This window comes from Phaseolus vulgaris, chromosome 2 (genome assembly GCF_000499845.2).
Source record: "Phaseolus vulgaris cultivar G19833 chromosome 2, P. vulgaris v2.0, whole genome shotgun sequence".
NCBI classification, from domain to species: Eukaryota; Viridiplantae; Streptophyta; class Magnoliopsida; order Fabales; family Fabaceae; genus Phaseolus; species Phaseolus vulgaris.
Genome location: NC_023758.2, coordinates 571,300 through 642,904, shown reverse-complemented (window position 1 = coordinate 642,904; position 71,605 = coordinate 571,300). Strand labels below are relative to the sequence as shown.

At 29.9% G+C, this 71,605-nt stretch overlaps 7 protein-coding genes, 1 long non-coding RNA gene and 1 other non-coding gene across 12 annotated transcripts; 4 read left to right on the top strand and 5 right to left on the bottom strand.

Annotated features, from left to right (window-relative positions):
- Positions 1-3,535: 3,535 nt before the first annotated feature.
- Positions 3,536-5,060, top strand: LOC137809987 (glycine cleavage system H protein, mitochondrial). The gene is made up of 4 exons (XM_068611084.1): positions 3,536-3,885; positions 3,977-4,065; positions 4,376-4,546; positions 4,825-5,060. Exons 1-4 carry the CDS (start codon positions 3,777-3,779, stop codon positions 4,951-4,953), a joined length of 498 nt encoding a protein of 165 aa, XP_068467185.1. The 5' UTR covers positions 3,536-3,776; the 3' UTR covers positions 4,954-5,060.
- Positions 5,061-9,010: 3,950 nt separating this feature from the next.
- On the bottom strand, positions 9,011-11,922 carry LOC137809577 (beta-amyrin 11-oxidase-like). The gene is made up of 8 exons (XM_068610689.1): positions 11,629-11,922; positions 11,070-11,544; positions 10,588-10,848; positions 10,396-10,485; positions 10,196-10,274; positions 10,010-10,116; positions 9,776-9,897; positions 9,011-9,300 (listed from the first exon to the last, which is right to left on the bottom strand). The coding sequence occupies exons 1-8, from the start codon at positions 11,877-11,879 to the stop codon at positions 9,207-9,209; spliced, it is 1,479 nt and encodes a 492-aa protein (XP_068466790.1). The 5' UTR covers positions 11,880-11,922; the 3' UTR covers positions 9,011-9,206.
- An 8,598-nt stretch (positions 11,923-20,520) lies between these two features.
- On the bottom strand, positions 20,521-22,097 carry LOC137809986 (uncharacterized). The gene is made up of 2 exons (XR_011080829.1): positions 21,904-22,097; positions 20,521-20,919 (listed from the first exon to the last, which is right to left on the bottom strand). It is a non-coding gene; the product is annotated as an uncharacterized lncRNA (long non-coding RNA).
- Positions 22,098-39,579: 17,482 nt separating this feature from the next.
- Positions 39,580-45,485, top strand: LOC137809984 (protein NRT1/ PTR FAMILY 7.3-like). The gene is made up of 5 exons (XM_068611082.1): positions 39,580-39,872; positions 40,102-40,216; positions 43,217-43,434; positions 43,546-44,108; positions 44,278-45,485. Exons 1-5 carry the CDS (start codon positions 39,840-39,842, stop codon positions 45,137-45,139), a joined length of 1,791 nt encoding a protein of 596 aa, XP_068467183.1. The 5' UTR covers positions 39,580-39,839; the 3' UTR covers positions 45,140-45,485.
- Positions 45,486-46,315: 830 nt separating this feature from the next.
- Positions 46,316-53,170, bottom strand: LOC137809985 (pyruvate kinase isozyme G, chloroplastic). Its single transcript, XM_068611083.1, has 12 exons — positions 52,818-53,170; positions 52,469-52,738; positions 52,052-52,217; positions 51,711-51,845; positions 51,464-51,574; positions 50,464-50,552; positions 49,248-49,310; positions 48,418-48,593; positions 47,736-47,835; positions 47,454-47,602; positions 46,685-46,793; positions 46,316-46,604 (listed from the first exon to the last, which is right to left on the bottom strand). Exons 1-12 carry the CDS (start codon positions 52,986-52,988, stop codon positions 46,491-46,493), a joined length of 1,653 nt encoding a protein of 550 aa, XP_068467184.1. The 5' UTR covers positions 52,989-53,170; the 3' UTR covers positions 46,316-46,490.
- A 3,998-nt stretch (positions 53,171-57,168) lies between these two features.
- Positions 57,169-59,362, top strand: LOC137809983 (uncharacterized). 2 transcript variants are annotated; one of them, XR_011080828.1, is made up of 3 exons: positions 57,169-58,372; positions 58,757-58,820; positions 58,987-59,362. XR_011080828.1 is itself a non-coding variant. In XM_068611081.1 (2 exons), exon 1 carries the CDS (start codon positions 57,307-57,309, stop codon positions 58,360-58,362), a length of 1,056 nt encoding a protein of 351 aa, XP_068467182.1. In that variant the 5' UTR covers positions 57,169-57,306; the 3' UTR covers positions 58,363-58,372; positions 58,987-59,362. The 2 variants fall into 2 exon arrangements, 1 of the variants encoding a protein (XP_068467182.1); XM_068611081.1 differs by lacking the exon at positions 58,757-58,820.
- Positions 59,363-60,312: 950 nt separating this feature from the next.
- LOC137813124 (small nucleolar RNA Z101) lies at positions 60,313-60,407 on the top strand. Its single transcript, XR_011081359.1, has one exon. It is a non-coding gene; the product is annotated as a small nucleolar RNA Z101 (small nucleolar RNA).
- Positions 60,408-60,586: 179 nt separating this feature from the next.
- LOC137809982 (peroxidase 20) lies at positions 60,587-62,439 on the bottom strand. The gene is made up of 4 exons (XM_068611080.1): positions 61,871-62,439; positions 61,586-61,777; positions 61,335-61,500; positions 60,587-61,145 (listed from the first exon to the last, which is right to left on the bottom strand). Exons 1-4 carry the CDS (start codon positions 62,081-62,083, stop codon positions 60,718-60,720), a joined length of 999 nt encoding a protein of 332 aa, XP_068467181.1. The 5' UTR covers positions 62,084-62,439; the 3' UTR covers positions 60,587-60,717.
- A 1,585-nt stretch (positions 62,440-64,024) lies between these two features.
- On the bottom strand, positions 64,025-69,410 carry LOC137809981 (type I inositol polyphosphate 5-phosphatase 2-like). 3 transcript variants are annotated; one of them, XM_068611077.1, is made up of 12 exons: positions 68,859-69,410; positions 68,049-68,394; positions 67,868-67,973; positions 67,690-67,779; positions 67,253-67,340; positions 67,054-67,158; positions 65,928-66,726; positions 65,548-65,732; positions 65,336-65,444; positions 64,977-65,125; positions 64,640-64,888; positions 64,025-64,392 (listed from the first exon to the last, which is right to left on the bottom strand). In XM_068611077.1, the coding sequence occupies exons 2-11, from the start codon at positions 68,076-68,078 to the stop codon at positions 64,681-64,683; spliced, it is 1,869 nt and encodes a 622-aa protein (XP_068467178.1). In that variant the 5' UTR covers positions 68,079-68,394; positions 68,859-69,410; the 3' UTR covers positions 64,025-64,392; positions 64,640-64,680. The 3 variants fall into 3 exon arrangements, with proteins under 3 accessions (XP_068467178.1, XP_068467180.1, XP_068467179.1); XM_068611079.1 differs by having other exon boundaries at positions 68,049-68,191; positions 68,859-69,142; XM_068611078.1 differs by lacking the exon at positions 68,859-69,410 and adding an exon at positions 68,671-68,718.
- Positions 69,411-71,605: the final 2,195 nt, after the last annotated feature.

Sequence of the window (71,605 nt, the reverse complement as noted above, 5' to 3'; positions counted from 1 at the left end):
GATAATGCTCTCAAACAAGAAACATTAATTTTTATTATATTTTCTTTTATCTAATAATTTAAAAGAATGTTTCTTATATAATTTAATTTAGATAAGAAGAGAATAAATCACCTCCATGTGGGACTAAATTAGAGAAGAGACCGATATTTACTAATTTCTGAATTTCAAATCTTTAGTTATTTTTGAAAAAAAAAAGGTTACTACAAGTCTTAATTAAATTTAGAGTACTTTTATATTAAAATAACAATTGCTGAAGTTGAAGGTTTTATTATTCTTTTTATCATAAACGTGGTGCACTTAATTTGTTGTATATATGAATTATATATAATGTAACTTAGGATTGTGTTAATGTATTAAAACTTACGTTACATGGATTATTTATTAGTTTAAACTATATATATTTTTCTATACTTTGAATTGGTAACACAGAAAAGAATTATAAGTGAAAATATTTTTTCAAAAATTTTCTTATTTCTCTCCAGATCTCTACTTCTTGATTTTGTATATTTTATTACTTTTAATTACGTGTTGATAAGTATAATTATTTAAATGCCAAATTATAAGTAAATAGATTTATTGTATATATAAACAGTTTATAAAACTATTGTAATTATTTTACTTAAATTTTTAAAATAAAGACATATTCAAACTTCAAAAGGTTATTTTGTGTGGGAATTTAAAAGAAGATTTGTGATAAAAAAATTAAAAAATTGACTGACCAATCTTTTTGAAAGATTAATACATAAAATGTGGATTTTGAAAAGAAAAAAAAAAATCAACAATTTTTAGGAGGTTAATTTTAAGTTTTTAATTTTTGTAAAACATCTTTTTAAAATTAGAAAATAGAATTAGTATAAAAAAAATACACAATACAAGAAAAACACGAGTAATAGAAAAACTTAGAACGTTATAGATGTATTTTAAAATTAAATAAAAAAATATGGTATTTTACAACACATTTCTAAAATATACCTTTATCAAGTATTTTTCATTCTATTATTATTGAAAATATAAAATAATTAGTGTTTAATAAATGATGAAATTTAAATTAACGGGAGGTCATTGTTTAACTTGAATAGAATTAATAAAAAAAAGTGTGGCATCATTAAAATTTCGATGGTAAGTTATTAATAAAAATAGAATTATATATTTTTAAAATTCGTAGATTCAAATCCAACAATTAAAGTTATAAATATCAAAAATGATTTATTTTGAAATACATAAAATAAAATTATAATTAATAAAAAATATATAATTATCTACGTTCAACAATTTTCTTTTTTATTTGTTTTTTAATAAATGAAAAAAATGTCATTTTTAATGTTTGCGGAAGACAGGATAGGAGATTATATAAAGCATCAACTACAATTTAACAAACTTCTTTGCATCAACTTAAAAGAAATAAATAAAAATCATCAAACAAAGTTAATTAATAATTAAATTTAAAAATAAAATTTTAAAAAATTATAAATTAATTTTAATTAAAAAAAATCATTTTATTTTTCTCTTAAGATCCCTAAACCTTTACCCTAATCCAAAATATACTTTCTAGCCGGACTCAGAAGTCCTTTTTTTAATAAATTACTTTCACATTTTTTTAATTGTTATTTTGCTTCTTTTTAGGATAAAGAGAGCCCTTAACCCTTTTTGTTTTACAAAGAGAATCACCAAGCCACACACTTATTCAATAGTGTGTTTGAATTATCATAAAACCCTCAAATCACAATTGAAAAAAAAAAAAGAGGATAAATTGTCCCTTATTTATTGCTAAATTATTCCATAGCTGAGACAAATTTTGGTTAATATTTGGTCAACAAAAGCCCATTGGAACTCACAAGCATGTGGAAGTATTACATAAGTAAATAGAGGTGACAAATAAGGCTGCTTCTTCCTGCACCTCCATACCTTCTTGTGCCACCCCATAAATTTTTCATATTCCAATAATACCCTTTTTAATATTCCGGATTACATAATCCAAAGTCTTTTTCTAGATTTAGAATTAGCTTTCGGATTATGTAATCCAGAAGCTTTTTTTTCAGATGTGTTATTAGCTTCCGGATTACATAATCTGGAAGTCTTTTCTAAATATGAAATTGACTTCCGGATTATGTAATCCATAATATATCCATAGACTTATTATTTCAAATCCAAGGGTTGAAAAAAAAGGATAAAATGGTATTTTCATATTTAGTATGGGGTGGCACAAGAAGGTATGGAGGTGTAGGAAGAAAGAGTCGACAAATAATATGCATGTTTTTTTTTTCCTTTTTTGGGTTCATAAACAGTCTAGCGGGCCTATATACAGTTGAGCGACTCCTTCTTCCTGCACCACCATGTGTTCTTTAGACACCTCCATAAATTTCAAAAATTTCATAATTGTGCTTCAGTAAAAAGTTAAAAACAAATTGTGTTTTGGATTGGATAATCCGGTGCATCTATGTATTATCTAATCTATAAGTTAAAAAAACTAGCAATTCGATTATGGAATGAATAATTCAAAAGTCAATTTCAAATTCAGATTAACATTCAATTTATGTAATACAAATTACCTAAGTCGGAATGTTAATCTAAATTTGAGAGTGAGTTCTAGATTACACAATCTAAAATAAAATGAATGATTTTTTAACTTAGAGGTTAAATAATTTAAAAAGTTACTAGATCTAAAATAAAGTGAAAATATTGATGGATTATTTTTGAATTATGTAATTTATAATGTTTTTTTGGTATGGAATAATTTCTATATTATCTTTTTTAAGTTATTGAATTACTTGTGGACTTTGTAGGAAAGACAATTTCTTCCTGAACCATATCAATTCTAACATGCACCCAATCTATTATTGAGAATGACAAAAATGTCCCTTCTAAATGATAAAAATAACCTTAAATAAAAAGAGGGTGTAAATAAAAATTACTTTCGAAATCTTTTATCCGATTAAATTTTCGAAACACATTTTTGAATTCCAGAAATTTTTATCCAGAATGAATTTTTAATTTTGTGTTATAGATTTTTTTGTCCAGAATGTATTTTATTTATTTTTTAATTTTATTTACTTTTCTGGATTTTCAAATCCAGAATAAAAGTAATTTTGAAATTTTGAAAAAATGCTAGGGTGCAGGTTAAAATTGATATGGTGTAGGAAGAAATTGCCTGAGAAATTGTATGCAACAGCAGTTTGGGGTGGAGTGGGTGAGAGCAGGAAAAGTAGGGGAAAAGTGTTTAGAGTTTTTGAGTTTTAAATTATTTACTGAAGGACAAAACAGTAGTTTCTTATTTATTACGGATGCTGAAGAACACATGGGGTGCAGGAAGAAGCAGACACAAACTTTTATTGGGCTAAGTGAAGCCCAGTCTCTAGTTTTGATTTAATCTACAATACTCTGAGCTTTGTATTGTTCTTTAATTTTTCAGTGGTTGCAAATATAGAAGGATTCAGTAGGGTTTTCAATCCAACATGATAAAATAAATATATTTTGTCATAGATATTATGATTTTGGAAAATATTATAATTAAAAAGAAAAAAAAAAAGAAGAAGCTGGGTTAGGTTTGATTTAATTTGAAGGTTAAAAGGAGTAGTGGAAGGAGAGTGGTCGATGGATAACATAGCATAAGGCAGAAAGTAAAGAGGATGAGGCTTTCGCTGCCCACCATTCATCCAAGATAATATATGAAGAGCTCCATGCACTGTTTCACTCATATTATTATCTCCACGACATAACATATAACATAAAACATAACCAAAACACAGACACAAGAACAACCTCAATCTCTGTCTCTAATGGCACTCAGGATGTGGGCTTCTTCCACTGCCAATGCACTCAAACTCTCTTCTGCCTCCAGACCCCATCTCCTTCCTCCTTTTTCTTTCTCCAGATGCTTATCTACTGGTATATTATCATCATCTTCACATTCTTTCACTTTAATCTTTTCTATCAATTTCACTTCCTTTTTCATAACCTCTTTCTGCTCCTTTCACAGTCTTGGATGGACTTAAGTACGCAGAATCACACGAGTGGGTCAAGCATGAAGGCTCAGTCGCCACCATTGGTATCACTGACCATGCTCAGGTTGGTTTTCTTCATTAACCTTAACCCTCTTTATCTAATTCATCTACCTCACTGCACTTAATCAGACAAGGCTAAATTATCCTTTTTTTTAGCAACTTTCCCACCCAGTATAGCTATAAATTTTACTTCAAGGTTAGTAGGACACTGCATTGCAACCGATAAATTGTTGTTTGCTTACATGTTTAGTGGTTAGAGAACTTTGCTCCTTACAATTTAATGGAAACTTTGTGCACTTGTTTGTGCAAGGGTCTTCGTGTAAAATATAACTAGAAGTACTTGGGTGAATGATGAATGTGTGTAATAATTGCAGGACCATCTTGGAGAAGTTGTGTTTGTGGAGCTGCCAGAACCAGGTGGTGCAGTGTCCAAGAATTCTGGCTTTGGAGCTGTTGAAAGTGTCAAAGCAACAAGTGATATAAACTCTCCAATCTCAGGGGAGATTGTTGAGGTTAACACAAAGCTCACAGAAACGCCTGGCCTGGTGATCAATTCTAACCTTCAACCCTGTTTCTTTCTACTATTTGCTCTAAGGAGTTTAATTAATAGGAAGTTATGTTATGTTAAGTATACTGTTTAAGATGGTTACTGTTATTACTATAAACATCAACACAATTGTTATACATGCTTATAAAACCCCTTTACTCTTACTTTACTGGTATATACATGTCTATTTTGACAATGATTTGAATTACAATGGTGATTTGGCTTTTTCTTCTAATAAGTTATACATGCTCATATTTATTTTTCTACTTGATTAAGGTAAACTCAAGCCCTTACGAAGATGGGTGGATGATCAAAGTAAAGCCAAGTGATCCTTCTGAATTAGAGTCCTTGTTGGGTCCAAAGGAATACACAAAATTTTGTGAGGAGGAAGATGCTAGCCATTGAAGTTTGAATTGGCTCCTGCACTTATATTTGGAACTATTATTCATGTGTTTATCATCTTATTGTCTTCTGAACAGTTTTTTAATCTGCAATAGAACTGTTTCTTTCTATTTTTCCTTCCCCTGCTATTCTCTTCTGTCACCGACACTTCACTGTGTCCTTCTAATTTCTTTAATAAAAATGTTTTATTTATTAACATAAATGCATCGTTTGAAAGAACACAGCACATCAACGTTCTGTTTGAAGCAAGTGTAAATTTGACCCTTTTCATGGTTCAAACAACCTGTTTCAAGCAAGTATTGTTTATGTTTTCTTGTAGAGACTAATATTTTTATGAGTTCTAATATTATTTTAGAAGGTTTATGTAGTTGTGTTTAAAAAAACTAACGTATTCTCTTTGATGCTAAGAAAAACTATAGATATGTAAGTTACTTTATCCCATTAGAATAATGAGTAAGTTTAAAATATTTGACCCTCTAATTAATGTTCGCCTTCTAATTTTAAAGAAGATAAAAAATACAAGGCCACATACTTCTAGCAATTATCTTTTATGACTATATATAAATACATGAGGATTTGAGTGGAAGAGAATAACAAAGTTTTTTTTAAGTGAAAATAATTAACTGACGAAATATATATGTACCCACCAAAAATCATATTACATGGAAATGAGAGTATTACACTCTATTGGAGGTCATACAAAAAAATTTGAAAGACATAAAACACAAATCTAATTCAGCTATACAATGGCTAGAATCAGACAAAACTCTTTGACAATCAAAACACGTGCAAATATCATTGGCCTTATGTTAATGTGACTTGTGATTTGATATACAATTGAAGAATTGTTGCCATCAGACTAACCGTCGTTGTAGACTTTACTTACAACATGTAAGAATATTGTTTCTTTTTATCATCCTCAAGTTAAAGTACTTCCTTAACAATTGGCTAACTTTGTCAACTCCATCATTCAATCACCAAATGTTGTAGCATTAATCACATAATTTTATAGCATTAATCACATAATGTTGCAACATTTACCATCAGCTTATGTGTGATGATCTTTGAATTCATCTAAGTTTTCTCCTATTGTTTTTGCTTGCTTAAAATGTTATTTTTTATGTTAAAGTAACATATATTTTAAGAGCACCTTCAAGTTAGAGCAGATCATACCTTCGTGTGCAATATATTTTCAATGTGATTTACCAACATAAAACTTGACGACTAAACATCATTTTTTATAGCACAAGTTCAATTTTACTTTACTTTTTCCACTAAGTGAATGTTATTTATAGGTTTCTAAGCAACACACTCTATTTCCATTTAGCAAGAAATTTAAAATTTTCCCTTTGTGCTTAGGCTTCTTCTCACCCCATATACTTTATGCAAATTATTGCTTCAAACACTCCTATAGAATATGAAAACCAATGACATTATTTCTATGAGTCCATATATTTCATATGAAGAATACTCTAAACATGATTACCCTTTCTACTTAGACCTACTAGTTCAAAACATAGAAAATGACCTATCCTCAAATAAAGCATCTTTCATATCTTGCTTGCTACCCTACAAGTAAAGAATAAATGATTTATAGTTTCATCATGTATCTCATACATTACACACCTTATATCACTCAAATGTATTCCTCTAAAAGATAAATTATCATATGTTGCTAACTTATTTTGTAAGACTCTCCATGCACATAGCTGAACTGTTGGCAAAGGTTTAATTTTCCAAATTTTGTCATAATGACCTCATCTTCCCTCTAATTTCATTTCTTATCTCTCTTATATGTGGACCTCATTGTATACTCTAAATTTTTCTCTCTTTACCAAATCCATTTGTCCTCCTTATCCATTTGCATTGAGCACCTATGGAACTGCTGTATAAAATCTTCTAACATTGGTTTCTCCCATTCAAACCATTTTCTTCTCCAGGTCATATTCCACTTTCACAGATCTTGATACCATCCTTATGCCTTTGCTACTTTAAACACCATTTTTATTTGAATTAGAGTATATTCTATGACATTTGCCCCATAACAAAATTTCTCCCAACAATATGTCTTTCCAAAATAGAATTTTAAGTTCATGTTCCACTCTTCCAAGAGATAATGTTCCACTCTTCCAAGAGATGTTACCATTAAACCAATTCTCCTTTTCTCCATACCCATATACATTTCTAAGGTCCCTCCACCACCTTGATTATTTTATACACTCCTTGTAATTATTTAGACTCCTCCGCAAGCCGTATTTTGATGTTAAAATATCTCTCCATAAACCTCTCCCTTCCTTTCTTAGCCTCCACTTTTATTTATCTAGAAGGATCACATTAAAGCACCTCAAATCCTTGACACCTAAACCACCCTCCTCCTCGCTCCTACAAATGGTTTCCACTTTACTTAGAAAATCTTTCTCCCATTTTGTCTCGACCTCATAAAAAATATCTTTATATTTTAATACTTTATTTCTTCACTATTTACAATATTTTAAAAATTGACAAGAAGAATAAAAACATGGCAAATAACACTTTATTAAATTCGCCCTTCTAGCTACAAACATATATTTTCCTTTTCACCTAGATAATCTCTTTCTTATTTTTGTTATCACACCTTGCCAAAATCATTTGTCCTATTATTTCCTCCTATGGGGATTCCTAAATATGTGAAAGGGAATATTGTCATGATGTTTCAATTCAATATCTATGTATGATCAATGGTTTCACTCCAATCCCTCTAGTCCTACTTTTTTGGAGATTAATTTTTAAGTCTGAATCAAACACCTTAAAATACTTTTAAGGACCATAATATTTGGGTTTTTACTTTGCATACAAACATAATGTCATCCACAAATTTAAACATACTTATTCTAATTTCTTTCTTTCCCACCTTTATTCTTTTTAGGAGTCCTTCACTTTCAATCTTCTCAATAGCCCCTGATAGAACTTTGGCCACAATAAGAAAAAGGAAAGGAGCAAGTGGATCTCATTGCCTTAGTCATTTCTCTGGTTTAAATTCACTCGTCGGACTTCCATTTACTAGGACTGATAGAGATGATGACCCTAAACAACCTGTTATCCATTTGATCCATATAGAGCAAAAACCTAGATTTTCCATGACATATACAAGGTATTCCCCATTGACTGATGAAATCATATGCTTTCTCGAAATCTACCTTTACTATTATGCACTCCTCCTTTTTCTCTTTACTTCATCAATCACCTCATTAACAACCAATACACTATCAAACAAATCTCTACTTTCTAAGAAGGTTGATTGCTTAATATATATAATTTTATGTAGAGCTTTTTTCAGCCCTTTGCAAATAATTTTTAAGATTACTTTGTATACACTTTTCACTCAAGAAATCGACCTATACTCTTTTTACTAACACATAGTGTACACAAAAAATCGACCTATACTCTTTTCACTAGTGTCCACAAGAAATCGACCTATACCCATTATTAATATTATCCCAAATTTACACATGAAATTACAAACTACACTTTTTTTTTATATAAAAATCAGGTAAAATATTTAAAATTATTTTCTTAGAAGCATATTCTAAGTAGGAGGACTTTAGGCCCAGGTATAAAACAAGGAAAACGTTTTGTTAACACTCCACATAGTAAATAACTCTATTCAACAACCCTTTATAATAATATTATAATATTTTAAATTAAAATAGTTAAAATATTATTTTATTTATATGTTAAGAGTTTGTTTTTACTGTGTGCACTGTCAAGCTCTCAGGGTCATAAAGCAATGACAAAAGAAAGTAGACTTTAAGAATTGGTACAAATAAATAAATATATTTTTGTTGAAAAAATATAAGACAAATTTTAAGGTTTTAAATTAGTATGACTATTTTCTTGCACGAGTGATTTATTATTTTTGTAAAATTAAACTGCATGTTTATGGTATGATACATGAGTTTAGAAATAAGGTACACATAACATAAATTTAGATAGTTAGGGGATTGAGTTTTGTTTTAAATTTAAAGTTGAGCTAAAATGGAATATTGTAGTAAAATTGAAAATAAATAAGAATGATGATATCAACTAATCAAATTATAAAAGACTCATTTTATTTTTTTAAAATATCATAACAATGAATATAACTATTACATTGTTTTCACATAAAAGCTCTTTGCAACTCATGCAAGTGTCTCATCTTAAACTTTTATTTAATCATCTCTCTACAGTTTCTTTTTTCACTTTTCATGATTTTTTCAAGTATCTGTATCCATGATGATTTATGTGACTTTTATAATTCTTGCAGAGCAGTTATCTGAGGGCCTTGGCAGTGGTAGATAAGTGATTGGACAATCTGGATTAATTCTCTCCATCCTGCACCATTCAAATTTAAGACCAATCAATTTATAATTATAACATTATAACACATAAGTTACACCCGTTTGTTATTGATAGAAAAACGCAGCGGAAACAGTAAAAGATAATCACGAATCAATTGCAAAAATTAAACAACACAAGATTTAAAGTAGCTCGGTCCTCAACTGCAACCTACATCCACATGAGTAACTATTAAGTTTTCATTTTTGTCCTGTTGCATACCATACCAATTACAAGTACAATTATCTCTTTAAATAGAGATTATAAAAGGGACACAATGATTAAGTCCATTTACTAAACATGGAGTTTAATCAGGCCAATCCAATTAGTATGGCTTCATATCCAATCATCCTCATCATTAAATGTTTGACCAAATTAATAGATTTTTGAGCAAATTGAAACAGCATGCATTCTATAGTCCTTCAGTCCAACAACTGAATGAATGGTTGCAAATGTGGAAGGAAGTTAAAACCTGTAGTTAAGAAGAAAATGATGGAGGAAAATGGTGATCTCAAGTTTGGCCAGGTCGCTCCCAGGGCAAAATCTGCTTCCTAATCCAAATGGAAGAAAAGAACCTGCTCTTCCTGTGTGATTCTGCAAGTTAACACACATAACATATTATATATCTTCTCTATTCATCAAATTAAACTCATGTTAAAGAATGAGTGATAAAACATTTTACAAAATTAATTACTATCATACATACATCCCATCTGGAAGGATCGAATTCCTTTGGATTGTTGTAAATTTCAGGGTCCATGTGCACCCCTCGATTCCAAACCAGAACTTTCCATCCTTTTGGTATAGTAAAACCTGCAATTTTTCATTATTCTTAAATGTTAAGGTAATTTCAAATAAGAAGCACTGAAAATATATGGAATCAATAACTAACCATTAATGCTGAAGTCCACCTTTGCCTGTCTATAGTTAGCAAACGAGATAGATGTTTTGCGCAGCATCTCATCGATAACCTATTCAGAATATAGTTTTCTCAAACATATAACTTTTTTAAACATCTCCATTTTTCATTATTTTACTATTATTAATGCTGATTACATGCCATCAAGAACTTATTATCAGCAATATAAATACCTTTGACAGATATTCCATTTGCTTAATTTCCTTAAGGTTCAGCCCTTTCTGTGTGGAGGGTCTTGCTTGCATGATCTCTTCTTGTTCTTTCTGGAAGGTGCAAAGTTTTGTGAGTAAAAACCCTCATAAACAGTATATAAAAATCAAGCTGTGAAAACATAGATTGAGTAAAATTATGCAGACACTGAGTACCTTAGCCCTTTGGAAGAACTGTGAGTGTTGCGTGAGGTAGATGATGGTCCACAATATTCCATGAGCAGAACTTTCGTGACCAGCTAACAAGAATACCAGAAGTAAGTCCATAATGTTTTCATCCTCCAGCTTCCTACCATCTTCATCTGTAACTTCCAACAATGAATCCATCATATCCCTTTTCGTCTTTGTTTTTGTATGATTTCTCCTTCTCTTTAGGTCCACTAGACCTTGCAGCAACTTTGTCAACTTCTTTCGTGCCTGAATACACATACATTAAATATTAAAACCTACACCATCACAAAATTGTGATTTCTTCTATTAAGTCATAAATTCAACATAATGTGGCATTGACAATTACCACACTCTCTCTACTCTATACCCTCTCTAGTTTCACAAGAAATTAATCAATTAACTAACATTGTTCCTGATTTTGATTAACTATAACAAGGTTCCGGTTTAAAGTTTAATAGTTAATTAACCTTGTGTGCTTTATAGAATGCAAAGCCTGGGAGATGGATAGGCAGTGACTTAGCTCCACGACTTAAATCTCTGTACAAGTTTTGGAACAAGCCAAGGTCGACATGGTGAACATCAGAGCCCATGAAGATGGTGGTGATGATCTTAAAAGCGAACTTTCTCAACTCTGTGAGGAGCTCAGAAGGGGTGGTCATGCTAGACAACTCTTCCAGCACTTTGACAGAAGCATCTTCTGTGAGACCTATGTACGTGGACAATGCCTGGCCAGTTATAGGAGGGGTGGTTAGGCGACGAAGACGCTTGTGTTCCTCATTTGAGATGCCATGGAATGATCTCTTTCCAAAGAGGGACAAGGCAGGATATCCAAGCTTGAGTTGTTCATCATCTGAGAGAACCTTACGACATATCTCTGGGGTGCAAACTATGATGCTAGGGCTCCAAAATAAGAATGTCCTGTAGATACCAGTCCTGCCATATCTATACACAGTTTGTAGATCAATGGTGAATTCCTTTTTTATGTAAAGTGTGCGTACTATAGAGGTGAGTGAAGAGAAAAGATACCTGGAAACAAGATCATTGATAAAAGAATCGGGATCAGACTTGAAAGCTCTGAAGAAGGTGAGCATGTTCCCCAAGAAAGGCCAACCCAGATGACCAGGTGGGAGAGTGTGTTGTATCTTTCTTCCCAGCCTTGAAACATAATACCATTCATTCACTCTCCAAAGAAATCCAAACACAAATGCATATCCCAACAGAGCTGCAACTAGTATGAACCACAAAGAATGCACAAACACCATGCTCATTGTTTTCATACAATCTCTCTAGCACATCCCTCTTTTTTACCTTCCACGTCCAAAATCGTTGAGGGGTATTTATAAAGATTTTCAGACAAATAAACTCTCATATATATATATATATATATATATTTATATATATTTATGTATGTATGCATTGCCAACTATTAATCTGTCTGTATACTTTTTAAGAGGGTCAACAATATTATTGCTGACCATGTTTAAATAATATAGCAACTTTTTTACGCTATTGAGTAACAATAAATCACACTAAATATAATTTTTAAAATGCGCAAACTTATTTACGTAATTTATTAGACGAAGTTATTTCACCAGATTGGGTTAAAATTAACGTTGATGGAACTGTTAGGGATATCCTGATCTGGCTACTTGTGAAGGTATTTTTCGTGAAAGTATGAGAGAATTTATTGGAACATTATTTGTTTCTTGAAGTTCAGACTGCTCTAGTTGTTGAGTTTTATTGGGTTATACATGCTATGGAGGAAACTCAAAAGATGGGGCTTACTAATGTCTATTTGGAATGTGATTCTGTTTTGGTTTGTGCTGCGTTTACTGATAGGACCAATGTTTTTTGGATGTTTCGGAATCGATGGATCTTAATTACTATGAGAAAAATCAGGTTTTGGGTTACTCATGTTTTTCGTGAAGCGAATGCGTCTACTGATAAGTTGACTAATTTATGATTTATTCATAGAGAATCTTTTTTATTATATTCTTTAGTATAATAGGTTATCGTCTAGTCTGTTCTTAAAATTCTTTATTCTTTATGAATAGATATAGTCTACATATGTATGTATCGTTTTTGTTAATATATGAGTTTTGATTTAGTCTCTCCATATTTTTTGTATTTATTTTATTTTATTTTTTTTAATAATACTTTTTTCATGCGATGGTAAATAATTGTTGTTACTTATAGGTGTCAGCATAGTTGAGATGTCAAGTTGTATAGTGATGTCTAACCTGAAAATTTTTATTTAAAAAAAAACTTATTTGCCTACTTATGTGATTTGAGACTTGATACATAACATTTAAAAGGTTTTACACAGTTAATGCATAAACTCTTTGATAAACAACTCTTTTGCAAGTTACACTGATTACATAAAATTGAAATACTTTTATGAATAAAAAAAAGCATAAAAATTGTTTGATACGGAAATACTAAAAAAGCACTGACTTCACAATTCCTTATAATAATAATATAATAATATTTTAATGTATCAGCATACTTGTGTGCATGGTGATGAGATTAATATTTGACTAATTATTTGAGTGAAAAATTAAGCAAAGATTTTTGGGACCCAACTCTAAAATTAATTATTTACTCAATTGGTTAATTAGCAGTTAATTGTGTTATACTCCAATATATAACGAGATGACATACCTAAATTTATGGTGAATTAGGGGTCACCTTATATATAGAATATATAGTTAAAAGTTAGTTCAAAATGTAGGAACATATCAAAATCACAGCCTAGAAAATTGTAGTTTGTAACCTATGAACTTTGATAAATTCTATGATTCCCAGACTTTCCTACCATCACTTTGTTTATGTTTCATTGGATTTCTCAATCTGTTCTTAGAATTCTTTATGAATAGGTATAATCTACCTATGTATCGTTTGTGTTAACATATGAGTTTTGGTCTAATCCCCCATGTTTTTGTATTTTGTTTTCTTTTTTTTAATAATATTTTTTTTAATGTGATGGCAGATGATTGTTGTTACTTGAGGTGTCAGTTTAGCTGAGATGTCAAGTTGCATAGTAATGCTTAACACGAAAACTTTATAAAAAAAAAAAAAAGGTGGCAACAGGTTGGTTGATATGACGTTGTATATTCACTAAACTCCTTTAACATTACTCAATTTGAAGTGCACAACAAGTTTACTACAAAGAAAATATTACTTTGACACCGTTTTAATATATAATTATACCTTTAAAGTTTGTTTACTCTCAGAAGTTTCTTCCTTAAATATTTCTAGAGTTTGTCTTTAATTATACGAAAGTATATGAATTTTTTTTTTCTTTCTCTTTTATGCAACCACGTTCATACGAGGAATATCTTATGCAATTTTCTGTATTGGTAAACTTCACACATGCAAGATAAGTATATTAGTTATTTTATGTATTATGTCACATGGAATACTTATAGATGTATATTATTTTATGTATCAATGTCACATGAAATACTTATATGTATATTATTTTACGTATTGATAATTATTTATATGTCACATGGAATATTTATAGATGGTGAAATACGACAAATTTATACTCATAGCGAACTGAATTTTCATTGCAAATTCAATTACAATTTGAATTTAAAAAATAGTTGAACTAATTCATTTTGGTATATTAGAAAATATATTTTAACTTGTGTTTGTATTTTCTTAATTTTAATAAAACTTTTCAAGAAAAGTACACCTCTATGTTAAGAGTGGCTTGTCTCAAACCATTTGTCATTTTTTCTATCATTGGATATGTAACCTTAAACCCTTAAACCATTGAGTATATTTTACTCCACTTTAGCCATCGAACATTTATAGTTTTGCTTCAATTTTGAGCATTTTCATTTTGACTTTATACATTGAATATCTTCAACTTAGTTTCATTTTTTTTTGTTAAGAATAAATAAAATTAAAAAAAAATATTTTAGAAGTGTTTCAATCCTTATACAATAACAGCTAGCAACCAGAATAGATCATAGGTAAAAAAAAAGCCAAAACTTCTAAGAGACTATAAAATCATTAAATATAAATCAACTTTAAAGATAAAAAATTATTAGTTGTTATACTAATTAAATTAGATACTAATTTAAAGATTAAAAAATTTATTGATATCTATATTAGTTTCTATTGTTGATAAATATTTTATAAATTGATATATAATTAACTATCAAAGTTTTAGCTACCAATTATTTAGACTCTAAAGTTGGTAGTTGGAACCTTGATAGCTTAATTAGATACAAATTTAGAAACTAATTTGAATATTTTTCTTAAAATATATGGTGATTTTTCTGGTGAATATTATTTCGATTAAGCTAGATTTGAATATTTGTCAAGAGTGATGGTAGTCCTTTGGTTAAATTGATTAAGCTTATTGTGGTAACTTTTTCTATTTGGATGATATGGCGTATGAAGAATTATGCTAGATTTCAGGATAAGATTGAGGTTTATAAAGTTATTTCGATAATTAAATATTTAACTTGTCTAGTGGGAAAATTTTATAAAGCTTGAATGAAGAATGACATGTTAGATTTCAACGTGATTAAGTTTTTTGGTATTAATACTCGTAGTGGTAAAGTTCTTCATCCTCTTCCTGTTAGATGGGAGTTTCGTTCACCAAGCTGGGTTAAAATTAACATTGATGAGGCTGCTAGGGGTATTCTGGTCTTGCTACTTGTGGTGATATTTTTCGTGAGAGTATGGGGAAATTTATTGGTGTTTTCTCTGTGTTTTTTGAAGTTCAGACTGTTATGGTCACTGAGTTTTATGGAGTTATACATGTTATGGAGGAAACTCAAAAGATGGGGCTTACTAATGTCTGGCTTGAATGTGATTCTGCCTTGGTTTGTGTTCCGTGGATGCTTCTTAATCGATAAAATACTTGTATTAATTACTGTGGAAAAAATAGGTTTAGGGTTACTCATATTTTTTATGAAGGGAATGCGTGCGCTGATAAGTTGGCTAATTTAGGATTTATTCATAGAGAATCATTTCATTGGTATAATAGGCTTTCATCTAATATGTTCTTATAATTCTTTATGAATATGTATAATTTTTGTTAACATATGAGTTTTGGCCTAGTCTCCTTATATATTTGTATTTTTTTCTTTTTTTTAATAATATTTGTTTCATGTGATGGTAGATGATTGTAGTTACTTGAGGGATGTCAAGTTGCATAGTAATGTCTAACATGAATTTTTTTTTTTATAAAAAAAGCTAATTTAGATATCAATAATCTTTTTAATATCTAAAATAATATATAATTTAGCCAATATTAACTAATTATTTTATTTTTAAAAATTTGTTTTTTATTTAATAAAATAGTACCTATATGGTAGTTTTGACCTCTAAAATGAATTTTTATTTAATAATTTTTTTATAATAATAGATATATTAAAATAATGTCTACATGTTCTTTTGACAATTCATAAACCAAAACCAAAACTTAGCTCCATGTCTCACGGATATCTAGCTGCATAGGAATCTTTAGTTTCACTTCCATGTCTTGAGCACTTAGCATAACTCCATGTGTATCTCCAGCTTAATTACATATTTTAAGGATATTCAACTCAAATTTATACCACTACCACTGGTCAAAAAAGACCTCCTTTATCAATGTTGCATTATTTTCTTATTAAATTTAGGTCATAGGTTATCCACATTTCGATCTCTTTCGTTGTTTCAGAGTTCTTTTTTCAACTTACAAACTTCAGGAACACATCATATTTAATATTATGTCAAAATGACCGAATTTAAGTCAGAATGAATGAGTTAATTTATTTTTTTATTCCTATATCTAGATCTAAAAAAAATGTGACGAATCTTTTGTATCATGCTCCAACTAAAACCTACAATAAATAAAAATACTTTAAAAAAATTCAGTATAATGAAAAATTTCAAGCATTTAAAATAAGTAGTTCACATTCTTCTCACAATTTCTTTTAGAAAACTCCTATATTGAAAGTGTCCCTCACCCTTTTCTTATTATATGCATCTTTTAAGTCTGATTTTCATAAATAATTAAGCATTAAATTTTTTATATGTATCTAACGATTATGATAAAAAATCAAATTCGGAAAATTTAAAACTTCTTTTACTTTTATTTATTTATATATATATATATAATTGAAAAGAATGAAAAATAATCTTACTACTTTGTTTTGAAAGTATATAACGATGCATATAAAACAATTTTAAAATGTAATATAATGACAGATAATTCTTAATATGGTTTCTAATTATTATTAAAATCAACAAATTTATTATATGCATGATTTTCTTTATTAAATGACATTATTTAGTGCATAATACTTTTTATCCATTTTTGAAATAACAAATTATCCAAGAAAAATATAAGACATGGATAAGATCAGAAGTTTGAATGTGATAATTTTCTTCTAAAAATATTCTAATTTTAGCAATAGTTTGTTGTTCGCTTAAAGCTCGCATATGATAAATAATATTTAATTAAAATCTTTTAATATGTTTCTTTAAATACAAACGTCCTCATCTCTAGTGCTTGTATTTTTAAAATTTGTTATGTTATTTTATTATAAATATTGTATAATAAATTTATAATAATTTTAATTTTATTGAATTAATATACAACATAAACTTATAAATGTTATTATATATTTTTATTATATAAATGTAAAAGCAATAATTTAGAATATGATCATTTAGTGTTCAAGAAGGTATATTTGTTAATGAATTTATTTATTAAAAGTAGAGTATATTTTTTCTTTAAAGGATAAATTATATATATATATTAAAAAAAATTATTATATATATAACCATTAATTGTAAGAAAATAAATTATTGAATTATTTTAAAATACAAATAAATTATTCAATATAACATTAAACAAACAAACAAATTATTATTTTATTAAAAGAGGAATAATATAAATATACGATATATTTTTTCCTTTTGACAAAAATTATTATTTTTAAATATATATATATATTTTTTTTTACTTTTTGATTGTATAGGTGGTTTTTTTATTAACAATATTTATTTAAATTTTAAAAAAATAATTACTTAAAGGGTAAAATTGTAAGAAATTGGATTTTTTTTTTTTAAATTCAAAATTTTCTAAATTTTTAAAGATTCAAATTTAAAATTTAAAATAAATACTTGTTAAATTTAATATTATAAAAGATAAAATGAGAAAATAAAATGTGTAAAAAAAAGAGAATTCCTTTATATATTGTTATAAATATTGTCCTAACGGTTTTGAACTTTCTCTTCTTGATAAAGAGAAATTGGACCAAACATAATTTTGGCAAAAACAGGTTTTTAAGGGTAAGTATTAATAAAATAAAATATAATATAATTCTAAAAGTTGATGGTACTGGTGATTTAAAGACATAATATTAGTTTTGCTTGTAACCATGGCATCAAAAATGTTTTTTTTGTGAGACAGACAACTCTCAGATTCAGAGGAGTTATAAAAAAAATTTAGACATGCTCAAATACTCTACATTTAAAAAAACCTTGGCTTTATCAATAATGGACTGCGTGAAACTCAAATATATTGATTATGCATCTTCCCTTTCCTCAACTTCATAAATTCTTTGTTTTTTTTTTAAATATTTAAATATATCATATTTAAATTAATTTTATTTCAAATTATTTTGGACAAGGTAATTTAAATTTATTAAAAAAAATCATTTAAAAAATATTAAAATATTTTAATTATCTAAATATAAAAAATATATAAAACAATTGTTAACAAAATAAAAATATTTTAGTTGATATTAAAATGTTTTTGTCAGAATTCATTGACAAAAAATACTTTAGTTAATATTATTAAGTGAAAGTAACAGGAAAAAGAAAATCCTAACGAACTATTGAAGAAAAAATAATTTTAGCGTGAATGATAAAAAAACCATCAGAGTTTTTAAGAAAAAATTAATCATAATATCATAGAAGTCAATAGAAAATCTACATATCATCTATAAAAATTAAATTTTCTAGATTGACTAAAAAAAGTCATACTTATATCAAACAATAATTTATAATAACAACAAAGCAATTCTAATAATTGTAATAAAGAAATAACAAAAGATTGGATGTAAAAATTTGAAATTCTCTAGTTTTAAATAATCTAATTATTATTATTAAACTTTAAATTTTAATTTCTTTTAAAATTTCTTACTCAAACACTATATTTTATCATTTCAAATTCTCTAAAAATATTATACTCTTAAAATTCCTTATCCACTATCTTCCACTAAAGAAGAAAAAAAAAAAAAAAAACCCTTGCGCAATACGTGAAGAACCAAAAGTACATTTAAGCTATTATTGTTTCCAAAATTATGAAAAGATCTTAAGTGTAAGTAAAAAGTCAATTCATTCTCATTTTATCTTCACAAATTGTTTTCAAATTTGCAATAGAAATGTCTCCCCATTTTACCAGGCATTTTGTCAGCAAAAGAAAGTTACTAACACATACTCAAAATTGTCACCCATAGTCTCCAAATAACGACATTTTTCTTCATATAACACAATTTTCATTTTTCCATTTAATATCTTTTTGTTTTTATTTTTCTATCTAACATCATTTTATTTTTATTTTATTTTATTAAGTACAAGCTTTCATGTTAGGTATCTATATCAACTTGACAAAAACGATACATACGTAGACTATATCTAATCATAAAGAATTCTAAGAACGGACTAGATGGTAGCCTATTATACCAATGAAAAGATTTTCTATGAATAAATCCTAAATTAGCCAACTTATCAGCATACACATTTCCTTCACGAAAAATTGAGTAACTCTAAACATGAATTTCCCACAGTAATTGAGATAAGTATTTCATCGATTACAAAACATCCAAGGAACATTAGTTCTAGCAGTAAACGCAATACAAACCAATGCAGAATTACATTCCAGCCAAACATTAAGTCGCAACTTTTGAGCTACCTCCATAGCATGTATAACCGCATAAAACTCAGCAATCAGTTAGCAGCCCCATCAGTGTTAATTTTAACCTAGCCTGGTGAAGGAAACTCTCATCTAACAGGAAGAGGACGAAAAAATTTACTAGTACGAGTATGAATACCAAAAAACTTGATCATGTTGAAATCCAACATATCATTCTTCATTGAAACTTTAGACGAATTTCCCACTAGACGAGTTAAATCTTTTATAACCGAAATAGCCCTAGAAACCTCAATCTTATCCTGAAAACGAGTATAATTCCTGATACGCCATATCATCCAAATAGAAAAAGTTATCACAGCAAGCTTACTCAATTTAACCAAAGGACTACCATCACTCTTAATAAAAGAGAGAAGATCATCCTTATTAGAGAAATGAGAAGTAGGAAAAATTTGGCGAACTCAACTCCAAATACGCAAAGCATTAGAACATTCAAAAAATAAATGTTCAATAGATTCCTCGTGTTTTTCACAAAGCATACACATAGAACAAATATGAAGACCTTTATTTTGAATATCTTGATCTGTAGGAAGCCGCCCATGAAAACTTTTCAAAGGACAAAAGTTTTGGAAGGCGGAAGATATGAAGACCAAATAAATTTACTCCAACCACAAGAAACTCTTGGATCCAAGAAAAAAGTCCTAGCCGATTTAAGAGTGAAATGACCAGTCTCATCTAGAATCCAATTACCAATATCATGTTCCACTCTAACCATCACTCTTATATCGATTTAGAGTTACTCATATCTTTGTTACTTGTCTTAATTACTGTGGAAAAATCAGGTTTAGAGTTACTTATATTTTTGTTAACATATGGATTTTGGTATCCCCAATATTTTTTTCATATGATGACAAATTATTGTTGTTACTTGAGGTGTCAGCATAGCTGTGATACCATGTTAAATAATGATGAATAACATGAAAATTTTTATTTTAAAAAAGATATAACAGAATACAAAACAAAGCATGTGAGTGGAGAAAACATGTGGTTGGAAGATAGTCCACACTGGATAGCCATAACCAATTCATAACATTCGGTACAGCAGAAATTCAAAACATAAGAAAAAATAAGTGTAGCATATATTACAGTCTATATTCCCCTGATGAGGTTTTATCAGATTTTGACATCGGGAGATTCAACATAGGAGATTGAAATCAATTCTGACCTAAACTTGTCATCCCAATCAACATTGGGTCTTCCAAAGCCATCTGCGTCCTCGCTTTCACTCACAATATCTGAATCCAGAATTTTATCAGGTAAACAATCAGAGATAGCAATAAGCAACTCACGTGACAGCTCCTCAGGTGCCTTCTTGCTCGGTGATTTGATATCCATATAACTTTCTGATATTTCCTACAAGTCCAAATCTGTTTTGAGGATCCAAAATATCAGATATTCCCAACATAATACCCTGTGTTTCATTCGGCCTAATCAATTACAATCAATTGAAATCATTGCATGTGTTCAGTGTCTTTGTGTGCATTGCCAGAGAAACCCAGTTTTTTTATCATCTCTTGATCTCGTTCTCACACACCAATCATAAGGTAAATAAGTATTAAAATGCATTCATAGTGTAAAGGACAAAATTATTAAATTAGCAAACCATTAGATAAGTATAATAAGAAATAAAACAAGGCATCCAATGAAATTAATACAACACACGCAACTGAAAAAAAGTTCTAGCAACTTTGAATTCCATGACCACTTCCATATCACCCTTTTTTATGAAATATTTTCAGATATTACTCTCAGGGCAATTCCACTAGTATGACCAACCCAAACATAATGAACATTTACGTACGTAACATGCAGCAAATATAAACTATCAACAAAGAAAATTCAGTTAGTGACAGAGTCACACCATTGCACTAATTATCTATTAAAGGCAAAGGAACGGTAATTGCCAATTCAGTCAGAAGGGTTAGCATTGGGTGGATGCTTACAGAACACTAAGTGTGCATTCTAACTTCATTTTCGTATTCTCAGTTTTATGTCTATTTTTGATCCTCTAAGTCAACATAGATCTGATTTCTTGAAGAAGAAATCACAAAATACTCACTCAACCAAAACAGAAAAAAAAAACAAAAAAAAAAACCATTCTGATTCTTCCTGCTAACATCAACTCCACGGGATCAACATCAATAAAAAAAAGAAATCCGTTATCATCTAATCTTGCAATGAATTTAATTATCTTGCAATTGGTTTGTTGCAGTTGGCGATCAACATCTCGAAAAGAGTTGCGAATAACAAGACGAGCCTATATTCACGCGAAACAAAAGATCGGCACAGAACATTCCATAACAACGAAAACGCACAATTGAAATTAGGGATCAAAAAATGGACAACGCTACCTTATTTTCAGCTCTTCAGAGATGAACGCGTTTTCTTCGCCTTCTCCACCCCAATCTTTTCAACACTCTTTCGTAATTTTCCCGTCCGTTAAGATTTAATATGATAATTTTTTTTTCTTTCTTATCTTTATTTCAATGGGCGCTTTATGAAGTCTTCATTGGAATTATCCAAAATAAACAATTTTTGTTCAAAAAAAAAAATCAAACATTTTAGAATGTTAAAAACATTAAATCGTAAATTCAAAATAAACTAAAAAATCAAATCAATTAATTTTATTTTAAACAAAGGATATAAGAATGCCTGTTTGATAAATTTTAAAAAAAGTTTGTATATTGGAATTTTTAAGTTTTTTTAAAAAAAATATATAATTTTGAGAATTTTAGTTCTTATTTTTATTATGAATTCATTAAAAATAATTTCTACGAAATTATTTGTAATTACGGAATTTAAAAAATGCAAGAGAATAAGAGGTGTATATAAAGTTTAGTTGTAAATGGAATATTACGATATAATAATAATATTGTATTTTTCAATTTTCTCATGCTACGTGTGATATTGATGATTAGAACGATTTTAATATTCTTATCCTGATGAAGTAATAAGGACGTATATGTCATTTTCATAACAAAATTTGCGCAAAATTAAGTTTTAACTATCACATTCACACATTTAGTTGATTTTTTTTAAAAAAAATTGTTAGTTTCAATGGATAAAAATGTTTCATATTTAATATATGTTTAAATAAAATTATAAGTTAAAAATAATTAATACTTTTTAAACGTTAAAATGATGTTATGTACAAGTTAAAATGAATTTGTAAATTTTAGTTTTTTAACAATCTTTTTAGTTATTTTCCTTCTATAAATATTTTTTTTCATTCATACGGTTAAAGGTCTCTCTCTCTCTATATATATATATATATATTCACTCAAAGTTATTTTCTATAATAATTGCATCTTCCCCACTTTATTTTATTTCATTTTTTATTTTTAACTGTTTATTTTTTAAAATTATTAAATTTGATTCATGAAAATCATATTCCTAAAAATGTAATTCTAAAGAATATAATATTATAAAGGTTGTAAATTTGGTTATATTTTAAAAGATTAAATTCATTATTTTATTAATTAAATTTGTTTGAAATTGTTTCAATTTTATCTTTTAAACATCTTCAAAATCTGATTTAGTTTATTTTTGTCAAACTGCTTCTAAAATTTAATTCAGTTTTATACTAATTCAATTCATTTCATGCATTATTTTCCACCACCATGAATTCTATCAGTAATTCTCACTTTGTCATTTATATTCACCACAAATGTTCAAGAGCTCTCAGACAAGCCCACGTTCCATTGGCTTGAATAATGGAAAACTGGTAATTTCTTATTGCACCTCCATAGTTTTCTTCATGCCCTATAATTATTGTAATTCCAAAAATATTATTAAAAATTATATTTTAAATTTTACAATTTAAAATTCATTTTCTGAATTTAAAAATAACTTTTAAATTATAAAATTCAAAATATAAAGTTGACTTCCAAACTTTACAATTTAAAAGTCTTTTTAAATCTAGAAAAGGTATTTGTAAAATTTGAAAGTCAACTTCAAATTTTAGAATTCAAAAGTCATTATAACTTTTGAATTCTAAAATTTAGAGTTCAAAATTTACTTTCAAATTTTACAAAGGAAGAAAATAATAATTTCATTAAGGTTAAATTTAACTTTTCACCAAGCATGAAGTATGAAGTTACATGCACAAACTATAGAAGTGGAGAAAGAAATGTTCTGAAAAACTGAACCCTAAAACTTAACTAATCTTCAATTGTTTTATGCACCCAAAAAATTTAGAGCCACATCCAACTACTCACGTAAAATAAGTAAAATGTTCTCTGCAATTTTTAAATAGATGTATAATTTTAGTTTCAGAATCAGAAACAATTTTAAAATTTTAAAAATTGATTAGGTGCACGAATCAATTGCCTTTAACTTCACTCTATCATGTTGAATGTATAAACATGTTATATGAATTATGCAGTTAATAAATTATTAATGTTAATAAATTATTAATGTTAATAAATTATTAACGTTAATAAAAACGAATTGAAGAAAATAACATAAGTCAACATTACTACGAAATTACAAAATATTGAACTGATACATTTATTTTCATTGATTTACTTCAATAATATATATAATAAAATTATAATTTAAAAGTAATAATAAAATCTGAATTAATAACTAACATTTAAAATTAATAAAATTTGAATTAATAACAATAGTAAAAAAAATTTAGGTGGGGAGAAAATAATAGCTAAAGTATCTAATAATTCCAAGAATATCTCTTATTTTGCTCACTAATAATTAATGCCAGACAGGTAATATTGAGATGAGGTAATGGTGTTGGAAATCCAAGTGTTCATTCTTGTTTTCTTTTTTATATTTTTTAGAGACTGTTTCAAAAGTGTTATTTGTTGGAGAGAAAGGTCTAAAAAGAAACTGCTACATTTAGGTATGATTACCAGCATCATTACTACATAAAAAAGAGAGAGAAAGTGCAGTTGTAGTGCTTTTTTTTTTTTCTTCATAATTGGAGCATCTATTTAAGAAACAGGTTTATTAGGCAACCTAATATAGTGGAACATCACAAGTGAAGATAATGAATATTGGAAAACAGAGGATTAATGAGAGAAACCAAATATAGTGCTTTGCTTATTCACTAATTTTTGTCCTTTCCTTTTTATCAAGGGCCCTTTCCATTTAATCACACTTAATTTAAACCAAAATCACTGAGAAGTTTCTTAGTCCATGCAAACTTTTTACGTATCCTTTCCATGTATATACATACATATATACAAATCCATTTAAACTATGTCTAAGAAGTTCAAAAAAAGTTGAATAAGTTTCTTCTTAAGTTTTTATAGATTAAAACTGTATTGGTATGGGGCGACACTAAGTTCACCGAGACTCGATCCCCTTGACTGAGCTGACCGAGATCCTCACGGACAGCCTGGCCGACCGACACATTTAATCATTAACGCTCAAATCAAGGTCGGTGAAACTAAATTACAATTAAGAATTGGGTAATACAACCATAAGTGTTATTCATTCCACTAATCAGACCCAATAAGGTAAGCTCATTAAAATAATATAAATAGCACACATTTCAAGGAATAAGGTACATCATTATCACTGTACATATCCGAGTGTCGAACACCCTCTTTACTGATTTTAGCGTCGGAGTGTCTTCTGCAAGTACCTCCCCCATTTGTCACTCACCCGAGACTGAGAACCGAAGGAGTAGTGCGAAGACCAGAAGGATCACAACAAAACCCTAACAATCTGCCCGAAGGAAGGAGGAAGACAAAACCTTCAATAGTTATCTAGGTTCATCTCTCTATCAGGAACAAAAACTAATTTTTTAGATAAATTATAATAGAGAGTTTCAACAAATTAGCATGTGTTAAATTAGTTTTCATTTTGTGCATTTTTTATTATTTTTTGTTCAGAAACTTTTACAGAAAAAATTGTCTAGACACATAAGAAATGTTTGGAACTAGAAAAGCCAAAGGAATAGATTTGTTTTTCTAAAATTGTTTGTAAAAGTGTTATTTCATAAATGGTGGTACCCATGACCAATCGTGGGTTTCAACCTTGTACGCAATAACTTATTTTGCTGATCAAAATCATATGCTACCTTTGTTCCAATATATAATACATGATTGGATTGGAAGTATTACTCGATATATTAGTTTTGTTATAACTTTTCGAAAATTTAATTAATAAATAATAGATTATTCACAACTCAACTTACTAATAATTTTGAAAGAGTGCATTATTTAGCATAGATTTCTTTTATAAACATCAAATGATGTAAGAAATAATAAAAATGTAAAAAATAAAAAAGTTAATGTTGGAAATTACACATTGACTAAAGATAAAAACACTTTATAGTATATAGATGAATGCAAACATTACCTTATGAATCGGTTTTGTAAAATTGAATTAAACTTTTTTTTATCAACAATTGAGTTAAACTTTTAAGTTCACTTCTTTAAATAGATGCAAATTTTATCTTATAAGTCGATTTTATAAGTTTAAGTTACACTTAAGTCTATTTTCTAATAGTTAATTTTTAAGTTTCTCTAATTTCAATAAGAAATAAAAATAAAAGTATTTATATTCTTAAATATATAAAAAAAAGGACTAGCAACAAGAAGGTTTAATGAAGGAAGTTTTGCTTAGCTAAATTTGAAGCGTTTGAGATAGTCCTTCTTTCTCTTTTTGACACAATTTAGATCCTAAATTTATCTCTTCATGAATAATACCTTTTTATGTTGCCTCAATCATTCATCAAACATAGCTTGTTTATACTCTATATATAATAATATATTACAAATATTTTAAAAAAATATATTATATATATAACATTATTTTACACTTTTTTTTAAGATTATATTTTTAATCTCCTTAATATAATCTTATTTTACTTCCTTAATAACAAAAACTTATCAATTCAATACCAACACTAGTGCAGAAAGACAAAACAAATGTGACTATATTACATTTACAAAAACGATTATATGGCTACATTTGATCAGCACGCACTCGTAAATCGAAAAGATACAAGGACGACTATAAAAAATAACTTATTAATAATTTATCATTTACTTTATCTTTCCTATTCATCTCTAACTCTATACACAAACTAAAAAAAGAAGATAATTGTAATTAAAATATAAATAGAGTAGAAGAGGTCAGAAAAATCTATTTGTATTCTATCAAAGTAATTAAACAAAGTTTTTTGGAATTAAGTAACACAAATAAGACATATATTATGTTAGGAACGCTTTAGATACAAGTCTAAACGAAAAAAAAAAAGTGTGAATTATTATCTATTCACACAGGAACCTAATTGATAAGTAGTGTGTGGGTTATCTATCATTCATGTTGGTGCTAGTTTAATCTTCCACTTCAATATAATTCATTCCTATAAAAAGAATCATTAATATCAACTAATTTAAAAATAAAAAATAATTAATCATTACATTAAATAAGTTAAATATTATTTTATAAATTAAATATTAATAATTTTTTAATATATAAAATAATATCTAATTTAATAAATACATTGATTAATTATTTTTATCTCTAAATTAGTTTATATTTAATTATTTTTTTAGTAATTATTGATTGTTAAAAATTTACTTATGATGTTTTAAGATGGAAAAAATCAGGATTCAACTTTTAAATAAATCTAATATTATATACTAAAATCACTTATTTAATTATTAAATTTTTGAAAAATTGAAACGGTGGAAGAAGATGAAATATTTGGTGAAGTCAAATTACTTTTTATCTAAATCGGACATCAAAATTATATTACTTTTCCTTTTTAAGTAATGGGAGAAGATGAAAGGAACTTAAATGTGATTGCAATTCCTTTCTTAATCAAGATTCTTAATTAATGTCTTTATTCCATATAATCAACCGTCTATTTTAAATACAATTTTAGTTAATTAATTTGTCAAGTACTAATAAAATTATTAAATAAACTAATTTTAGGATTGTTTTAAGACATGAGATTTAATTCGAGACATAAATCTTAAAATAAACAAAGGAACCTATTTAAAATAACGTTAAAACTTTGGTAGCTAATTAAAATAGAAACTAATAATTTTTTTAGTTTCTAAAATAATATCTAATTTAATCATTATAACAACTAATTATTTTTTGTCTTTAAAATTGATTTCTATTCACTAGTACAAAATAGTGCTTTAACCGCATCATTCAACTGGTTTTGTGAGCCTTGTAGGTGCTCTCTGGTGGTCAAGAACCAAAGGCTTCTATTGTATTGTGTTTTTGCCTATTGTATACGGGTTGAGACACCCCTGAAGTGTCCCATTTTTAATTTTATTTATTCTTTGTTGATAAAAAAAACAAAATAGTGTTTTAACAACGGTTAAAAAGATCATATAAAGACGATTCGGGAACTGTCGTTATTCTAGGTGTTGTTGTAAATTAGCTATTTATAACGACGTTCTAGAACTATCGTTATAAAACCATATTAACGATGGTTCTAGAACTGTCGTTATTCTACCAAACAAACAATGAAAAGATTAAAAAAAATTATATTTTTAGAAACAGTTCCAGGCTGAAATTGTCGTCATAAGTGTTTTTCTTAAATATTTTATTTTATATATATATATATATATATATATATATATATACTATCCTACATAAAAATATCAAATTTCCATAACAATAATGCAATATGAAATCAACACACAATACATTAGTACATATAACATTCTAACAAAAGTTTTATAAATATATGAAAAAAGTTTATATTATTCTAATAATTCATTTATCCTAAAGTGATGGTTACCTTAAGTTCCATCCAAGTGAGTTTCTTTGGATTTACACCTTCCATCAAACTCAACATGTTATATCCAAAATAAACACTAAAATAATAAGATTTCATGTTAGAACACATAACATTATGTAATGTAATATATAATAAATTTGCGAATGTAATATAATCATAATGGTTTGATAACTCTAATTTATATTAGGAAACACGATACAGAATTTCAGAATTTTCTGACAAGTGAAAGTATGAGAACTAAAACATGAAAATACTTGAAAAACACCTAAATAAAAAAAAAATAATAGTAAACTGTGGATTTTTGGAATTTTGATCGACCCAATCCCCTTCAAATATTAACTACCGCGTTCGTTACCTCATTTGAGCAACTTTCATTTTTTACGCGTCTCTATCTGACTTTCATTTTTAGTCTCTAAAATAGTATCTAATTTAATCATTATAACAACTAATTATTTTTTGTCTCTAAAATTAATTTCTATTCAATAATTTTCTAGTAGCGCGTCTTTTAAAAAAAATAATTACAAAATTGCTACTGTCTCTTTTTTAACAATTATTTTATAAAAATCGTATTTGTTTGGGTCACCTTTTTGAAATTTTGTACTAGTGATTTAATGATTTTCTTGTAATAAAATTCATACTTTAGTTATTCTCAAACGTTTGCATGTCTATTCTTTGATAAACAATTTGAAATTAAAGGGAGAAGATAAAACACACTTAGCCTTGCTCCACTCTATTTCCTACATGATTGTACTCTTGAAAACCAATCCAGAAAATGAGAGAGATTTAAATTGTAAAATTTTGAAAGAAGGGAAAGAAATGAAGAATAAGGTAGTTTGGAGAAAGTGAAAACTACGGTTATCATTTTTCAAAAGGAAAACAAATAAGTTTGTTTTAAATTTTAAATTTCTATTAGCACTCCATTATTTAGATAAGTTTACATCTGAAATCTTAAATCAACTTAAACTCAAGTCAAACTCACACTTAACTATCTTAAAATATTTACACCCTCATTTTATTCATAAGTCTTACATTAAAAGTTTTACAATTATAATAACTCTACCTATTAATAAATGGATTAACTATGTTTTTTGTCCCGATACTTTTACACAAAATTAATTTTCGTCTCTAATCCAAATTTGAGATTTTTTGGGTTTGTATATTAACAAAACTATTAGAATGAGTCATTATCAGTTTTTGTTACGTGACAAATAAAGTTCTAATATAGATTAAGATGTTAAAATTTTTCATCATGACTCATCTGAAAATTCATTTGTTACATAAAGAAAATTTCAGTTTAATAATTTTTTTATAACAAATAATAGGTTTAAAATTTAGACTAGAAAGAAAATCGAATCTTGTATTAATACAGAAAATATATTTAACCCTATAAATTTACTTAAAAATTTAAACTACTTTAGAATCTTTCACAGCTTCTCTGAGTTTTGATTTTTTTTTTTTTGTAATCAGATATATTGATGGGTGCATTTGAAGATAAATTAAGACAAAACACGTTTTTCACTTCATGCCATAAAATAAATAGGAGATTTAAAGAGGAGTGAAGCAAAGATTTAAAAGAGGAGTGGCTATGAGAAATATGATATGATTACATGTTCTACATCAAATACAAGTATACGTCATTGGCCAAGCATGCGCTGATGCTCACTGCACTAACTACTTAATTATCCAACTCATACACATTCACAACTATCCATAACAATAAACAAGTGCCCTCACATCAAATATTTCTGATTATGAAATATTTCTATTTTTAATCAATATAAAATCTACACATCAATCTTACAAAATCAACATAAAATTTGTACTGTAAAATCTCTTATACACTTGTTCCGACCCCAAGTCGTTGGACAGCATTGCTAGAGTCAATCACCGCATCTGAGGTATTGTCCACTTTGGAGGTCGGTGTTCCGTCACAATTTTGTCCTTAAAAGGCGCCTCAAAGATGAAGGGAGGAGGAAGTATATAAACTGCCTTTAGTCTCGATTCCTGAGCGATGTGAGACTATATTGGTATATGGAAGAACAATCCTGTCTGATATTCTGATATGATATCAGATCTGATTTAAGATCTAATGAAGAAGAGTGATAAGTGAATTCAGAGATTGAAATTTGAAAGACAATAAAATTAGTTGTTTATTCTCTTGGTAAGGTAATATGCAGAGAGAAAGAAGAGGAAGCAATGAATGTGTGAATCAGCATGGCCTATAAAGGGTGATTACGAACACATCAATCAATGACGTCATCAACGTTGTTCTGTGAAATTGATTCGGTGATTAAAATTGGGTCACGACGTTGATGTTTTCTATGAATGATAATGGGTGCTATCTGACTATGTATAATCACACGTAGAATTTAGGAGAGAAAATATCACAGTGAAGCATGGTAGCCCACCATAAAAGATAAGCATTTTGCAATTTATACAAACCTAAACTGAATTATAAAACTAAATATTCTACTTTTTATATCTGTCAAAAATTATGTAACAGATAGACACTCATACGATAAAAACAAAGAAACGTATAATATTTAAAATGTAATAGATATATTACACGAACACTCATACGATACAAAGAAACGTATAATATTTAAAATGTAAAACACGAAAATATGGATATATATATATATATATTATAATTATGAATTATATAAATTGACAATAAAAATTTATGTACAAATATATGTTTTAGATTATTTTTTAGAGTAAAAAAATGTTTTTCATGACTGTTTCAAAAGAATTTGTTTCTTATTTTTATAATTATAATAAAAATTTATACATTAAGTTTGAGTTTTTAGAAAATTAATGTATTTTTATTTTTTAAAATTGTTTTAGATCCGTACTAGAATTGTCAGAAATCCAATAAATACTTTTTAAATTGGACATTTTACGAATGTGTGTTTTACAAGTGTCATACGAGGGTCGGTGTCCGATATGAGTATCTGACACTGACACACCATTTAAGAGAAGTGTTTGAGCTTCATAAAAAAATTCAGATTGATTTTAATTCTTCACACATTACTAAAAGTAAATATTGTTGTAGTATTCTAAAATGACTCGCATAACATAATTTAGGAATTGTGACAAAATAAATTTATAATTTCGTCTCGATTTTATTTTTATAGAATTTTAGAAAATTAAGAATAAAAGGTGAATTCGTTAGATAAGAAATTGGGCTCGCGCAATTTTATATTTTTCAATCAGTAACAAATATTTTAAAAACAGTACTCGAAAACATGTTTTTGTAATTTCTCTTAAGAATTTATAGTTTTATCTCATTCCATATCTTTATTATTTTAGCATGTTTAATTTTCATTATCTCCTTTTGAAACCTCTTTTGGATTACAATCTCTAAATATTTTAATACTCATTATCTAATCCTAACTCAATCTTATTATGAGTGGCTTTTTCTTAATTATTCATATTTTTGATACACATAGATTATCGATACCTTTTTTAAGATTGTGATCTGTTATCCTAATCCTAATTCAATCTTTAAAAAACAATATAGCTTTGATTTAATAATAATATAAACATATTAAGAATATTTTTGTATTCTAGAAAGAAAAAAATGTATAATCAAGTAAATAAATATTTTATATCTATAAATTATTTCAATTAATATTTACACCAAATATTTTTTATTTGATGTGCCATAGATTTTTAACCTTCATTTAATAATTTAATTTTTTTAGCTAAATTATATATTAATTTTGTCAATAATAAAAGAGAAGGCACCAAATAAATCCATTTGCAAATTTGCGTCAGCCCACTACTGAGTATTGACCAAGACCATACTCTTTATTTATTCATAAATATTAATCAAAATTCATTTATGATATATATAATACTACCTCCAATCTTTTTAAAATACATAAAAATAATTTAGTTAATTTTAAATAATAATGTACAAAATTAAATAATAATTACACTATAAGAAAAAAAATATTAAATAAAATTTAATTTTAAAAAATAATTAATCACTAAATTAATTAAATTAAAATTATTTTAAAAACTAAAAAAATTATGATATCTAAAGTAATTTTATTATTAATAAAAAAAATTAACTTAATAACTAATTAGTCTTTACTTAATATATTTTTAGTGATAATTATATAAATATAAATAAAAACGACTTATATTATTATAATTTTGATCGAAAATAATTTTTTTATTTATTAAGGATAATACACCTATTTAGTTTATTTATACATGACTAAACCTTATATATAGTGATAAAATATTTTTTTTTCTTAATATATAACACTACAAGAAAATCATAAAATAAAAACTAATTTTTAGTGACAAAAAATAATTATTTGTTAATTAGAGACCATTATAAAGACTAAAAAAATTTTGATTTTTAAATTAATTTATATTATTATTAAATAGTTTATAAATTGGTATCTAATTAACAATCAATATTTTTTTACCAAATTTAAAAATTAAATAATTGATAGTTAAAACCTTAGTTACTAATTAGATACAAATTTATAAACCATCTAACAATATATAAACTAATTTAAAATTTATTTTTTTTAACTTTTAAAATAATCTCTAATTTAGTTACTATAATAATTAATTTTTTTTCTCTAAAATTGATTTTTTATTTCATATTTTTTTTTAAGTGTAATGTTAACAATAACAAATCTTACCAACAATAACTCTTACTTTGCTGATTAAATTACACCCACAAAGCTTTTTCCTTATATAATTTTTACTTAATAAAATTATATAAAAAATGAGACTTAATTGAAAAAACAATAATCAACTAAAAAATTAATATGATATTCATTCCCAAAGCCAACTTGCATTCCTATGTAATAAACACTTAATTAATTATTAAACAATAAATTAGTACATATATAATCCTAGGCAACTGAAACAAATTTGTCTCCAAACTTAAAACAAGATAGAGGTATTAGTTGTCTCCCATCTCCATTATTTTCTCCCAGTTATTAATACAGCATGATATATATATATATATATATATATATATATATATATTAAGATAGTATTATTAACGTTAATCAATTAATTTAAATATTGTTTGTTTTGAAGTTTAGGTATAAGTGTATATAAACTAACTATCATATTAACTACTTAATAATGTAGATATATTGAATATAGAAACATTATTTATTAAGTATTATCACGTGATCATGTATATGACTTCAGAGTTAGTAAAAACTAAATATCTCATCAAATACTCTTTGTTAATCTTCACATCATACTAATATACTAAATATATTCTTAGAATCTATTTTAAAGAATTTAAATATAATGGGAAATGTTCGTCAAGCCATCTTATTCAATAGAAGAAAAATTTAATATTAACTTATTATCATTCAAATGATAGGTTTCTAATTAGAAAATTATTAAATAAAAACTAATTTTAAAGACTAAAAATTATTAATTATTAATAATTAAATTAATTATTATTTTAGAAATTAAAATAATTATTGATTTCTAAATTAGTTTATGTTATTAATAAATAATTTTTAAATATTAGTATCTAATTAGCTACCAAAGTTTTAACTGTCAATTATTTATATTCTGAATTTGATAGTAAAATTTTTAGTAAATAATTAGATATCAATTTAAAAACTATTTATCAATAATAGAAATTAATGTTTTTTTAGTATTTAAAATAATATTTAATTTAGTCAATATAACAACTAATTATTTTTTATTTAATGAGTTTCTAATGTACACTTAAGTAATTTTTTTCCAAAAAATAATAATTAGTTATTTTTTTTATTATTATTTTAACAATCATACCCTTAAGTTTAATCATTTCATTACAAGAAAATACATATATAATATATAAAATGCATTACAAAATTTACGTAGATGTTAAGAAGGAGAGAGTAAAACTGAGGAGTTTGATGGAGAATAGTGGTCGCAGTGGTGAGAGTGGAAAAACTCTAGATTTTGAAATAGGAACATTTTTTACGTCCACTTAAACACCAACCCATATAAAAATCACTTTTCTGATTTCATATGATCTTTATTTACAAAAATGTTATCAAGCAACACAATGATAGTTTATTAGATTATAAAATAAAATTTAATTGTCTTTATCTTTGATTAATGTGTGATCTTCAAAATGAATCATCAAGAAACTATAAGAATCCTTAGTTAGAATGAGATTCGAACTCAATATCTTTTAAAATTTTGAAAATAATTATTCTTTGGAAATCACAATGCAATGAAAGTTGGGAGTTGTGTTTGGGAGAGTTATTATCTATCGTTAACCTTTATGATAGAATCAGTCAAGATTTGAAACGTAGTTATTTACCCTATAACGGATGTTAACGGTTAGAGTTCGCTTATCTCCGACCGGTGAATCTCTTGCATAATTTGTACACACATAACATTTTCACGTAGTTAGTTAAGTTAATTTAAAAACTAAAAATAAAGAAAATGAATGAATAGTGAAAGAAGTTATGGTGGTTTTGCACCCAACATTTGGTGTGAATGGTGATATCTGTTTCTATCGTTTTCGTTGTGGTTTTGATATGAGGAGAGATTGAAACATATATGTTAGGTGGTGCACTCATGCCTAACAGGTGTATTCCTTATTAATTAATCACCTTCTTTTACTTTCTATTTTTGACATCTTGCGGATAATTAGTGCTTTCTGATTAGGACATATATATGAAAAAAACTTACTGAAAAATAAACTAATCTAATAACAGGAATGATTAAATTAATATAACCAATCTAAGTTATATGAATTGCTTGTAGCCCTTAATTTCAGGTGTAGGTTGAACCACACAAAGACTCAATAAAATATTGTATCACGTATGTTGAAAATGAATCAAACTTTTGATTCTTCAGAAAATCTTGTGATGTAGAGGACCAATCTCCTGTTTTCATGCATGCCATATTAAAGAGCATATTATAATGCAAAATTTGGACCTATCTAATTGAATTAAAAAATTAGTAAACTAAATATACTCGTACGTGTGACAACATATTATGAATGATTCGATAAGGGTCCGATAATAGGTTGCACGATATGTTCAACAAACACTCGTTATGATAGACTTTAAATGATTCTGATACCATATTATAAAGTGGATTTTAAGTTTAACTCAACCCCATAAAACCGACTTATCACCCACTTATATACAATAAATTTTCTTCATCTTTAATCGATGTGAAATCTCATTATGTTATTAGGATCTCTATGTTTTACATGCATTTGTTTTAGATGCACTAATGTCTTGTCTTTTGAATCTTCTAATACCTCTACTTTATGTACCCTTATTAATTTAATTTATTTTCATGTCTATGAAATTGAAAAACTAATTAATTTATGCCTTCTGCATCCAAAATTAGGAAGTTCATGCATATGCCAAATATATAATGTAATTTAAAAAGTAATACTTTAATTAAACTAATAAATTAAATTTTTACTTAGATTTGAAATAATTTAATTAAATATTGAATTTTGGTTTGGATACTTTAAGTTAATAAATGAAACCAAATATACATTAACTCCTTTAAGTTTTCTTTATATCTCAATTTTCATGTATGGTAATTTTTTAATTTACAAAAACCTTTATTTAAAAATTTAATAATAACTTATGTTAATGAGATAAATGTATGTTTATATATATATATATATATATATATATATATATATATATATATATATAATATGTCTCACTCTAATGATGTGGACAAAAGGAAAATAAAGTTTTCAGTCACTTTTTCTTTTAATTTTCAATTTATTGCCTACATACAGCAACTAACCAGAAAAAGTGCATAAGGTGACATTTAATGTGCTACCAATATTGCAAGAAATAAATCCTAACTATTACACTAGCTTTAACTTCTTAGAGATAAAAAGTTCTCTTGTTTTCTCAAGGTTATCCAAAGAATATAAAAGTTTGGTTTGTTATAGGTATGAGAAAGTTAGGTTATAAATTTTTATTGACAATAGAAACTATTTTAAAAAAAATTATTAATAATAAAAACTACTTTAGATATCACTAATTTTTTTAATCTCTAAAATAGTCTCTAATTTAGTCTAATAGTAACTAATTATTTTGGTCTCTAAAATTTATTGCAATTTGAATATTTTTTTTAGTGCATAATCATTTATAAATATTATTTTATAATAATAATAATAACTTATAAAAATATTAAATGAAACTATTAATAATATATAAAATTAAAAAAAATATATATAATATATATATATATATATATATATATATATATATATATATATATATATATATATATACTCTTTCATCAAATCTAAATAATCGGAATTTTAACTTTAACTATCTTCTTTCTTATACACTTATTTTATAAAGAAACCTTCATTTTACATTTACTATCTTTCGAATAAACCTTTACTATATTCTCATAATTTTTTTTTAATAAAAACTTTTATGTTAGACATTAATATGCAACTTGACATATCAGTTAGGCTGACACCTCAAGTAACAACAATCATCTGCCATCACATGAAAAAAATATATTATTATTTAAAAAAAATACAAAAATATGAGGAAATTAAACCAAAATCCATATGTTAACAAAAATGATACATAGGTAGACTATACCTATTCATAAATAATTCTAAGAACAGACTAGATGAAAACCTATTATACATAAATGGAATCCTATTACACCATTTCATAATTAAATGATTCTCTATGAATAAATTCCAAATTAGTCAACTTATCCGCACACACATTCCCTTTACGGAAAAATATGAGTAACACTAAACCTGATTTTTCCCACAGTAATTAAGACAAGTATTCCATCAATTGAAGCATTCACAAAACATTAGTCCTAGCAGTAAACGCGGCACAAACCAAGGCATAATCACATTTAAGCCAGACATTAGTGAGCCCCATCTTTTGAGCTTCCTCCATAGCATGTATAACTCCATAAAACTCAACAACCATAACAGTCTGAACTTCAAGAAACGTAGAAAAACACCAATAAACTCCCCATACTCCCACGAAAAATACTTTCACAAGTAGCAAGACCAGGATACTTCTAGGAACCTCATCCGTGTTAATTTTAATTCAATCTAGTGAAGAAAACTCTCATCTAACGAAAAAAAAAAAAACGATTAAGATATATTTGCACTAGCTTTTCAAGAAGAAAAAGTAAGGTATATTTTTCTGTAAATTAATTTATAAAACTTGTTGTTACATAGTTTCTTTAATTTTTAAATTATATATAAATTAATTTTAATTTAGAAGAAAAGTAACCGTAACAAATAATTAAAAATTGATAAAAAATAATTAGTTTATATATTGATTAAATTAAATACTATTATAAAGATTTAAAAAAATTATTAACATCTAAATTAATTTCTATTATTAATAAATAATTTTTAAATTAGTAACTAAAATCTTGATAACTAAATAACAATTTATAAATTATTTGTGTGAAAACTAATTTAGTAAAATACTTTTTAGTCTCTAAAATAATATATAATTAACTTAATATAATAATTAATTATTTTTTATCTTTAAAATTAATTTTTATTTAATGATATTTTAGCAGTGTAATTTATTTTTCTTCTAAAATAACAACTTATAAAAAAATCACTTATGCATAAAATATTAGATAATTTCCCAGCAACTGGTAGAAAAAAGTCAATAACTATGTCTCTTAAAGGGTTAAAAACGAGTTAATAAAGTGAACTAATAATGGAAGCTTGTCCCTGAAAACAAAATTCTAAGAAACAAACAAACACAAGAGAATGATTGAGGAAGTGATATTATCATATTTGTTATGAAACTTTACATTACAACATGATTATCACATTTTTTTTATCTATTTAAGAACTAAATGAGACTTAATGATATTTTGTAGGAGTTAGATTAAGAAGAATTTATATTTTTAGAAAAAGAAAAAAGTGTTTAGATTTTATTTAATGGTGATTTGGAAGTGCTAGAATTGCGTGTCTATCTGGAATGCATATAAAGAAGTGGAATTGAAATCTGTCAAAGACCAAACTAACGTAAGAGTAATACATAGATGTATGGTCCTTTTTGTTCTCTTACCCAAAATCAAAATATATAAAAAATTTGTGCTTATCGATGAGTTATATTCTAGATGTTTGATAATAGAATTCCATAACTTTTACTTGTATTATACTTGGTTGCGTAATAATTAAATTATTAAGAACTTAGGCAATTAGATCAAAATTGATAATAGAATAACACTACTTTACAAGGATACGTATAGTTTTTTGTTCTGAATAGTATATTCTTTATCCTAACAGAAAGAATAATTGCTTAAAAAGTAAAAATTTTAAAGTCTCATAACAAATATCTGTTAATTACTAATTTAAGAAAATATTAAATACCTTCAATGTTTTTTAATATGACGTCCTATGTGTAATTTTTTTTATTAATCACTAAGAAAATTATTAAAAATGTATATAATAAATCTATTCACATATATATATATATAAGATTAATTTCAATTTAACTAAGTTTTCAATTTTTAAAATTAAAAAAACTATTAAATATTTTATAAATGCGCTTTTCTTTATTTGATTCTCTCACAAGTTTTCTCACAAGTTTGTGTGTAACTATTCACTAAAAAAATCATTAAAAAAATCAATTTAGATAAAAAAAAGTAATTGACTAAATTAGATATTATTTTAGAAATTAAAAAAACATTTATATTTAAATTAGTTTTCATTATTAATAAATAATTGTTAAATTAGTATTTAATTAACTATTAAGATTTTAAATGTTAATTATAATTGATATACTAATTTAAAAATTATTCACAATAATAGAAACTAATTTAGATAAAAAAAATTAGTTTTTAAAATAGTATTAGTTAATATAATAATTATTTTTTTAAATTGATTTTTATTTAATGATTTTTGTGTAGTGATTTAATTTGAGGAGAATAGTTTCAATAATGCAACTCTTAAATATATCAAACATGTTACATCAATAACCAAACTTATTGTAAAATGAAACTAAACTTAATCTACTAAAGTTGAAGAAAATAAATAAACTTGACAATTACTTGTGGAATGTTCCACACTCAATAACTTTAATCCTCAATTCAATGTATTTGTTATGTATGGAAAGAAAGGGAGAATGCATTTGTGTTTCCTTTTATTGTATATAAAAGATGTGAATACAATAGAAGTAAAGGTGTAAAATTGTACGTGTCAAAGAATGTGATGGTTTTTTTGTTACATAAATCATCATATGTACTATTCCCATAACAACTGTAATGTTTGTATTATCTTCTTGTTTCATATCATTAAATCAAATTTGTGTCTTTGTAAAAGTGCATGTCATACATAGTTTTTGTATGTTTATAACATGTGGATACCCCACTTCTTGGTTTACTTCATTACTCCACCGTTCATGCCAACCTTAGTTCATCTATATATTCAACTCTCCCACTCTCCTTCTCTCTTGTGTAACATTGCTTTCTCTCTTCTCCTTCACCTCAATCTGCAACAACCTTCCTCTACTTGAGTAATCTACCTTGCATTATCAACTTTCTTCTTTTCATATACCACTCATGTCTTGCTTAGAGTCTGAGCTCTGCAAAGAGGTCAGTGTTAAGAGGTTTTACACATACATTACATATTCTTCTTCTTCTTTATTTTTTGAAGTGTTTCTTCTTGTCTGTAGTTTCCTCAGTGTTCATATATTTTATGTAAGATACTAGAAAAATGAGTGTGACATGTATTAGCATCATTTTGTATTCTTTATTTATATCAACAATGAATGTGACAAATACTGAAAAGCCTAGAATTTTGTGTGTTCAAAACTCTGCACAGAGCAAGTTTGAAGAAGAATCAGAAGAGGTTACTCTTGATGGAAGTGTTGATTTGCATGGTGGTCCTGCTATAAGAGCCAAATCTGGAAGATGGGTTGCTGCAATTATCATACTATGTAAGCTAGCTCCAAAAACATTAACTGCACGTATATTTTTATTACTTTTGGATCTTGGTGAAGGATAATGCATATCTGATATTATCACATCATATGCATATAATCCGTATCTTCTTTAGTCGTAAAAAATTGTCTGTTTTGATATGAAAATAGAAAAGGACAACAAATAACTACATCACTCTTTTATTCTCCTAGATTGAGGAATTATTGTTGTTAGGGAGAGAATTCCCCGATGAGTTATTATCTATGAAGTGAAAGGTTATAGGGTGTACTACAATACATTATAAATATTAATTGATCTTATATTCTTTGAATCTATTAATCTCAGGAATTTTAGGTTAATGACAGAAATAGGTTACTGCAAAAATACAATGATTATGGTGATATATATGTAGAAATACACGTAACCTAAGTTTCAGACCAGGAGTATTGTGTGCAGAAGTTTTCTTATGACTCATGGGGTTGTGTGCATATAGCTTATCATAGAAAGAGCAAAAGGGTGGTTACTTTATGGTGGAATATGTGCTACTACAAGCAACCATGCTAGTTAGTCTCCTTCTTACCAGAAAAGAAGGAGAAGACAACACTTAAATGCAGGAACGTGTTTCATTTGGAGTACAAAATCCAAAACCAGACATTTCAGTCAGTTTTGTTGCATTCATTTTCCTGTGGAGTGTGTGTGTTTGGCAGACACTTACAGCTATGTCTTGGCTGGCTGGCTACCTAGTAACTACTTATTCCTCCACCATGCAAAACTAGAACAAAATTAAATTAAATTACCATAATTATTGGATGATTAAATTCTTCAAACCCTCTTAAGTAGTATTATTATCTAAATGTTAAAAATGAATGTTTTTGGAGTTTTTGTACTTAGTAACTTATTATATGCTTTTGTTTATATTATTGGTAAAAGGCCAAATTGTATACTATTAACACCTCTCTGACTAAAATAAGAAAACTCTAATTTTAATTTTGAAAAACAATACCTAAATATGATGGGACAGAGGATATAGATTTCTGAATAATGCCTGAACTGGGTTTTTGGCTTTGTCCTTCAGAAGAAAAAGAGACAAATAGCTTTCAGAGAAAAATACCTTTCAGAGACGTAACCGCTGTGGAAATTTGCATGATGTGGGTTGCTGCCATGTGTCATCAACACAGACAGATATGCATGCAAATTTGTAACCATTAGCATTTTACAACAATCAAATTGGAAGTGTAAACTTATTTATTAATTCAATAATTAGTATTTGGTCACTGCTATTTACTCATATAGAAAAGAAAAGAAGAGGAGCATGATGAGTACGAAACCAGCTATTTGGGGTAAGTGGTGATATATATATAATGCAGGTTCCTATATAGTTCATTCTGAATAACAAAAACTGATATACGTCACGATCATATAATTATTTAGAACCCTTATTCTCTTAAGTTATTTTCGAAATCATGCTGAGTGTTGCATTATCACACAAACAAAAGAAATTCTACGATTAACAATCTATTTAGCATATAAATCTGTGATTATCTTGCAAAAGAAATGTAATTAGTTTAGATGGTTTTTAATATTTAATTTTCCGACAATTAAGAAAGATTCATTCTCCTCGGTCTCTTTGTGTGTTAGGTATCTTTAGATTTTATTAGAAGTATAAAAGAAACTTACGGTACACTATTTGGTTGTGATTGTGTAAAGTTGTTGTCTGTATATGGATATAAAAGGGCTCAACTCCAGCTCCTAAAAACGATGACAAATGTTTGTTCAATTTTACTTTACTTTCTTTTACTCTGATCCTTATCAGTTGTCAATTTTTTCCACGTATAAAGAGACACGAAAGAATAATAAAGGTCCTTTTTCCATGAATGAAAAGTTAGATTAAAATAACTAATATTAAATGTAATACTTATGCAAATATAATATTTATAGGTATAATTATTTTTTAAATTTTAAAATACACTCAAATAATTATTTTAGAATACTTTCATTATTATATCATTCCAGTTTGAATTATCTATTATTTAATTTTTGCAAAAAGATAATATTATAATGATTTTTTTTTTGGTACAGGTGTATTGTTTGGATAAAGGTAGGGTTAACGCAAGTGTGTATAGAGTTACAAGTTTTAAATGCATTTGTGCAAAGCCCTGCTGTAAAATAATACTGCATCGTCATATTAAAAATTAAATTTTGGAATAGTAAAAAAAATGGCATGCAAAACAGTAGAGTGACTTCTTCCTGCAGAACCACGACAAAGACCGAAAGAGTTCAAAAAGTGAATTCAGAATCATGAAAATCACGATATTCTCTTTAGAAAAGAGAATATTTAATGTAACAGTTTAATATTTTTTAATAAGCTTTCAAAGTGTTATCCCACCTATGAAACCAATACTATCTAAGTTTTAACAAAAGAAACCAATACAAATTTCATCGTGTGCTGTGTAAAGGGAAATCCTAAACGTGGCTGACACTATACCCTGAATAGACTTGTTAAAATAGGACCCTGTTAATGGGATATTTTTTTAGACTTTTTAATGCCATATATTGTTTTTAATTCTAATTATTCATATCTTAATTTTTATAATTTTATTATTATTTGCAGTACTTTCTTTTTATCTCTTTCCTTTCAAAGTTGTATATTTCTTTTTATTCTTTTTATTAGAATGCATATGAATGAGAGACAATTATCTCAAGTAGACGAAGGTATGTTTTTATGTTGTCTTTCTTCTATTATAGAAGGCAGGATACAAGGAATAGAAGTTATAATATCAAGTACCTTTCGTGTCATGATATAGTAGTCGCCTGTGGATTATCTGACTGCATGAAATCCTAATCATTGGTAATTTTTATATATCAAACAGAAAAATGAAACACAATTTAAATAAACATTACTGAAGACTGATATGGCTATAGGAGTAATGCGTATTAACTTACCATGCATGGTTCAAAATATTGAGAACATGGTGCCAATGATTCTTGTTCCCTGATTTGTTGATTGCATCTATCAGTGAATCAAGCTCTGGCAACCCTTGCATTCTTTGGGATGGGAGTGAACCTAGTGCTGTTTCTGACAAGGGTTGTAGGACAAAATAATGCTGATGCAGCTAACAATGTGAGCAAGTGGACTGGAACAGTTTACATCTTCTCTCTTGTGGGTGCTTTCCTCAGTGATTCTTATTGGGGAAGATATAAAACTTGTGCTGTCTTTCAGGTCATCTTTGTTATAGTAAGTAGCGCTCCATTTTCTCTCCTCTCATTCATAATCTTTCTTTTTAATTCCTAACTGTTACATTAACTACTTTACTAATCAACAAATCTGTGTGGCATGACATAACAGGGTCTAATGTCCTTATCCCTGTCATCATACCTATTCTTACTTAAGCCTAAAGGTTGTGGGAATGAAACAATTCATTGTGGAAAACATTCAAGATTGGAGATGGGAATGTTCTACCTCTCAATATATCTAGTTGCCTTGGGTAATGGAGGTTATCAACCAAATATTGCCACATTTGGAGCTGATCAGTTTGACGAGGAGCACTCAGAGGAGGGTCACTCTAAGGTGGCCTTCTTTAGCTACTTCTACCTAGCTTTTAATATCGGCCAACTTTTCTCGAACACCATTCTGGTCTATTTCGAGGATGAAGGAATGTGGGCTCTTGGTTTCTGGCTGTCTGCAGGTTCTGCCTTTGCTGCACTGGTCTTGTTTCTTGCATGCACCTCGAGGTATAGACACTTCAAGCCCAGTGGCAACCCTCTCTCCAGGTTCAGCCAAGTCCTTGTGGCTGCATCAAGGAAATCCAAAATTCAAATGTCATCAAACGGAGAGAACTTACTTCACATGGATGCAAAGGAGTCTTCGACGAATGCCAACAGAAAGATTCTCCACACTCACGGGTTCAAGTAAGTAGTGGAGGTTCCTTTCAGCTGAAACTACACAATGAATGTATTCAAGTGATCAGTTTGCTACAAATTAACACACGTTTAATTTCCATTCCAGTACTGTTCTCCATTCTTGATTGCAGTGAGCAACAACAGTTTGATCAATTTGCCATTTGTTACTGTATTGCAGGTTCCTGGACAGGGCAGCATTTATATCTTCAAGAGATCTAGATGATCAGAAAGAGACCGGTTACAACCCCTGGCGCCTCTGTCCTGTAAGTCAAGTTGAAGAGGTGAAGTGCATACTGAGACTTCTTCCAATTTGGCTCTGCACCATAATATACTCTGTGGTTTTCACACAAATGGCTTCACTTTTTGTGGAGCAAGGCGCTGCCATGAAAACCACCGTCTCCAATTTCAGAATACCCCCAGCTAGCATGTCCAGCTTTGATATACTCAGTGTGGCAGTTTTCATTTTCTTCTACCGCCGAGTTCTTGATCCATTTGTGGGAAAACTCAAAAAGACAGATTCCAAGGGACTTACAGAACTTCAGAGAATGGGAGTTGGACTTGTTATAGCAGTACTGGCAATGGTTTCAGCTGGACTAGTTGAATGCTATAGGCTTAAGTATGCAAAACAAGGATGCATCCACTGCAATGACACAAGCACTTTAAGCATCTTTTGGCAGATCCCTCAGTACGCATTTATAGGAGCTTCCGAGGTTTTTATGTATGTAGGCCAGTTGGAGTTCTTCAACGCTCAGACACCAGACGGCTTAAAGAGCTTCGGAAGTGCACTTTGCATGACATCCATTTCTCTTGGGAATTATGTGAGTAGCTTACTTGTTAGTATGGTTATGAAGATATCCACCGAAGATCACATGCCAGGGTGGATCCCTGGAAACCTCAATAAAGGTCACTTGGATAGGTTTTACTTCCTCTTAGCTGCCTTGACATCCATAGACTTGATTGCCTATATTGCATGTGCAAAATGGTACAAGTGTATACAGCTAGAGGGGAAAACTGGAGAAAATAACGAGTCAAAAGTATAATTTGCAAGGGATATCAATCAAAGGCCATGGATACCGCATATATTAATAAGAGAAAGGAAGGGCAACTAGTCACATATAATCTTGGTTCTATAGTTGCTGTTGGAAGAAATAGTTTGCAGAAAGAGAAGCCCTTCTTACATGAGTTTCTGACTCTCTTACAACTTGACTCATTATTTTTAAGGCTTAAATATGTTCATGAAGCCAAGTTGTGTAAAACTAAAATTGATGAAACAATGACTGTTTTAGGGTACTTAGACATTTCCTTTCTCTCGTTTGTAAGTTCCATTTTAAAGACCAAGTCGGCTATGTGGATTTCCATGTATTTACGGAATTTATTTTAGCTTCCCATCCCAGAGCCAACACAAATTTCTGTCCTTAATGTCTGGTATTCATGACCAAACGACGCAATCACCCATTAAGGCAATAATTTCGAAACAGAGAAAGAGAAAATTTTACAAAATACTTTCTATTATATTTAGATTTAGCTGATTGAATCAAACAACCAAAGAACTTCCAAACTGGCAGTCGCAGACCAAATGTCATTCCTACAGCAATGTCATGTAGACAAACAAAGAATTCTGTATAAGATCAAAAGAACAGGATAAAGCGATAACTTATTGCTGGCAATTATTTGTCAGAAAAATTTCTTTACAATATCACTTACAAAAAATACAACATTAACATGTGATTAAAGAAATTTACAAAATACACTTAAGGGTGCCAACAACTCGCCCAGCAGTGAATCAATATTCGGAAGATTTATCGTAGCAATCAGAGGAATTAACAGGCAATACTTACAGTCCACAGAATCAAATTTTGCATTATTTATTTGTGTATATATGTAATGTCATATTTCAATACGTATGGAGCAAAAAATGGGAAAGATAAAAAGGTTGAAACAAATTAAACATATAAGTAAATTATAAGGTGACCCAGTGCACGAGCTCCCAAGTCCTAGCGATATGGGCATAATAACGGTCAGAAGACAGCATTACAGAGCTTTACCTTGTGAGTCGAGAGCAACTCTATGCCCAATTATCATATCAAATCAAAATAAATATATCCCACCATGGTTGCGCAAACAGCAAGGTCAATGTGATTTCTTTCAGCCAAGATAAAAATATAAACACGACATATTAACAAAATACATAGTTAGTTGTAAAAGAACTTTATGGAGGATACTGAAATTCCCGATAAATATTTGCATTTTGAAAATTTTCTTTAGGATCTAACTTTGGTGTTTCAAGTGCATAATAGCCATAACTATTGAAAGTAAGAATAACTAATTACAAGATAGTGAAGAAGAAGAAAAACTGTACACTTATGAGGAACAAAGACCCTTCATAGAATTTTATTCGTGAACCTCACGAACTTGTATGTGGTGAGTGGATTCCTCACGCCAGATTGGTTGTGCTCCACTTTGAACAAGAGTAACATGCTGTCCCTCGTGTAAATGACCCTTACTCTGAAATATGGAGACTTTTCATAAACGTCTAAAAGAAAATTAATATATCTAAGCACTTGATGGAGATATTACTAACTAACCAAAAGTAGCTTGAGGGCTCTAGAGAAGGTCTCCTCTGCATCATTTGAAAATTGCATGTATATAGGCACAATGCCATGATAAAGCGCCAACCTCTGCTTAATCCTTGTTCTGCGAATAGTGAAATCATAAATGTGTGGGTGCAATAGCACATTAACTTAAGCATTTATACTGCCCAATAAAAATTAGAAAGCGGAAAAAGGAAAAAATCACTGCCTATCAGATTCCCAGCTTCATTTTTTTTCTTCTTTTTAATGTGTAGCTTTATTTTTTGGGGTGGAGGGGTATGTCCGAGAAAAATAGCCCCTTACATGTAAGCACAATAACATCATTTTAGAAAAAATAAAAAAATAAAAGTAGGGGGGAGGGGTTTCCATCTAGGATGGGAGAGCACAGGAAAATTAATTAATTGGATAATCTGTAATACTTGAGTTGGCAAGAGAGAAGCTAGCTTTTCTCAAGATAATACATAGGCTGAAAGCCCAGGAAATTAGGTATTTATTTTCCAAACATAAAAGAAGTACTATTTCTCCTGAAAAGGTAGTAAGGACAAACCATAGTACCGGGGAATTTCATCAAGAAAAGTTTTTTTTCAGGTTAGTTGCATAAAAATTAATAGCACATTAACACAGAAAATACATATACATGTGCAAATGCAAACATTACTGTGTAAAGCATAAAGGTTAAAAAATAATATATATATATATATATATATATATATATATATATATATATATATATATATATATATAACACCCTGCTAATGCTTACTCATTTGTGAATGCAAAGATTGTTGAGTAAGGCCTATAATGGCTCAAAAGAATAGCCATGGATCCTGTTCTGGTGAAAACAATAATGGGGGTATTAAGAGTATTAGACATTGTTGTCGCATGGAAAGCAAACATTTCTCCCATGTGGCTCTGTCAACAAGTAAACACAAATTAATTAGATTTTAGTATATCATCGATTTACAATAAAATGTATCAATAATAAACCCTCTACAACAAATAAAACAAAACTCCAAAAGTGCCTAATTTTTATTCGAGGACTTACATTATGGGAACTCAGACTTGGACAAGCAACACCACTTTGAACAGTGGATTCATTCCTTAGAGCCACCGTGTGCATAACTTTAACAGCTTTCAATGGAAATCTGAAGCAGTTGCAATCCTCTTAAGTTAAATTTATTTATTGAAAATATTGAAAAAAAGGTATACTAAATGCATAAATTCATTAGCACAAGACACAAAAGGTTAGACCTTCTTATGTAACCGAGATAAAAAAAAAAAACGAATTAAATACATTTTCAAATGAAAAGCAGTTCTATAGTAATTACAACAATCCACAACAAATACAAAAGGATGGAAAATTAGGGATTTGTAGCCAATTTAGGAGAGAAGTATCTTTTTATAATGAATGATGTTTTCCATCCTGAAAACATTGCACTCCATAAAATAAAAAAATTAAGTCTCCCAGCCATAAACAGCTGAAAATCACTTAATAATGCAAATTATTAAACAGTAATGGATTTGTTTAGTTTAGATTCATTCCTATTTGTTATTACTTTTTAGGTTTCTCCTAAGAGAATATCATATCCCCCACTTGTATATCTTTCATTCTCTTCTCTAATGATGCTTCTTCTTTTATCAGAAAATAGTAAAATATGAATACTTAAAAGAAGTTTGAACAGCTTAAAAAAATAGGAAACAAGTTCACCAAGTAATAGCAAACTCACTTTCCATGTGCAGTTTCTCCTGAAAGCATGATAGCATCAGCACCTTGTCTTACTGCAATTGCAATGTCCGAGACTTCTGCCCTTGTTGGCGTGGGATGATTAATCATGCTTTCAAGCATATTTGTTGCCACAATAACCGGCTTTTGCATGCTTTGACATCTCCTTATGATGTCCTCCTGCTTGATTAAAAAAAGGGAATGAATGAACTACATAGAACACAGAATTAAGCATAGTAAAAGAAAACTACTAAAAGCATCAGTTTGAAACTAGTATGCCATAATCTAGTTTGTGTAAGTTGTAACAGGCGCTGAGATAAGTGGGTCATAATAACAATATAATCTTCAAGCAATTTTACTCACTTGTGCACGAGGAAGCATCAGAGGAAAGGAAGAGATTTTCTCTTCTGAAATTCTATTTCAGTTTATTGGTTTGTTGCGATAGCCACAAATAAGCACTTTCTTTTATAGGTAAAAAAAGTTTTAAATATAGAAGTATTAAAACAACAAATCTTAAGGACACGATAGCATTAAATGCTCCCAGAAGCTTGCAGTGTAGCAGAAAATGATCTGCTTTTTTCTAATCTCAAGTTACCAGCCTTTCATATTGCAATTTGTCTCACAAAATGTGGTCACAGTAAGCCTTGTGCAGAGTAGATGTTAGCTTGCAGTGTAGGCACCAACAATTTTAGGAAGTGTTTAGCTAAAGTAGGAGCAAGAGATAGCAAGAAACAAGAGGAAAATGACTTGGAAGTAAAAAAGAGATAAGATATCATACCACAGGTTTATAAGTTAAAATATCTGGAATCCATGTTACTCTGAGCATCACATTACCTGCAATAAAGGAACTTCCTCTATCGGAAGTTCAGCTCCTAGATCCCCACGAGCTACCATGGCCTGCAAAAATAAATAAAACTCTGAAAATGAAACTGGATGCTATATGTAGATAAAGATCTTGATTATATTCATGATATTGAATAACATTAAAAAGCTTTCTCCAAAATATAGACTGTGAAGTGTTGAAAAACCTACAGCAGGTTCAGACCAGCTCAGAGTAAAGATAAAATCAGTTCTATATGTTAATTTAAGGTTTCACCATAACTTAGTCAAAAGATATGCAGTAGATTTTCTTACTCAGGCATTTGTCAAATACATTCATTTCTATCTGTAATTAAGTCTAAAGGAATCTACTATAAATGTATGCCCTGAAAATGATATTGTCTAATGTATTTGTAAAGTTAATTGTGAACATTAAAGGAGAGAGATCATCAGTATGCTTACCAAAACTTAATAGAACAATCTCCACTAAACCAAGTTATTTGATATTTTGATATGTAAATCAAGAAAAATGATTTTCAACCAATAGTGAACAAACAAGCACACACCACAAAACCACCTTTTTCTCCTGAAATTACGCAAGCATTGTATATCCTATAATCAAAGAATCATCACCATGACAAGATTGTACCGTCATAGGTTGCAGAACAGATATCGTGTAACTTCTAATCAATCCATAATCAGCTCAGGATGCAATTAGGTTCCTCTTGTATCCAACATAGAAAATGAGACACATATTGCTGAGATTTTGAAGAATACAATTGACAGCCTAATCAACTTACGCCAGAAAACAGCAAAGTCATTACTTAAATTTGTGCATTATACAAGGATTACTAGAATTTTCAAGTCCTCTCATAGAATTAGTGAGACAATTAACTTGAAATATTACATTTTTCAGTTTCTTTTTTCAGGTACTATTTTCACATGAAGCATAAGTGATAGAAGTATAGAACTACTATACATAGTATTTATCCATTCCTCCATGTAACCAATTCCAGTTCTCATATGTTGAATACTAAATAGACCAAAATAAATAAATAAAAACATGTAGACCAAAATAAATAAATAAAAACATGTAGACCAAAATAAATAAATAAAAACATGACTAAAAAAATATTGATCACCAACATAATTTAAATTTCAATCCCTTTTAACTGAAAGTATTGAAGGTATAAATATCTAGAATACATGATCTGAACATTTTGAAACTAACCCCATCTGAAGCAGAAAGTATGGAATGAAGATTTGGTATGGAATCTGCACTTTCAATTTTTACAATCACGTGTATATCGGCCTTATAACCTATAGAAAAAGGTTTACAATAATTTAGTTGATAATGAGAATGATGGGACCCATAATCACTGTCATGAGAAGTCATGTATTATTAAATATTGAATGTAAGTCTAATAATAATGGTCATGTTGCAGTTATGGCTAGAAGCTAGGAGCAGTAACATAGAATTTAATAGAATATATCGTAGTGTTACAGAATAACTTGTCCTGCATTCGTTGTTCCGTATTAGTTCTATATTAGAATTAGAAACTGTCTCACTAACAGTTGTTTTGAAATATAATTTAATGCTGAAACAGAAATCACATACAATACAGGGATTGACTTTCTACTGAGAGTACTATCTGTCCACAACAGCAAATAACAACAGGTCATGACATGACTCGTTAGGACCTAACTCAAACCAGCTTATAAGGCAATAGACACCCTATAATTTTTCACTGAACTTTCTCATTAGTTAGAATCCTGTGTCAGTACTAATACATTACATAATAAGTACTCACAAGGAGTACAAACAAACACTTACATACTCTACCAAGCAACACATACTATCCAATATGATACTTAGAAATCCCATAATACCCAAGTGTCTATCAACTACCCAAGCTTTATAAACTTTTAAGTCATAGGTGTAGTCGACAAGGGACTAAAACACCACCCTATGCAACAGTTAAGACAACTCCCAGAAAGCCACAACTAAGGTGGGATAAGGGTGACCACAATTCAGGCGGATGACCGTAATTAAAGTGGCTTTCAGACAATTGTTATGACTACTGATATCTAATAATATATGATTGCACATGATTATTGGTTTCTTTTAGAGAAGCAATAAATAAACACCAAGAAAGAAGAAACTTCCACTCATGCACAAAGCTAGATAGATACAAAAGCATAAAAAGGAAATTAGACATCTAAAAAATTACTTTTGAGGTACTCCTTTAACTCGTGCACCACTCTAGCATCCTTGACAAATGAGACAGCATAGAAGTCTACTTGATTGTCCATTCCAAACTTGATATCTTCCCAGTCCTTGTCTATGAAGTTGAAACATAAGGCAACAGAGCGTAAAATTGTGAGTGCATTTGCATTCAAAAAGTATCCAGCTACAAGTGAATCACTGAAACTTATTGCCCATGCACAGTGTCAACAATAAATAGAACAGAACTATACCAGTTATGGAAGGAAGTGTAGCACTTTTTCCACGGACATTTAAATGACGCCTAGATTTCAGTTCACCACCATCAATAACTACACATTTAACCAAGTCTTTTGTCTTTGACTTAACAGCAAGAGACATCATTCCTCCTAAAACAATAACCAGCCCGGATTAGAATCTTCTTTTAAGATAATCAAAATTGGCGGTTATAAAAAAATTCAATAAACTCCTCTAAAATACCGAGATTATAAAAAAAATAATTACTTACGGGTAGCCCATACATGGTTAACAATCAACTAATTAATCACAAAACTTGCGCGCAAAATATTCACAAATAAGAGATCATCGTTCTTACCATCAACCAGCAACACATCTCCAACCTCCACATCATTCACAAAATCATCGTAATTCACGCTAACCGTACTTTCCGTGCTGACCCCTCTCCTGGTGGTGAAACAGAATTCTTGACCCTCTTTAAGCGAAATTGGTTGAGGCACATCCCCGCTTCTAACTTCAGGACCCTGCGAAGACGAACCCGCTCTGTCTTCAAATCCAAAATACAGTTTAAAGACGGAAATTGAAATTCAGAACAGCGGAAGTGAGTTTTAACTTTGACGCTTACAATGAAGTTGAAAGTATTAAAGTGGATTTTAAATCTAACATATGAAATTTCCTAATCTCTAGTGTGTGGGAACTCTAACGGAAGTGTTAACAGACACAATTAGGTCGAGCTAAAACGACGAAAACGGAAGTTATATATGAAGGAGTTGACCTTGGTGTCGAGCATGATCGCTACGACCTTATCCTGAAACTGAGCATTGTACTCTCTCACCAACTCAATGGTCTGCAGGTGCGATGCGTGGTCCCCGTGCGACATGTTCAAACGCGCCACGTTCATTCCGGCTTCAGCCAGGTTCCATATCATGTCACGTGAGCTCGTGGATGGACCTATCGTGCACACGATCTTAGTTTTCTTCCGCGCTTCGGAATTCGCCGCGCCGCAATCACTGACCTGAACCTCGAGCGAAGAGTTCGCGTTGCCCTGCGCAATGAATTGAACAACACAGAGAGGTTAGAGATAGCGAAGTGAGATTCGTTTGCGGAAATTGCAAGTAACTTACGAGGGAGGGAGAGCCGTTGGAGGAGTTGATTTGGACTTGGTTTGTTACCATGGTGATTTTAGGGATGCGTTTGGTTCGGTGTTTGGAGGGAGAGAGATCGGATTGGAAGAGCGAGGAAGTTGCTGAAGAGAGATGAATGGTTGCCATGTTTATTGCTCGAGAGAGTAGCATCAGCTATTGCAGCCAAACAAACAAGTCTCTCTGTTAATTTGTTTCTTGCAGTTCCAACCAACCAGCTTCCACTGACCTTGTGTTCTATATTTCGTTGTTATCTCAGGCCACCACCAGAGACTGGGCACTGGTTGAGGTTATGGATTACTCTGTTAACCGCTTTTATCCACTACAATCAATTTACTAAACTATTTATTTAACACAATTGCTTAATTACATGCACAAATTTTGACTTTTATGGTTTGTTTCGATTAGAAAGAAAATGTATGTATTTGACTTTTAATATTAATAATATTTTTTATTATTATAGATATATAAATATGTTTATATTATTATTATTTATAAACAATAAATATATTTATGAGTTTTTAATTAAACCCTACAATTTTCTCTTTTCTTCTTTCACATTGTGCTCTGTTGCTGGTCCATTTCCTTGTGTTTTTCCCCAGTTTGTGCTTCCATTTCTTCCCTCTCTACCTGCATTTAGTTATGATGTTGTAGTTGTTGCATTGCCACCACCTACAACAAATCATTTTCATTGAACATAGGGAGGAACACCACTACAAGTTTTAATTTATTTTGTATATTGTATTATACATGCACAAAATATTTTTCATAAAACGTGACCAAATGAATAATACTCATATCAGATGATGATTGGGTTATTGAAAAAATAATAATTGACTAATTAAGAGATAAACAAGCAAAATGACAAAATATATATATATATATATTATCTGGTATGCTTATCCACTTAATAAGTGTATGTTTGAAAATAAAGACAGGATGAGATCAAAATACAATAATATATAAATTAAACTACATCAAATATTGTGTATATTTATACCATTGACATCCAGGAAGTTTTTCAGATGTTCATATCTTTCATCACCTTCAAACAAATCAACATATTTATAATGTCACTGACTAAGTTATTTAAGGAAGTTCATGCGCACAACAACCCATGACTCCTCTTCCATTCCCAACAACATGATGATCATAATGACCATCAACTTTTACATCAACAACATCAACTATGTATGGATGAATCCCTACAGGAAATTCATTGAGCAAAGGAATTGATTTTGTTTTAAGAGTGTCTTTCATGACTCCTTTGCTTGATTTCCAAATAAAAGAGCTATCATGTTGTGAATGTAGGGCATCAACATACTCAAAATAATGTGCTTAGTTAATCTTGCAAATTTAATAGCCCACCCTTTTTCTGCACCCATTGTTTTTGCCTTCCTAGTTGGTGCATACAAAGATGTCATATGGATATGCCCTTTTGTGTAGCTTATTCTTGATATTTACCTTGCCAACAATATCAACCTCTTTAAAGCTATTCAACATCACATCAAACTCCTGTTGGATTGACAATTTTGTAGAATATTGATGAAATATCTAAAAAACTTAATCATGTCCATATAACATTCTAAGCCAACATATTTAATGTGATCATTCTCTTACACAATATGTTGTAAAACATATTTTGACACAAAACACTACAATTTTTGTGTACATTGTAACATTGAGGACATGACCCACCACATGAAAACTCATCTTGAAATGAAACTTTAATTGCTTTAAGTTGCAAGCTTATCATCATCTTATGAATCCCAACAAAAGCATAAGTTTCCTATGTAGGTCTAAACCATTCTCTTTAGACTATAATGTGCAGTCTCAACCCTACAAGGAAAACAATTATGTTTTACTTGTCTTTCCCATAAAATGCGACAAAATATATGGTTCATATGGTCATACCTATTACTTATTGTGTTACCTTATGTCTTGACAAAATTTTCTTTGTGTGGAATTAACCAAACACCATTGACATATTCAACAAATATAGGTCATGAAGAACAATCAACTTCAAATGTTTGAATACGATGTTAAAATCCTTATACATCATCACAATCCATAACAAATCCCCAAGCTTCCATGACTTGATTCCATGTCTCTCATGGATGCACTAACATTTTACACTTTGGTTTCACATTTTTATTAATATGAAAGTGATATAGCATATTACAAGTTTTGGGGAACACTACATTTATTGAATTCATGAGAGCAATATCTTTATCATTGACTATGACTATAGATAGGGTATGGATCAACCCTAAAAACAACCATTTAAATCTATCAACGGGCCACACAAAGTTATTTTCATGTTCACATGGAATTAAACAAATGTATAAGAGAATATCAACCTCTGAAGGTGACACCCACAACCTCAAGTAAGGGCATTCTACACCTAATAGTTTTGTATGAGCTATCCTTTATCAACACAGTGTTAAAAGAATCAAGTAGTTTCACTTAATCAATGTGTATCCAAAATATATTCGTACCCTCATTAAACCTACACCAATGAGTATATATGTCTCGCTCTCAAGTGACATCATCAATTGTTTCATTTAAGTTCTATGACCTCGTTCCGTTCTACGATATGCATACCTTGCATTGTAAACTTGTTATATGGTGGTTACATTCTTCTCATTGTGCTCATTTATTGTCAGCAAAATATTTATAGGTTTTTATGAACTCTTTGTCAAATCAACAAACATAGACTTCTCATTAAATGTTAACCTACCAACATATAGATGATCTGCCAAGTCATGATTATGAGAGCCACAAAATAATTTCACAGTCCATCATTCACCACCTTTACCGATTTCGTTTGCAATCTAGAAGGACAATTACACTTCCAACTTTCACTATAAGTAATTTCTATATCATTTTTGTATCGTTTGTACATATTCTCTCATAATGTAATAATGCGCACGTCTTCCTTTCTTGTTGCTCATTCAATGTATCTGACCTTAATATAACAATAATAAAACAAAAATTATAGACATAATTTCTTACCAACTCAAAAAGGTCATCCCAAGTAGTGAATACCTACAAAAACATATGACATCTTTATATTTAATTCAACAAATAAGCTTCGCAAATACACACTATGTAAATACTAATGTGACAATGACCTTTACCTGTTGTGTTCTAAATGCATAAGTACAATCATGTAACCTACATGCAATTATCCAATGCAGAGTACTCCATATCAACATCATATACACTCACAAAGACATTGACCTCATATGATATCCTCGTGTAAAAATCGTCATCTATTTCTGACAAAAATCAATTTTAATTACAAAAAAAAAATCCAACATTTTGGATTAATGAATCCATAATACAAATATCAATTTCTCGAAAAGAGAAATCCACAATAGCAGTTGAGAATTCTAAAAAGACAATTTCATAATTGTATTTTTGTATTCTAGAATAGGACTTACAAATAACCCCATAACCTTTTGGATTAAGTATTCTAGAAACATTACGAAGTTTTTATTCCAAAACAACCGTTCTACATTATTCCCCCCACTATCTACAACGTTGTTCTAAAAGTTATGGCATGTTCTAAAAGTCTTTTTTTGGACTCTAAAGTTTGGTAGCCATATCTTCACCATTTCAACCACCAATACTAAAAAATAGCGTCCTTCCACACTTGAAACCACCTAGTATTGCTTCTAAAAAACACCATGAGTTCCACCTTATGTCATTGAAAGTGTCACCTTTGTCCACCACCAACCTTCTACCGCCATTATCACAAATCACGTCTTCCATGGAATTCATTCCTTTCAAACAAACTCTCAAGGGAAAAACTGGTATTTTGAAAAGTAATAGTAATGGTTGCATGAAGTAAAAACCTTAAATTGTTGATGAAAGAAAACTCACATTGTCCACTATAGGTTGTAGGCTATTGCATTCTACACCCCATGGTTTGAAGTTGCATCCCATGGGATAGTGAAATGTTAAAAATATTCCTGGTTCATATTTATCTCAGTGCGGTACCCTAGAGGACCTCCATTCTTTCTTACATTCGTCATTAATTCGAGTCTCCTTATTTCCTTTTGTTTTTAAAAAACATTTCAGACTACATAATTCAGTGTTATTGGAATTTATAAAATCCAAAAACAATTTTAAAAAAATTTCCAAATTACATAATTTATAAGCGAATATCAAATTAGAAAATACTTTCATCCGAAATGTAAAATAATTATAAAATATGTATTTTAGAATGTATTCGGAAATATATTTCATAATGCACAATTTAGAATACATATTTGGTAAAATTGAAAATTTATTTTTATTGGGTGCAGAAAAAATATATGTGGTTGCAGAATTCAATGGCCTGGGTTCTATATAGAAAGATTAGAGCCCATGATATTGTTTGGCCCAAAGACGAGATCGTTGGTTTCATCTTCTGTCTCTTGCATAGCACGGTGGTTGCAGCATCACCACACCACCACCACACACCATGAAGCTGTCCTTGAAGTTCCAGGGTGACGAAAACCACGAGCAACACAGCGCACAAATCATGACGGCGAAGGTACCCATTACTATACTGAACAAGCCCTTTCTTTCAGCCGTCACCGCCACCACCGCCACCAACTCCGTTTCCGAGTTTTCCTTTGCACTCTCCTCAAACTTCACTTCAGGCCCATCCCTCAGAGTCTCTTACACGCCCACCGCCTCCCAACCCTTCACCCTCTCCCTTAAATCGGGCCTGGGCCTGTTCGGCTCCCCGCTCCACTCCCCTCTCGTCTTCTCCGCTAACTTCTCCCTCTCCCCAACCCCCACCCCTTTTTTCTCTCTCCAATTCAAACCCCAATTCGGCCACTTCTCTCTCCACAAAACCGTTTTCTCCGATACCCCACCACCCCCTTCTCCTCTCCCTCCCACACCTCAAATTGTGTCCAATGAATCTTCCTCGGGTTGGCAGAATCTGAAATTGGAACCATGCGGTGACAGAGACCAATCACACCCTAACGTTTTGGAAAACTCTAAGAACGATGCAAAACACGCTCTCTCTCCTGCCGTTAGGGTTATGGCTCAGACGCTGGTGCCTGTTACGAAAGGTTTCTTCTTGAACTTCCGCTGGGGGGTGAATTTTCCCCGGAATTTTGGTTCAAAAATGCCGAGCTTAACCGTTAATAAGATTCGGTTAGAAAGGGTTGAGGATGAGAAAGAGAGTAGTAACAGTAATAGTCAGAAGAAAAGGGTCGGTTCTGAAATTGATTTGAAGGAAATGTGTTTTTGGATGGGGAGAGATTTGGAGAACGTGGAGAGGGAAAATAGGGAGATGAAGCGTTTATTGGATGAGATGAAAATGGGAATTTCCACCGCCAGAAAAGAAATGGTGCTGCAACCAAACAAAGTGAGTGAAACCTCTTCTGGGGAGTTGCAGCGTCGAAGAAGTTACAAGAGTGGAAGACAAGAGGATGAGAAAAAAGTGCAGCCAAACAAATCGCAGAGTGTGGCCACTGATGTGGAATCTGAGTTGCAGAAAGCCATTAAGGCTGCTACCTCTTAGCAAGCTCAAGGTTGTTGTTGGCTGTTACCACTTTTTTAATATACTTTCAAAGTTTGCCTGCGTTGCAATGTGTATAAAATCTCAGCTTCTGTTTCTTGTTTCATGTTAACACTTACTAATTTTGTTTAGTGTAACATGTTCACGTATGTGTATGACAAAGGATGAGAGGAATCTTAGTGTTTTTGTAACTATACTTTGTAATCTGATAATTATTTTTGCGTTTTGATGGATCTACAATACAATGCAACTGTTGTTGACCTTCACTGCATAATTAATTGTGTGGATCACATGAAAAATTGAAAGTAACTGTGTGTTGTTGTGCCTTCAACATGGAAAATCTGAATTGATTTTGGCAAAAAAACATGCTATTAACTGTTACTAAGTGCTTGTGTAGTTTTCTGGGTATAAATCACAGCTCTCCTGCAACTGAGGTTGTCTCAGGTGGCTTATTTCATGAGGTGATCACTCCAAAACACCATTCCAGTTTCTGATATAAGAACTATTTCCCGTAATTAACTGTTCTTTGGGTAGCAAACCTGTTGGCTGAAACTATTTGACATGTTCATGATGGTAGTTATGTTAGTAGCATTTTTCAGTAATGAATTGTTAATTTGATGGACCCAGGTTTTCCTTCTCAGTTCATGCACTTGACAGTGGTAACTGAAGGCAGTGGTGATGAACACTGAAAAAACTACTCAAAGGATTGGTTGGTGATTATCATGATTCAAACGTTAATTTGGATAGCTTTGAATCTGACATGATATGGCCAGATCTAATAGTACTGTCTGAAAGTTGTCAAATCATTCTAGAATCTAAAGTCCTGCACCCAACTAATTCTAAATTAGTAACATTCTAAATGTAATTTAGAATAATTCTTCACATTGTATTGTAGTAAAATTAACCAGTTTAATAATTTTTTTAATTCATATTCAAGGAGAACTCCCTCTGTATTGTAGATACCTTTTACAAAATCAAATTAATAAATAAGTATTATCTTTAATAAATTCTTTTTTTTTTAATATTTAATTTTATTGCTAAGTGATGTTTCAAATTTAAAATCCTAATTAAAGTGAATCAACCTCGTGGGACAGTATTATCATTAATAATTTTAAAATTACTAAAATGATATTTTCATAATTTTAGTAATCAAATCCATTAATATTTATAACTTCGGAATTAATTCAATCACTGGCTCACCTGTTCAACTAACAGAATTAAACTCTTCTAAGAAAAGGTAAAATGGTGAATAAAAATCAATAAAACGCCCAATATACTAAATGTATAAAAACATAATACAGAAATTATCGAAAAATTACTTTTTATCTTTTAAATACTTGTTCATAAGGTATTAAAAATAAAAAAAAATATTAAACTGCAACAATCTTAATTTATTTTAGAACACTTGATATTAATAAAAGATATTAATATATTAACAAAAATTTCTTTTATGTTAGGCAAATTCTTCCTTCATCATACCAATTAGAACTTACACCCTATCATTTTTTTAAATTTCCAAAATTATCTTATATTTTAAATTTTTAAAAAATACATTTCGAAAATCAAAATCTCATTCCAGAAAAATAAATCCCAAATAAAAAATACATTTTGAAAACAAAAAATCCAGAATATTAAATTTAAAAATAAGATTGGGCCTGTAGTACACAACGGCATGGCCCAAAATCCAATCAAAATTCCAACTTCCTAGTACGAAACCCTAATATGTATCTATAAAGTGTCACAAGCCATTTTCTCCTCTGTCCACAATATAGCATCGCAAGGTTTATGTAATACGATTCAATGTATAGATGAGATGCCGGAGGCCTGTCTCCGGTGGCCTGTCTCCGGTGGCCTTTCGGACATAGCCACTCTCCTGTGTTCTTCCCTTCTTTATTTATTTTTATATTTACTCCTATTTTTTAAATAATTTAACAACAATTTTCCCCTGTTTGAAATGGGCATGTGATGAATCTCATCTAACAAATGGGTAATTTGCGTCTGAATTACATTCATTGATGGTATATCACCTTGGAGAACTGATGCCCTTTTTTTTTCTCTGTTATTTAAGCATTAACATGGTTTGAGTCTGATAGCATCTTTCAACTACTATAATAATTCATCATTATCATCCCTTTTTGTGTATTGAATTGAAATGTTTTCCTACTTGCAATTTTGATCTTTTAAGACATGCAACACAGAATCAATTAGAGGGTGGAAAACTGTTGCATGGTTGCCTAAATTTTGTTTCCATCATTTGCCATGTGATTAACTTCATTTATAATGTATTCTCAATTGGAACTATAACAAGATTAGGTTACAATTAGTCTATAACAGACCATATGCAGTAATACATAACTACTAGGCATTGACAAATCTACAATTCCTCCTAATTTCTCCTTCATCACCAGTAAGAACATTGATATTTCCCATCTTAATCATTGATTTGGCAAATGAAGCAAAGAAAAGTTTTTCGTTTGAGGCATATGCCCACACATGCTCTGTAATCTGTCCATCCAAATCTTGGGTGATAAGAACATTATCAGAACCTAGCAAGCCATTCCCTCCAAGAATGTTTATAAAATATTGATTGTCAAACCTTTTGGGGGTCTGCAAATCAAGGGGTGCAAATTTGTTGTCCCTTCCCTCAATAGGGCAAATGGACTGCAGAATTCTCCTGAAGTTTGTGTACCGCTTATAGTGATCATATCCATGGTGGTATTCCTCTTTTGCTTCATATATCCTCTGCCTGAAGTTTAGACATTTTGCTCTTCCTATAGTATGGCTACCTGTTTTTTGTTCACCATGAACTCCTCCTCATTAGTTGTATAATCTCTTCTTTTTTCAGTGTCCCAAATTATTGATTTAATTGTTTGAACAGATAATAAGGACTGAATTGAGTTACTCTTTGTATTACTCGTTCACTCCAGTAATTTTCAGTTCTGATTGAATACACTTGAGGAAGGAATTAAGTATACCTGATAGAGTTACCAAGTCTTGTATGTCAAGGCCTTGTTGCTTAAAGTTTTCTATGAGAACCTCTAAAGAGGAATTTGGAGCAGGGATGAAAAGATTAGCTCCACTGAAACTTGACTCCAGAGAATCCTTCCTCCCCAGCAAGACCTCCCATCTTGGTCCTCCTCTCTGCAAAATTCAACAATAGAAATTATTGTGAATCAAAAGAACAAACAATACATGTGTGATAAGTAATGACATTCATTTTGTGCACCAGTTGAACAGCATCACGTGCAGCCATGACAAGGATGTCTGCACATGAAACAGTGATAGGACATTCCTCTTCCAGCAGGTACTTGATCTTGTCTATCACCTCAAACCCACGTAAAGAGTTCACATTTGGCCCAGCCAGTTTTTCACTTGTCATGCCCTCCACGCTGTCCAGAAGCACCGATGCATCACATCCCTATTCTTCATTTCATCAGACAAATAGACAAGAACAAAAAAAAGTAACATGGGCCATGAAGAATGAAAAGCTGAAAAGGAAGATGGTCACTACCATTACAAAACAATCGTGGAAGTGTAAGCGAAGTAGAGAGGCTGCGAAACGAGGGTCTTTCAAAAGTGCCACCTCCACGTTGTGTCTCACGATGTCTTCAGCTAAGGGACACTTCTCCTTGTAGTAGTCATGAACAAGAAGTTCCACGCCACTTAGAGTTGTAGCATTGAAGAAAATACCAATCAGGAAGAGTGTGAGCCTCATACTCTCCATCGAAGGAAATGATGGAAAATGGGAATGAATGGTGGAGCAGTATTAGGCTTCTGCTCTATTCTATGTGCCTAAACTGAAGCCTCTGATGATGTTTTCTTGTACCGTTTGTTAGTGTGTTTTTTTCTACATTTTCAAACCAAACCTTAGGGAGGAGAATTTTCCCAGGTGTTTTGGTTCCACCAAGAGTTGATACAACCATCTTGACTTTCTGTTTTTTTGCTTTTTAACTCTGTTTTGTTCTGTAAACACTGTAGCTGGGTGGCATAACGTGCTTTCCTGAGGGAATTATCCACCCTAAGGTTGGTTTGAAAATTACAAAAAAACACTGACGAAATTATATATTATGTGTTTTGATGTTATTTTTCCATAAAGCAATTCAAATTGTTTGTTTATTGTATTATTTAGTGCTACAAGTTTATGCTGGGTGTATGAGTTTTCTTGGTTCTACAGAGTCAATACTCATAATCTGTTAAGAAATGTTGGAGTTTTCTTTTATATGATTAAATTTGACTTATAAGTTTATTTGGTGATACTATAGTAATCTATTCTAGCTACACAAAGTGAATATATTTAAAAACATAAGTTTAATATAAAGAAAGAAAAAAAACAATTACAGAGTGTTAATTGAGATTTTAAATGACTTTTATGTAAAAAATGTTATGCATATTTTATAATATAAGAATGTGATTATTTTTTCACAAATTACATTTTATAAAACTTAATTTATATATTATTGTACTGGACCAGAGCACTCGGAGGTCGGACCTCAGCACTTGCCATAGGCGGGTCAACTTAGCTCTTGGGCCTGGTTGTAGGGTCATGTGGTTGGGTCTCTCATGCTGGTACATGAGTACTAAGAGAGTGTATTTTCTGTTGAGTATGCTTTCAGTTGAGATAGGTACTTCAAAAGGGAATAGCAAATTCCAACATAGATAGACAAAACCAGGGTTTGTCTTTAGACTCCGGCAAAAACAATTAGGTAATTAAATTATGTTCACATAAATATCTAATAAGAATTTTCTACTATCTTAATATATTTCAACTCTTTAATTCTTTTACTCCTTTCTTTATTTAGCAATTAAAAAAAGTCATTTGATGATTTTATTGGCAATATTAACTAATAGCTGTATAAATGTGATTAAAAAATTTCATTACTTCATGTTTCAACACTCTAATCTTTCCACCTCTTCCTTTAGTAAATATGAATACTCGTTTAATGTATAGTGAGAATTCTTTTAATTTTAAACTAAATAATATAAATAATTGGTAAATATTTTTCTATATTTTTTTTTCTTATTTGTCATTTTTCATCAAATTCTTAACTAGTTGACTACAGGCGACTTTAGACCATATTCGTGAAAATCTATCATGTCAGTGTAATTAAAGAAAATGTTCAAAAAACTAGTAATTCAAATATCAATATAATGTATAAGAGACAGATTCAAAAAAACTTTCTTTCTATTTATTCCACAATCATATATAACAATAACAATAAATCAAATTGAGGGTAAAAAGTAATAACCGAGAACTATATATGAAAATTTTTCACATAAATTTTTTCATGACAGTTATATTTATACATGCAAATAAAAGATCACATAATATCATTAAATGTCCAGTAATTAATCTATTGAAATCTGAATGATATTGAATATCTGATTATTCTTTTTAGTCTGTTAAATTTTCAATTGAATACCACTAGACTTTGTTAAATCTTGATAATGTTAAATGAATATAAAAATAATAATCTTTGATAATTTTGTTTCAATAAAAAAATAATCATTAAGATCTTGATTGAATATAGTGTAGTAAATGTTCTGAAATGTGAATTGGAATTAAAAGTAACATTTAAACTTATGGAACAGTTTGAAATTGACTCTCTCAGAATTAAAAGCATAAGAGGATTTTAAGAGACAACTTTTGTGATTAACAAGAACCTAATTTGCAACATCACACCAAAACCATCCAAGGCTATTTCCTGTTAATGCTTGAAGTTCAATGCTGAAATCAATAGTAGTTTATACAGAACTTGTGCACTGTTAAAAAATCACTCACCCCCCATGTTTATTGTCCAAAAATATAAAATAAATGGCACACAAAACTGATGAGGCCAAAATCAAATAATGACTTTTTACTATGGATGAAAAAAAGGTCCCAAAATCATCCTTTTGTATGAGTATATACACTTTACTGTTATAACTATCTCAGTGGCTTCCTATGCAACTTAGAATGGCAAAATGATTGATTTCACTGTTAATCTCAATGGATGCTTCTTTCTGAGCTAACTTGAGAAGAGTGCTCCTAACACCCTGCAGGAGAATAAATCCATGTTAACACATACTTGCAAGCTAAATCATGATACAAACACAAACTCCAACACCCTCATGGCACCAAGCAAACCCCAACATTTGTTTTGAACTGACTGAGTTATGTTCAACCAAATCTTTGAAAATGCACAATCATGCAGAAGTCGTTTTCTGTATAATCTATCCAAAAGCATATCCTAAGCAGCAAATTGAACTGTTGCAAGGAAAATATGTAAAAGACTATATTTACCAGTATATATTGTATTTCAATTGAATGAATTTCTAATATGATTATATTTCTCCATCTTCATCAAGGAAGATCCCTGGGTGAACTGCTGCACTAGTGAAATTTAGAGCTCTTTTTAGCTTGCGATGGTCAAATACTTCAACTTCAACCAAGAAGGCTGAACTAACTGGTCTGTGATCTGAGAGCTTAATTTCTGCACGTCCATATTGTAGTTGTTTTATTCCTTTTCCTAGCCACAATATACGATCACACCTGCATAATCTTGCCCCAGATTAAAATATTGCCACCTACTTTGCCTATTCAATAGTTTTTATAATATGTAGCAACAAAATATTCTTACCATGCTGGAGATCTTCTTTTTTCCCCTTCTTTTGGGTTCTGACCCACATATCTATCAGAGTTAATTTCATACTTGTAAGTGGGTGGGAAGTTTATCAACCCCTCTTTCCATCCATCAAACACATGCCCAATACGCAATTCTTTGCTTAGCTACAAAATTAGGTGAACCAATTATTATTTATCTAGGATAAATTGTATCCATCATCACAAAGAATATAATATCAAAAACATTGTGTAATATATCTCAAGTAGTAACACAATGGACCCAAAAAAGAAGCCAAATACAATCTTCTTGCAGAATCTAGAGAAATACTACCTAAAAACTGAAAACTAGGCATATTTTGCAGGCACAAGTCTCACCTGGTCATAATTCATCAACTCATTCCACTTCTTTAGAGCCACCAATTTTCTAACATTGGCATCCAACATATTGATACGATAATTCAAATCCCCGAACCAGAAAATCTGGCTGTTAGCAACCAACAGCAATCGATGAACATTGTATCTCCAAGGAAAAGTTTGCTAAAATTGTGAAGAAGGAAAAAGTTTCATGGTGACATAGTAAAGCTTACTCATGAGATGGGATTGTTTGCGGTTGATCTGCATCAAAGGCAGGTGAGAAGCAAGTGCGTCTGAGAATTTCATGAACATCAGAGTTTCGCCTATGTTCAGCCCCTTCCTTCTGACCAGAAGTCAAATGGGAACAAACAAAGCACAGACGTGACTGGAAGAGAGACATACTAATCGAAACTGACCCCTGCATCAGTGAGAATGTTTCATCACATTCACTCATGTCAAAAGGTGTAGGTACAATATAATCACTGATGGTTAGTGATCATAAAAATAAAACTTATTTCTCTAGTGTTTATGAAGCCTTGGTAAGTAACACTTAAAATGCAATTCTTCATGGCCAGGAATGCTTTGAAATATGTCTGCCATAATGATGTCTTACCTTGTTTCCCATGTAGCCCATAAGACCAATTCCAACCGGGGAAACTTTCAAATTATTAACGTGCCTTCTCAACCTCCTCTGAACCCAAACAGATACATATATCCCTACCATTTGCTTGCTCACAATCCGAACATACATTGGACTTCCACAAGATTTCATCGCCCCCAGTTCATTATCATCTTCGGTGTTCACCATTTCAATGAAAGTATCACCATCCTCAGCTGATAAAAATTCAGAGACAGAATCAACTACTTCAGGTATCACTTGCTCTTCTTCCCACAACAAGTCCAAGTTTCCAGAACTGTGGTGTGAGCGTTTCATTCCAACACTATATATCAGAGTACTTTCAGTCCTGTTAAAGCCAATTCTAGCTGAACTGCTCAGTACTCTCCGCAACTTTGAATTGGAATCAACAATTTGAGGGATTGCATCTAATGAGCGTTCAGGCCAGTCAATATCAATGCCATATATTCTCCTCAACTGCAAGTTATTCTGTATATCAATTATGCTCTTCACTTCCTGCTGTTTCACCTCGTTATTGTGTACCGTTCCTACAAATTCCTCAATCATCATATCTATTGGAATTGGATTATCAACGTCCATAGTGTCTGCTAGGAGATCAGCTGCAGAAGAAGTTCTTAACACTGGAGAAGGAGGGGCACTGTAGCTTTTGTGTTTACTGTCAGGCTCAGAAGATTTGTTTAGAGATCTCCTAATGATTGCCTCCCATTTTTGGATGGGTGTATTGTCTTCTGCTCCTAGCACATTTCCTGCATTCAGTGGAACTACCTCCTGAAAACTGTGAAAGGCAGCAAATACTTCAGTTATCAGAAAACCATGCAATAGATGATATATACTACAACAATCACCAGAGGCGGGCACTAAAACTCTTGTTCTACCAAGTGAGATCGGTACATGGATCATATGATACCATTCGGCATGGTTAAAAAACAAAGTTTCAAGAATAAGAATAGTACATCTTAAACAAAAATTGTTCTTGTGTCAGAAATCAGAAGTAAAAAAAGATCACACAAATGTCATGGAAGTACAAACAAGAGAAGGTGCATGATTAAATTAAAAGATGTTTACTGCAAATTTGGTAACTTCAGAAACTCAGATTACTCACCCAAGAATGTAAATATCAGCTGGGTCTTCAGTGCAAAGCCAGTCATCAATTTCAAGATCCTCATAAGGATGTCTTCCAGCAACATTCCATGTGCCAATTGTTACCCTGAAGAATAACCAAATTTAAGATGCATGTCACTGATATGTTCAATTTAATATAAGTCTAAATGCCATGCTGCATAACCAGGTTAGCTGCACACCTCACTTCCTTTGTGTTTATGTACTGAGCACGCAGAGTTTCAGATTTTCCTCTTCTGTGTCTTGCCTTCTGGCCCTTACAAGATGCATCTGAATTACATGATATCAAATCACGGTTAATGGTGTCAGGTGATAATAACAATCGTTTGAATTCATAAAACAAGATGATTGACTTAAAATTGTCTTTAAAGTTATGTGTAGCATTGACTAAATTTGACTCCAGTTACAAGCAAAGTTATGAAAGCCAAGACAAGATGTTTCTTAAGATTCTTAATTTCACAATAAGCTACAGTTACAAATTTCTATGAAGCGTGGCAAAAGGTCTAAAAGAGAAAAGAAAATGTCAAACAATTTTAAAACCACAGTTAATGAAATCATTCTTCTTTTTCCATTTATCTTCAAAAGAGAACCAGATTGCTGAAAAGGAACGGAGACTTGCCTGATCTTTGACTTGAGAATTTGGATGGAACCCCTTGTGTTCTAAGGGGGGGTTTATCTTCACGCATTCTTGAGACTCTAGGAGAGCAAGCTGGATGAAAATTGAAAGAAGCAAATGGGAAAACTTGAAAACTATCAAACTAAACAGAAAAAAGAATAAGGTAAAATTCAAAGCATACCATCATCTTCACTCTCAGTTTCAGTGTCCACTTCATCTTCACTAAAGTCATTCACCTTGGGCTTGATGTTTAACCATTTCTTCATCACAATGGAAGGCCAGAAAGCCTGCAATAAAATGAAATGAGGAATTCTGCAAGTACCAAAAAACAAGTTCCATAGCATGGTAATGTTAAGCCTTACCTCAGAGCGTTTTCCTCTCCTTGCCTTCATTGTTTGAGGTCAAAAGACCACAACAGAACCCCGAAAGACACTAGCGTGTTATGCTGGACTTTAGAAGCACAAGCTCTTAAATACGGAATCAGTCAGTGACATTAATTTGGCCCCTATTGGCAGTTAATATTTAAATATGAGGCCATGGTAAGAATACGAAAAAAGGGGATTAAGTGAATGCGAATGAGGAGGAAGATCCGTATTGGAACCAAACAGAAAAGGACAGAAAATGTGTGAGTATCTCAGCAACTCATCCACAACCGCAACTTGCAGAAGGAAAATTATGCTGCTGGTCCTCACACCACGTCGCAATTTTCTGAAAATAATTAAAAGCATAAAACACAACACCCTTGGTTGAAATCTCGTTACAAACCCAAAAGGCAAGTCCAATAAAACCATGTCATTTTCAGCAGACACACACTTACGTTGCAATTTACCAAAATGTAAATGACGAGAGGGCATCATCAAACATAGGACACTAGTGTTACATCTTAACTAACACAAAATTTTCACTTTCAATTCAACCAACCAACAAAGTAAATAATTGATAGCAAAAACTACAAAAATTTGAATAACAATACAAATCATTTACCATGCCCCAAATGCAGAAGCTAATAAATACACATTAGTTTAGCATGAAAGATTGCAATTATGAAAAGAAGGATGGATAAAAATAAAGCATAGAATCATAGCCAAGATGTGGCAGTGGCCCACATGATGAGAAGGTGTCAGTAACAAGGAACAACCTTATCATTAAACAAAACAAAAATTGACACTTACATTAAATGGATGATGCTTAGTTCAAATGGACAACTAAAGTAAACTAAGATTTCATCATGTCTGTCTGGGACAGCTGTAGACCCATTGGTTAGCTGATCCACCTTATATGCTTATTTATGTTCTCTCCATCTCTCTCATCACGTACTGATTTAGAAGCTGACAAACTCTGAAATTAATAAGAAAAGAACGAAGAAGAAGAAGAAGAAGAAATGGTCCCACAGAGAGAAGGAAATGCGAGGATGAGGAAGAGAGAGGCCCAGTACCCTAGCACTATGTGTGAAGATAACAATTTCAGAGTTTTCAAGTGTTGAAATGAAGAATCAAACGCGTTGGGGGAACGTACAAAACAGAAAATAGTAAAACTTCTCATAACTCATGCCTTTGACTATGGTTTACTTAACACAAAATAATATTAAAAACTTTTTTGAGTGATGGGAAAAGTACAACCAACCAGGCGCAAGTGGGAATGTGGCATAGAGCAAGAAAGAGGAAGAAAAATTTCCTTTTTATTCATGCCCACATGGAAACTTCAACAGTACTTCATCACAATTCAGATTTGAAGGGTGTTAGGGACACCTTCCAGAAGAATTTGAAATTAAAAAGCTGATCTTGAAAATTTCGAGTTATATACTATAGTTTACATAAAATTATATTAACGACAGTGACTTCACAACAACTAAAAAAATGGTGTGAGAAAAGATTATTCAGCAAAAATGTGTAGCATGCACATAAAACCTAATGATAAAGAAGTTTGAAATGTAAAATTATAACAAAACAATATTGAAAGTGTAATGGTATAGACCGATGGTCACTACTATCATTCGGTTTCCGTAACCGAGCTAACCGAAACTTCATGGATGGTCAGACCGACCGACACACTTAACTATTAAAGCTCAAATCAAGGTTAGTGAAGTTAAATTACCATTAAGAATTAGGTAATGCAATCATAAGTGTGATCCATTCCACTAATCAGACTCAATAAGGTAAGTCCATTAAAATAATATAAATAACGCACATTCCAAGAAGAAAGGTACGTCATTACTATTGTACACATCCGAGTGCCGAATATCCTCTTTACTGACTTGAGGAATGCCTTCTGCAGGTACCTCTCCCATTTGACATTCACCCGATATTGAGAGACTGAGAGTCGAAGGAGTAGCGTGAAGGCCACGAGTATCACAGTGAAGCTTTAACAACCTGTCTGAAAAAAGAAAAAGACGAAACCTTAAATAGTTCTCTAAACTTCATATTCCTAGCAGGAATATAAAGGATTCACCCAACATTAATGTATGTTTAACTACACAACCAGACACGAATAATCTTTTATAGCCATTGAAGATTGAACCTAAATTGAATTAAATACAACAACTCATAACTAATCAAATCCCATTAGCGTTGATAATTTAATATTGATGACTTTAAGGCAAGTAGTTAGTTTACTATGCTATGATTAACATCAATCACCGTCACCTTTACGCGCTCTTCTTCTTCCTCTATCACAGATTGCCAATTGTTTAAGTAATGTCTCTCAGAATGGAACACCATTCTAACCTTATCAAGAAGGAATTCTAATTTACTTTTATATTTTCATAATATTAGTTCTATATTTAAAATTCAATTTCGTAATATTTTTATTCATATGTGATCATTTTAATTTAAAATATATGAGAGAACTAGTTGTGTGATGAAAGCAAGATAGTGTGAAAAGAAGGAAAATGTTGAGAGTGTTACAGTTAATATGAGGCTGCAATTTGCAATGTGGACACAAAATAAATACAATTGTATGAGCATAAACATGAACATTCTTGGACTACATGAACTTGTCGGCAACTTGTACATATGTTTCTCTTTTTCATCATATAATATTATTATGAAGCAAATTTAAGTATTTTTAAAAAAATTATAGACAAACATATAAAAAATATAAATATATATACCTATTAAAAAAAACTTCGTTTTCTAAAAAGAAACACAAATAAAACAGTTTTAGATTCAGTGTCATCATAGCTTATAAAGTTATTTAGGTTGAATTAAGATTTTATAGAAAAAATAGTATTTGTTTGATGATAGAATTGGATAAGAAATTAAAGTTTTAAATAGAATTGGATCTTAAAAATTGTAATTGTATATGTATGATTTTTTTTTTTTTTGGAATGAGACTGTAAGATACTCTATGATTTGATTATATAGAATTTTAAGACGACTAAAATTGATATTTCCCTATTTTTTAATCTGAATTTTCTGAAATATTATAATTAATTTTATTTTTAGTATGATTACATTTTAAAATAATTAAATTAATCAATTGATTGTCTGAAAAAGTAGATCTAGTATTTATATAAATTGACACCTTAATCGGGGTTTAAAGATGCAAAACGTGGATTTTTTTCGTAAATCTTTAGGATTATGACTTTCACTAGACAAAATATCACGTTGTCTCTTTCACTTCCTCTTTTTGATATTGGCCAAACAAAAAATATTAAAATAATTGACTTTTTTTTTTATCAAAATCATTTCGAATTAGTATTACTTTCATATTTAAATATTATATTTGTTGAAAAAAAAGTAATATCTCATTAAATTTTCACTTTCTTTTAATTGAACAAATTTTGATATCCCTTCTCACGCTAAATAAGTATAAATTTAGTAAGACAATTCCTTTATAGTTGAAGAAATTTATAAAAATGATGTAGAATATAATGTATCCACGTGATTAAAAATTTAAGGTAATATTTTTGCTGATATAT

Bases quoted from the DNA above. Each gene is read 5' to 3' on its own strand.
- LOC137809985 (XM_068611083.1), bottom strand. From the start codon at position 52,988: ATGCTACTCTCTCGAGCAATAAACATGGCAACCATTCATCTCTCTTCA. The intron at 51,846-52,051 runs GTAAGAACGATG...TTATTGTTTTAG, and splicing joins AGATGTGTTGCTGGTTGATG to GAGGAATGATGTCTCTTGCT. The intron at 47,603-47,735 runs GTAAGTCCTCGA...ACTTGTTGACAG, and splicing joins CAAGTCTGAGTTCCCATAAT to AGCCACATGGGAGAAATGTT.
- LOC137809984 (XM_068611082.1), top strand. From the start codon at position 39,840: ATGTCTTGCTTAGAGTCTGAGCTCTGCAAAGAG. The intron at 40,217-43,216 runs GTAAGCTAGCTC...TGCATCTATCAG, and splicing joins TGCTGCAATTATCATACTAT to TGAATCAAGCTCTGGCAACC. The intron at 44,109-44,277 runs GTAAGTAGTGGA...ACTGTATTGCAG, and splicing joins CTCCACACTCACGGGTTCAA to GTTCCTGGACAGGGCAGCAT.
- LOC137809983 (XM_068611081.1), top strand. From the start codon at position 57,307: ATGAAGCTGTCCTTGAAGTTCCAGGGTGACGAAAACCACGAGCAACAC.
- LOC137809577 (XM_068610689.1), bottom strand. From the start codon at position 11,879: ATGAAAACAATGAGCATGGTGTTTGTGCATTCTTTGTGGTTCATACTA. The intron at 10,275-10,395 runs GTATTTATATTG...TATTCTGAATAG, and splicing joins AAATGGAATATCTGTCAAAG to GTTATCGATGAGATGCTGCG. The intron at 9,301-9,775 runs GTTTTAACTTCC...TGAATGGTGCAG, and splicing joins CATTTTCTTCTTAACTACAG to GATGGAGAGAATTAATCCAG.
- LOC137809987 (XM_068611084.1), top strand. From the start codon at position 3,777: ATGGCACTCAGGATGTGGGCTTCTTCCACTGCCAATGCACTCAAACTC. The intron at 3,886-3,976 runs GTATATTATCAT...CTCCTTTCACAG, and splicing joins CTCCAGATGCTTATCTACTG to TCTTGGATGGACTTAAGTAC. The intron at 4,066-4,375 runs GTTGGTTTTCTT...TAATAATTGCAG, and splicing joins GTATCACTGACCATGCTCAG to GACCATCTTGGAGAAGTTGT.
- LOC137809981 (XM_068611077.1), bottom strand. From the start codon at position 68,078: ATGAAGGCAAGGAGAGGAAAACGCTCTGAG. The intron at 67,780-67,867 runs GTATGCTTTGAA...ATTTTCATCCAG, and splicing joins AACTGAGAGTGAAGATGATG to CTTGCTCTCCTAGAGTCTCA. The intron at 67,341-67,689 runs GCAAGTCTCCGT...CATGTAATTCAG, and splicing joins ATTCTCAAGTCAAAGATCAG to ATGCATCTTGTAAGGGCCAG.
- LOC137809982 (XM_068611080.1), bottom strand. From the start codon at position 62,083: ATGGAGAGTATGAGGCTCACACTCTTCCTGATTGGTATTTTCTTCAAT. The intron at 61,778-61,870 runs GTAGTGACCATC...AATGAAGAATAG, and splicing joins TCCACGATTGTTTTGTAATG to GGATGTGATGCATCGGTGCT. The intron at 61,146-61,334 runs GTATACTTAATT...AACAAAAAACAG, and splicing joins AGACTTGGTAACTCTATCAG to GTAGCCATACTATAGGAAGA.